A 65,197-nucleotide genomic window follows, 5' to 3' on the forward strand; every position below is an offset into this window, starting at 1 on the left:
AAAGGAAAAAGAAAGTAAACTGCCTAAACACTCCACTTAAAAGGCATAGAGTGGCAAATTAGATTTTTTTAAAAAAACCCTTCCTTCTGCTGTCTTCAAGACACCCATCTCACATGTAATGACACCCACAGCCTTAAAGCAAAGGGATGGAGAAAGATCTATGATGCAAATGGAAAACAAAAAAAGAACAGAGGTCACTATTCTTCTATCAGATAAAATCAATTTTAAACTAACAAGAGTAAAAAAGGACAAAGACAGACATTACATAATGATAAAGGATTCAATTCAACAAGAAGACTTAACTATCCTGGCCCAGGCACGGTGCCTCACGCCTATAATCCCAGCACTTTGGGAGTCTGAGGCAGGTGGATTGCTTGAGGCCAGGAGTTCGAGACCAGCCTGGCCAACATGGTGAAACCCCATCTGTACTAAAAAATACAAAAATTAGGCGGGTATAGTGGTGCACGCCTGTAATCCCACCTACTCAGAAGGCTGAGGCAGGAGAATTGCTTGAACCCAGGAGGTGGAGGTAGCAGTGAGCCAAGATCACACCACCACACTGCAGCCTGGGCAACAGAGTGAGACTCCATCTCAGAAAAAAAAAAAAGACTTAACTATCCCTAAGTATATACTCACCCAACATTGGAGCACCCAGATTTATAAAACAATTACTTCCAGACCTAAGAAAAGATTTTGACAACCATATAATAATTGTGGTGACTTCAACACCCCACTGACAGAATTAGGTCAGGGAGGTAGAAAACTAACAGAGAAATTCCAGGCTTAAATTTGACACTTGGCCAATTAGATCTAATACATGTCTGCAGAACACTCCACCCAAATTATCACGGAATATACATTCTTCTCTTCTGCACATGAGACATACTCTAAGATTGACCACATGCTTGGTCATAGAGCAAGTCTCACAAAATTCTAAAAAATCAAAATTATACCAAGCATTTTCTCAGACCACAGTGGAATAAAAATAGAAATAAATATCCAGAGAACTCTCAAAACCACAAGAATATACACAAACTAAACAACTTGCTCCTGAATGACTTTTTTGTAAACAACAAAATTAAGGCAGAAATTTAAAAATTATCTGAAACAAAGAAAGTAGAGGCACAACATACCAAAGCCTCTGGGATGTGGCAAAAGCAGTATTAAATGCCTACATAAAGAAGATAGGAAGATCTTAAATGAAAAACTTAACCTTGCACCTAAAGGAACTACAAAAACAAGAACAAACTACACCCAAAGCTAGCAGAAGAAAAGATAACCAAAATCAGAGCAAAACTAAATGAAATTGAGACCCCAGAAAACCATAGAAAGAAACAACAGAACTAAAAATTGGTAATTTGAAAGGATAAACAAGATTGATAGACTGCTAGCTGAAGTAACAAAAGAAAAAAGAGAAGATCCAAATAAGCACAATCAGAAATGACAAAGGAGATATCACAACTGATCTTACAGAAATACAAAAGGTTCTTAGAGACGACTATGAGCATCTTTTTGCACACAAACTAGAAAATCTAGAGGAAATGGATAAATTCCTGGAAACATACAACATCCCAAGAGTGAAACAGGAAGAAACAGAATTCCTGAACAGGACAATATCAAGTAATGCAATTAAATAAGTAATTAAAAACCTACCAAAAAATGCCCTGGACCAGATGGATTCACAGCCAAATTCCACTAGATGTACAAAGAAGAGCTAGTACCAATCCCAATGAAACAATTCCCAAAAATTGAGGAGGAGGGACTCCTCCCTAACTCATTCTATGAAAACAGTATCACCCTGATACCAAAATAAAGATACAATAAAAAAAAAAACTATAGACCAATATTATTCCTGATGAACATAGACACAAAAATCCTCAACAAAATAATATCGTACTGAATTCAGCAACACATGAAAAAGCTAATTCACCACAATCAAGAGGGCTTTATTCATGGGATGCAAGAGTGGTACAACATATGCAGTCGATAAATGTGACTCAACACATAAACAGAATTAAAAACAAAAGCCATATGCTCATCTCAATAGATGCAGAAAAAGGCATTTAATATAGTCCAAAATCCCTTCATGACAAAAACCTTCAATACACTAGGCATCAAAGGAACATTCCTCAAAACAATAAGAGTCATCTCTGACAAACCCACGTCAATGTTATACTGACTGGGCAAATGCTGGAAGCATTCCGCCTAAGAATTGGAGCAAGACAAGGATGTTCATTATCATCTCTCCTATTTAACATAATACTGGAAGTCCTAGCCAAAGCAATCAGGCAAGAAAAGGCATCCAAATAGGAAAAGAGGATGTCAAATTATTTATCTTCACTGACAATATGATTCTATACCTAGAAAACCCTAAAGATTCTACCAAAAGACTCCTAGACCTGATAAACTACTTCAGTAAAGTTTCAGGACACAAAATCAACATGGAAAAATCAGTAGCTTTTCTATACACCAACGACATTCCAGCTAAGAGCCAAATCAGGAATACAATCCCATTTATAATAGTCACATATGCAAAAATACATCCAGCCAAGGAGTTGAAAGACCTCTACAAAGAGAACTGCAAAATACTGATAAAAGAAATCAGATGACACAAACAAATGGAAAAAATATTCCGTACTCATGGATTAGAAGAATCAATATCATTAAAATGGCCATACTGCCCAAAGCAATCTATAGATTTAATGTTATTCCTATCAAATTACCAACATGATTTTTCACAGAATTAGAAAAAACTATTCTAAAATTTATATGGGGCCAGGTGTTGTGGCTCATGCTTATAATCCCAACACTTTGGGAGGCTGGGGTGGGTGGATTGTTTGAGTCCAGGAGTGTCAGGCCAGCCAGGGCAACATGGCAAAACCCCATCTCTACAAAAAAATACAAAAATTAGCTGGGCATGGTTGTGTGTACCTGTAGTCCCAGCTACTCAGGAGGCTGAGGTGCGAGGATCACTTGAGCCTGAGAAGTGGAGGCTGCAGTGAGCTAAAATTGTGCCACTGCCCTCCAGCCTGGGTGACAGAGCAACACCCTGTCTTAAAAATAAATAAATAAATAAATTCAACTTAATTCATATGGAACCATAAAAGAAACAAAAAACCAAATACCACATGTTCTCACTTATAAGTGGAAGCTAAATATTAGATACACATGGACAGAGAGATGGGAACAGTAAAGTAGCCAAAGCAATCCTAAGTAAAAAGAGCAAAGGTGGAGGCATCACATTACCCAACTTGAAACTGTACGACAGTCTACAGTAGCCAAAATGGCACAGTACTGGTACAAAAATAGACACATAGCCCAATGGAACAGAATAGAGACCACTGAAATAAAGCCACGTCTATAACCAACTGATCTTCAGCAAAATCGATTTTTTTTAGTGGTAAAAGGACAGCCTATTCAGTAAGTGGTGCTGGGAAAACTGGCTAACCACATGCAGAAGAATGAAACTGGACCCTACCTCTCACCATAAATAAAAATTAACTCAAGATGGATTAAAGACTTAAATGTCTTATTCTAGAAGAAACCCTAGGAAATACTCTTCTAGACACTGACCTAGGCAACGAGTTTATGACTAAGTCCTCAAAAGCAAATGCAACAAAAACAAAAAATTGACTAGTGGGACCTAATTAAACTAAAGAACTTCTACACAGCAAAAACCAAAACCAAAAACAAAAAAAAACTATTAACAGAGTAGACATGCTACCAACTGGGGGAAAATATTTGCAAACTGTGCATCCAATAAGGGTCTAATATCCAGAATCTATGAGAAACATAAGCAAATCAATAAGAAAAAGACAAATAGCTGCATTAAAAAGTTGGCAAAGGACATGATCAGACACTTCTCAAAAGAAGACATACAAGTAGCCAACAAACATGCTTTGTAAATGTTCAACATTATTAATCATCAGAGAGATGCAAATAAAAACTACAATGAGATACCATCTCACACCAATCTGAATAGCTATTATTAAAAATTTTTTAAATAACAGATATTGACAAGGTTGCAAAGAAAAACGAATGCTTATACACTATTGGTGGGAATGTAAATTAGTTCAGCCCCTGTAGAAAGCAATTTGGAGATTTCTCAAAGAACTACAAATAGAATTACCCTTCAACCCAGCAATCCTACACTGGGTATATACCCAAAGGAAAATAAATCGTTCTGCCAAAAATACACCTTCACTTGTATGTTTATCACAGCACTATTCACAATAGCAAAGACATGGAAAGCCGGGTGCAGTGGCTCATGCCTGTAATCCCAGCACTTTGGGAGGCCAAGGCAGGTGGATCACCTGATGTCAAGAGTTCAAGGCCAGCCTGGCCAACACGATGAAACCCTGTCTCTACTAAAAATACAATATTTAGCCGGTCATGATGGCAGATGTCTGTAATCCCAGCTACTTGGGAGACTGAGGCTGGAGAATTGCTTGAACCTGGGAGGCAGAGGTTGTAGTAAGCCGAGATCATGCCACTGCACTCCAGCTTAGGGGACAGAGCAAGACTCTGTCTCAAGAAAAAAAAAAAAAAAAAGACATGGAATCAACCCAGGTGCCCATCATCAGTAGATAGGATAAAGAGAATATGGGGCCAGGCATGGTGGCTCACGCCTATAATCCCACACTTTGGGTGGCCAAGGCAGGAGAATCTCTTGAGTCCAGGAGCTTGAGACCAGCCTGGTCAACATAGCGATACCCCCATCTCTACAAATTTTTTAAAAATAGCCAGGCATGGTGCATGCCTGTAGTCCCAGCTACTCAGGAGGCTGAAACAGGAGGATTGCTTGAGCCCAGGAGGTTGAGGATACAGAGACCCATGACTGCCATGTTTGCACCACCTGGGTGCAGCCTGGGTGACAAAGCAAGGCCTTGTCAAAAAAGAAAAAATGTGGTACATATATACCATGGAATACTACACAGTCACAAAAAAAAGAATGAAATCACATCATTTGCAGCAACATGGATGCAGCTGGAGGCCGTTATCCTAAGTGAGTTAACACAGAAACAAAAAAACAAATACCACATGTTCTCACTTATAAGTGGGAGCTAAACATTAGATACACATGGACAGAGAGATGGGAACAATAAGCACTGAGGAATCCAAAAGGGGAGAGGGAGGGAGGGGGAGAAGGGTTGATAAACTACCTGTTTGGCAATGGGATCATTAGAAGCCCAAATATCAGCATTATTCAATATACCCATGTAACAAACCTGTACATGTACCCCTTGAGTTTAAAATTTAAAAATTTTTAAACAGGTCATAACTAGTTCATGTATTCAACAAACATTTATTGAGCTCCTACCTATTCCAATCTGAGTCATGTTCACTGAACCCCTAGCTGATGAAGACTTTGTTTTGGCACTCAAGGAGCTCATGGGCCAGAGAACTGTTCCCATTGCAGATATATACAGAGTACCCAAGAGACAACATGATCATCATCCTAGTCTCAGGCCTCCAGGAGAGGTCTCTGCACCCCAGGCCAACAGCTCTTTTGGGCTTGAGCGTATGTGGAGACCAGCAAAGAAAAATTTTCGTGATATCCTTGTCCACAGAATGGGGGAAGGGAAAGAGAAGTATATTTGTTTGTTCTCACACTGCTGTAAAGACATACCTGAGACTGGGTAATTTATAAAGAAAATAGGTGTAATCGGCTCACAGTTCTGTGGGATGTACAGGCTTCTGCTTCTGGGAAGGCCTCAGGAAACTTACAATCATGACAGAAGGAGTATGAGAAGCAAGCACATATTCATATGGCCAGCAGGAAAGAAACAGAGTAAAGGGGGAAGTGCTACACACTCTCAAACAACCAGATCTCATGAGAAACCAATCGCTATCACAAGAACAGCAAGGGAAAAATCTGCCCCATGATCACCCCCCACTAGATCCCTACCCCAATATCGGGGATTGCAATTCAACAAGAGATTTGGGTGACAATACAGAGCCAAACCATCTAAAGAGATTGCAAGGGCTTTGGGACTAGACCTCCAGTGAGGCTAATTGTTGAGAAGGAACAATACTCAATCCAGCTCTGTTCAGCACATCATTATTGCAGTAGTCTAGCATCTCTTCCTGTCTTCTCCTCCAACCCAGATATTGCTGGGCCAAACTAGATTTTTTTTTTTTCCAGATTTCAACCTGACCATATCACTCCCTCTGGTGGACAGTTGTTGATTCTTTTTACCCACCATCCATTTCTTCATCTTCTTAACCTTTCATTGTTTCTCCTTCATCACCTTTTTTGTCTCAAATACTCTCTCCCAAAAGATGCATTCTAGAAGTGAAGAAAACTAGGGGGCACCTGGATTTGAACCAGGGACCTCTTGATCTGCAGTCAAATGCTCTACCACTGAGCTATACCCCCTGGTGACACTACAGTTTCTATTAATGTTATTTCAGCTTTGGAATCATGGTATATTAACATGATGGTAAGTGGCAGAGATTAAATTTCAGCTGATAGAAAATCAAAGATAATGTAAATATCAGACAAGAAGCTGACTTCCAGGAACTCAAATGTTCTCAGGACTCTCTCTGTAGCTTTATTCTTTGGTTCCCTCTTAAGTTAGCTTTAATGTCTCAAACCCATCTCTCCACGCAGCTGAGACCCTGCCTCCAACATTTGTAGGTTCATAGCTCCACACTTGCCAGAGAGAGAAAGACTTGAGTCTAAAAAATTCTAGATAAGGCCGGGCGCAGTGGCTCATGCCTGTAATCCCAGCACTTTGGGAGGCCGAGGCGGGCCGATCACGAGGTCAGGAGATCCAGACTATCCTGGCTAACACGGTGAAACCCCGTCTCTACTAAAAATACAAAAAATTAGCCAGGCGTGGTGGCAGGCGCCCGTAGTCCCAGCTACTCGGGAGGCTGAGGCAAGAGAATGGCGGGAACCCGGGAGGTGGAGCTTGCAGTGAGTGGAGATCGCGCCACTGCACTCCAGCCTGGGCGACAGAGCGAGACTCCACCTCAAAAAAAGAAAAAAAAATTTTTTTAGAGAAATTCTAGAGAAGGACTCTGGTTGGTTTGGCTTGAGTTCTGTGCCTATCCATGACCAGCCACTGCCACCAGGGGTTAAGGTACGTGAGTGGTATAAACATTTCAGGAGTAAGGTCTTCTAAGAGTATGTCTGCTTACACTCAGAATATATGTCTATAGTATGAGGAGGAAAGTGGTTCTCTAAAAGAAGTCAGGAATAGCCAGGACATGGCTATGGGGGACCATGACTGCAGCCCTAGGGGTTTCTCAGCATTCTCAGTAGAGTGGAATATATTAAGAAAGACTAGCAACCTACTGCCTCTACTAAACAGAGCCATGGGAAGCCCTGCACAGCCAGATTCCTTGATGACTTTCATGCATTAATTCAACGAGCACTAGTAGGTGCCTCCTGTGTCCCAGATTCTAACAACCACACAATTCCTGGTCTCAGGAGCTAAAAGTTTAGTGGAAATACCTGTCATGGCAAAACATGATAATAGCTCTTGGAATACAGAGGAGGTGGTATAAATTACACACCTGTCCGAAACTAGGGTAATGGCACTTCCCTATTCAAAATGGGCCTTGCATTCCGAAGGGCTTACTTAATAAACAAGGGAGGTGGGAAGGAATTCCATGTGAAAATGGCAGCAAGAGCAATGGATTCAGGTGCAGGCTTGACAAGAAAGTTCGAGGATGGTGATGGCGCAGTGTTGGGTGAGACGACGGGGGAGGATCCTGGAGAGGCATCGAGGCCCAAGGGCTACAGTACAGCAGGACCTCCTTGCAGAATTAATAATCAACATGGGCCCTGAGTGTGACCCCAGTGGAGAAAAGGGCCCATAAGACCTGCTGATGTGTTGGGGCCGCAGCTTAGGGCGCTGGACTGTAGGTCAAGAAGTTGGGGTTCAAATCCAGGTGCCTTCTCCCTATTCTGGCTTTCGCACATGAATATCTTCCCATATTTTTCATATTACAGCCCACTTAAGAGACGAACTCTGGTATTCAGGGGTGGTCTTCACTGTGCATGTTCGCCAAGAGACAAGGTCCCTGCTTTGGGTTGAATGGGTTGCCTAAAAAGATATGTTGAAGCCCTAAACTCTGGTACCTGTGAATGGGACCTTATTTGGAAACAGGGTCTTTGCAGATATAATGAGCTCAAGATGAGGTCATTAGGGTGGGCCCTTATCCAATATCACTGGTGTCTGTGTAAGAAGAGGAAAGGAGACAGACACAAACACGGAAAGAATGTCATGGGAAGATGGAGGCAGAGACTGGAGCGAATGTCTGTAAGCCAAAGCACCAAGGAGCGAGGCCACACCAGAAGCCGGGAGGAGGCAAGGAAGAGCTCTACCCAGCGTCTCCGAGGAAGCAGGCCTGACTAGTACCTCCACTTCTGACTTCTGGTCTCCAGAACTGTCGAAGAATAAACTGCTGTTGTTTCAAGCCACTCCGTTTGCAATACGCTGTATGGCAGCCCTAGGGAATTAATACAGTGCCCATGCAGAGGGTTCCTTGGTCCCTACATCCAGGGCAGGGACTGCAGAGAAAAGAGTGAAGCTGCCTGACTGGGCCTGATCACCTCCAGGCTGTGAAATTCCAGCTTCTCCAGCCTGGCTGGCCTGCGCAGATGTGGGGGTCCCTGGTATTGTTAGGGCTGCAGCCTCTCTGGTCAGGAAACAAATAGCTTTCCTGGAGACCTTGGCTCCCCAAGGAAGAGGGAGGGCTGAGTAAGGGAAGGGAAGGAAATAGCCCAGATCAGGAGAAAATAAGTGGACCTCCCTGCACGTGGCGAAGTAGAGAACTGTTAGGAATGCTCGGTGAAGGCTGAGACACACACACCACACAAAACGCCATTCCTTACTTATGAAGCCAGGAGGCTGGCCCAGACCCTCATAGGTCCTATTCACCGCCTCTCACCTGCAGGAAGCAAGTGAGGAGGAGGCCACAGTGCTCTGGGAGCGGGACGGAAAGGGCTGCTCTGCAGTGGGGTGGGAGTCCTTTGGTTCTCCTTCCTGATGGTCCAGCTGGAGCTGTGAGTGTGGCCGCCTCCTTCGGTGCTGAGTCCTCTTTTCTCTTGAACCTGCCTAGGACTCTGTTTTACCGTTTGTTAAATGGAGATGTAAAAGCCCTACAGTGGGACACGGTGGTTCACACCTGTAATTCCAGCACTTTGGGAAGCTCAGGCTGGAGGATTGCTTGAGCTCAGGAGTTTGAAACCAGCCTGGGCAACATGGCAAGACCCCAACTCTACAAAAAAAATTTTTTTTAGATTAGCCGAGTGTGGTGGCACGTGCCTACGGTCCCGGCTACTTGCGAGGCTGAGGAGGGAGGAGTGCTCGAGCCTGGGAGGTTGAGGCTGCAGGGGCCCATCGTCACATCACTGCAGTCCAGCCTGGGCAACAGAACGAGACCCTATCTCAAAAAGAATAAAATGGAAAGTCCTGCAATTGTGAGGATTAAATGAGAACCTTCTTTTTTTTTTTTTAACTTTTATTTTAGGTTCAGGGGTACATGTGCATGTTTGTTATATGGGTAAATTGCATATCGTGGGCGTTGGGTGTACAGATTATCTTGTCACCAAATAATAAGCATAGTACTCAATAGGTAGGTTTCTGATCCTCACCCTCCTCCCCCCTCCACCCTCCAGTAGGCCCTCGTATCTGTTGTTCCCTTCTTTGTATCCATGTGAAGATGTTTAGCTCCCACTTCTAAGTGAGAACATCCAGTATTTAGTTTTCTGTTCCTTTGTTAGTTCACTTAGGAGAAGAGTCTTCAGCCCCATCCATGTTGCTGCAAAGGACATGATCTCATTCTTTTTTATGGCTGTGTAGTATTCTAGGGTATACGTGTACCATGTTTCCTTTATCCAGTCTAAATGAGAACCTCTACAGCAGGAATCAGCAAGCCATAGCCTGTCACAGGGTACAGCCCCACAGGCTAAGAATGGATCTTACCCTTCTCAATGGTTTGGTTGGGGGGATGGGAAATGGGACCTCATGGGACTTGGGGAAAAGTAAATGAGACAATTGGTTTTTGCTTTTTTTTTAATGGCACAGAGTAAGTGTTCAATAAATATTTGCTGTTGCTTTAAAAAAAATAGTTTGTGGCATTCAAGAATTATATGAAAATCAAATTTCAGTGTCCATAAATAAAGTTTCCTTGGAATACAGCCACTCTGGTTCATTTCTTCAACGTCTGTGGCTGCTTTCCTGTTAAAAAGGCAGAGCTGAGTGGTTACAACAAAGACTATTTTGCCTATAGAATAACAAACATGTACAATCTGGCCCTTTTCAGAACAAGAGTCTGACTCCAGGCTTACAGCCTTAGGGTGGTGCCTGACCCATAGCAAAAGTTGCATAAACGACGGCTAGTGGTGTTATTGCAGCAGAGAGTAAGCACGGCTCACCGGAGAGCCTAGAGTTCCCTGCCTCCCACTCCAGTTTCCCTGACTTTCTGGCCTCATTCACAACAGCTGCAACCCCAGCTCCCTCTCCTCCCCCAGCCTCATTCTCCAAGACCTCCAGGTAAACTCCTTTAAGATGCTAAAGACTAAAAAGTCTGATAGCACACTAGGGATTCAGGGTGTGTGGGGAACAGACATGTTTCTGCGTTGTTGGTAGGAGTGTACACTGATACAACCTCTAAGGAGGCGTCTGGCAAGAACTCTTGAAATGCTAAAAGCACATAACTTTGACCCAGGAATTACGCTTCTAGAAACTAAGAGGTCTATGAACACAATTGTGAAATGATGTCTGTGCGAGGTAATTCCATAGCCACATCATTGTTAATTATAAAACATTAGAAGCAACCTAATTGTCCATCATCTGGGGACTATTAAATAAATTGCATACAGCTGTACAATTGAATGCTAGGCAACACTTCACAAATGGAGATGCTCTTTATGCACTGATACGGAAAGATTGCCAAGAAGAAACAGAAAAGTGAGCAAGGACAATGTGTCTCTGCCATAGCCTGCTACTGTTCGCAGATGGGAAGAAAAGGAGAGATGACATATTTGCATTTATGGCATGAAAAAACTCTAGAAAGATGTACAAGAAACTGGGAACATCAGTTGCTTGCAAGGAGGGGACATGGGTGGCTGGGGACAGGAGTGAGAGGAGATACCATTGTTTCTGTGCCACTGGAATTTTGAACCATGTAAATATATTATTGTGTCAGTATTTTCTTACCTTTCTAAAAAGGAAGAGAGTGTAACTAGAACAAAACTCGCCGGAGCCTACTCCTCTGCCCCCTTTCCATTGGGCCTCTATGTTCTCATACAAACATGTACCTTTTTTCCTAACAAAAAGTATATATAAAAGTTATTAAAACTTCCACAATATTTTTTTAAAGTACTAGGAGTGGCCAGACACGGTGGCTCATGCCTGTAATCCCAGCACTTTGGGAGGCCAAGGCGGGCGGATCACCTGAGGTCAGGAGATCAAGACCAGCCTGGCCAACATGGTGAACCTCCGTCTCTACAAAAATATAAAAATTAGCCGGGCATGATGGCAGGTGCCTGTACTCCTAGCAACTCGGGAGGCTGAGGTGGGAGAATCACTTGAACCCAGGAGGCAGAGTTAGCAGTGAGCCAAGATGGCACCACTGCACTCCAGCCTGAGTGATAGAGTGAGACTTTGTCACAAAAAAAAAAAAAAAAAAAAAAAAAAAAAAAACCAGGAGTAATATGATTCCCAAACCCAGTTGTCTGTATATTATAATAAAATACAAATTAAAAAGGACACATGCTTGCGATGTCCAGGCACCCTAAGTTAAATTTCCCGAAACACTGGCTCTAGCATGGGTGTAGGGATTTGTTTCTTACAGGCATCCCGCTGGTCTGAGCCTTGGGGACCCTTGCCTTACTTGCCTTGTAGCCCCATCTCCTAACACATAGCACATGACTTGGGTTCAGTAAATATTTCTGGAATGATAAAGGCCAATCCAAGCCCCTGGAGGGACGCCTTCTCCAGCCAGCAAACAGAGTTAGCACCTCCTGAGGCCCACAGCCTTCAGGAAACCCCCAGGAGCACCCACAGAGAGAAGAATCCTGTGGGGTGGTGCCAGCAGCCTCCACCCAGCCCAAAGGAAGCTGCAGCTCATTCACCCTGTCCTATGAGCTGTTCACTCTCCATACCATTAGCAATTGACCCACCATGAATCCACTCAGGCTGCCATAACAAGATACTACAGACTGGGTGGCTTCAACAACAGACATTGATTTTCTCACAGTCCTGGAGGCTGGAGGTCCAAGATCAAGGTGTCGGTGGTGCTGGTTTCTCCTGAGGCCTGTCTGTGGTGTGCAGGTGGTCACCTTCTCGCTGTGTCCTCAGACGCCTTTCCTCTATGTGTGCCCATCCTGGTTTCTCTTCCCCTTCTCATAAGGACGCCAGTCCTCTTAGATGGGGGCCCCACCCTAACAGCTTCTTTTTAGCTTCATCACCTCTCTAAAGACCTCATCTTCGAATACGGTTACATTATGAGGTACTGAGGTTTGGGACCTCAACATATAAATTTGTGGGGGTGGCAGGGCAGTGGCTCACACCTGTAATCCCAGCACTTTGGGAGGCTGAGACGGGGCAGATCACTTGAGGTTAGGATTGCGAGACCAGCCTGGCCAACACAGTGAAACCCCATCTCTACTAAAAATGCAAAAATTAGCTGGGCATGGTGGCACCCACCTGTAGTCTCAGCTACTGGGGAGGCTGAGGCAGGAGAATCACTTCAGCCCAGGAGGCAGAGTTTGCAGTGAGTGGAGATTGTGCCGTTGCACTCCAGCCTGGGCGACAGAGCAAGACTCCATCTCAAAAAAAAAGAAAAAAGAAAAAAGCGGGGGGAGAGGGAATAATTCAACCCATAACACACACAGCATGAATCTGCTCATGCTGTCACCTTCCAGAAACTTTTCTTGGTTAGTGTTACGGACTGAATGTATCCTCCAAAATTCATACGGTGAAGCCCTAATCCCCAAAGTGATGGTGTTTGAAGGTGGGGCTTTTGGGAGGTAATCAGGTGTAGATGAGGTCATGAGGGTGGGGCCCCAAGGTAGGATTAGTGCCCTTACATGAAGAGAGACCACATCTCCACATCTCTCTCTCTCTCTCTCTCTCTCTCTCTCTTTTTCTCTTGCTCTCTCTCCCTCTCTCCCCAACATGTTGAGGATGTCTGCAAGCCAGAAGAAAAGCCCTAAGGAGAGCCAGGAAGGAACCTGCCCACATCTTGATCTTGGACTTGCAGCCTCCAGAACTGTGAGAAATAAATTTCTGTTATTCAAGCCGCCCAGTCCATGGTATTTTGTTTCAGCAGCCCAGGCTGACCAATGCCGTCAACACAGTACTTTTTGTTGTTGTTTTGTTTTTGTTTCCGCTTGTTTGTTATCTAGCACTAACATTTTAAGATGACAAGTCTGGTAAAATGGGATTTTCCACATTTTCAATCCTCTCCAACCCTTTTCAAAAGCAATTTTGGCAATGTTGTATTTATTATATTGACTCAGTCGTGCTGCTTCTGGGAATCTATTTTAAAGAAATAAACACCCATGAAAAATAATAAACCTAAGATTATCACTGTATTATTTTTAATTTAAAATTAGAAAAACTCTAAATGTCTAGTAGTAGGGGAATGGTGCACAGCATTCACTTAGTGGAATGTTATGCTGCCATTTGAAGAGATCATGTAACGTTTATGAAGCATCTCCTCTGTGCCAGGCTCGGTGCTAAACGGGATAGACGCAGAGATGAAGAACACGGTGCTTGCTTTCAAAGAATTGACATTTTAGTAGAAAGAGACACAAGGCCGGGTGCAGTGGCTCACACCTGTAATCCCAGCACTTCGGGAGGCCGAGGCGGGTGGATCATGAGGTCAGGAGATCAAGACCATCCTGTCTAACACGGTGAAAGCCCGTCTCTACAAAAAAAAAGAAAATAATTAGCTGGGCATGGTGTCAGGCACCCGTGGTCCCAACTACTTGTGATGCTGAGGCAGGAGAATGGCGTGAACCCGGGAGGCTGAGCTTGCAGTGAGCCGAAATCGTGCCACTGCACTCCAGCCTGGGTGACAAAGTGAGACTCCATCAAAAAAGAAAAGAAAAGAAAGAAGAGAAGAGAAGAGAAGAGAAGAGAAGGAGATAGAGAAGAGAAGAGAAGGAGCCCACGAGAAGAGAACACAAAACACTCATTCCATAATTCAAATATTTAGTAAGCACTTACTATGTGCCAGGCATTATTCTAGGTACAGGGCATACAGCAGGAACAAAACAAAATCCCCATACTCACGGAGTAGATAATAATCAAACAGTCAGGGCACAGTGGCTCACGCCTGTAATCCCAGCACTTTGGGAGGCCGAGGCAGGAGGATCATGTGAGTCCAGGAGTTCAAGACCAGCCTGGGCAACATGAGGGACCTCATCTCTACAAAAAAGTTAAAAATTAGCCAGGCATGGTGGCATGTGCCTGTAGTCACAGCTACTTGACAGCTGGGGTGGGAGGACTGATTGAGCCCAGGAGGTCGAGGCTGCAGTGTACTACTACACTCCAGGCTGGTGGCAGAGGGAGACCCAGTGTCAAAAAATAAATAATTTTTTAAAAAAGATAATAATCAAATAATTAATGTCAGATGCAAATCTGTGCTGTGAAGACACATACGGCAGAGTTGGGGGAAGAGAAGGGGTCCCAGCAGCAGGGGGGTGCTATTTTAGATGGAGCATTCAGGGGTGACATATGCAAGTGATTTGAAGGGAGCAGGGAGCAAGCCGTGTGGATGTCTGAAGGGAAGGGCTCTCAGGCAGAGGACCAGCGAGAGCAGAGGCCTGGAAGCATGGCCAGCGTGGCCAGGTAGAAGGATGGGCCCTTTACCCTGGCCGTGAGAGAGGCCCCCAGTGGGCAGTGCAGACTGCAGGGAGCCAGGGCAAGGCCTGGCTGTGAAGCATGATGTTCGAGGCAGGATGGTAGCAGAGGAGGTGGCAGAGGTGGGTGGCTGAGGACTTTGGATGGGATTCACGCCTTCGGGAGTCCCTGAAGACACTTATTCTTTGAGACCCAGCACAAGTGTCATGCTCCTGCGAGCTCATCCCTGACTCTCTTGACAGCCAGTCTCCGCCTCCCCTGGGTTCCCACATCAACGTGTAATCTATTTCATTATTGCTGCTTTGTATTGGATTTGAGCCATTCAAGCCCTTCACACATCTAACACACGCACACTCACACACATCTCAGAGCATGGACTCTCACTGCAGATCCCACGGATTTGATATTTCTAATATACAGGACTTAGCATGGAAAATGCTACTGAATACATGAGTTATTGAATCCATAAACTCACATCCCCCAACTGCACTGTGATTTCATAGTAAAAGAGCAGGACTCTGTCTGGAACTGCTGCTCTATTCAGCAGTGCCTGGAACAGGCGATACTAACACCTCCCAAGCACCACTTAGATCAGGAGCGCTTCATAGGCATGAACCTGTGCAGTGGCACAGATCCCTGTGCTTAGAAAGACCTGAGTTTGCTATCATGCTCTGCTGTCGCCATCAGGAAACTCATAATCTTACCTTTGAACTTGTGTTTTACAGGTGAAATGCAACAGGACAATGAGCATGTCAGGAGCAGAGATGAGCACAGCATGTTCCTTGCAGCTCAATTTGCATATAGAGTGCTTGTGGTGCCCTGTTGCATAGAATTCCGGAGGCCCACAATGCATGGAGTCCAGCAAGACCCAGTGGGATATATATAAGGTAAGCACATTCCATCTATGACTGAGAAAGTAGGGTGCTGACAGCCCAAGAGGTCCTACTTTCCTTTGGGACCAGAACTTGGTTCAAATACAGAAAGAATACCATGGTGTATTAGTCCATTTTCACACTGCTGCTAAAGGCATACCCAAGACTGGGCAATTTACAAAAGACAGAGGTTTAATGGACTTACAGTTCCACATGGCTGGGGAGGCCTCACAATCATGGCAGAAGGCAAGAAGAAGCAAGTCATATCTTACATGGATTGCAGCAGGCAAAGAGAGAGCTCGTGCAGGGAAACTCCAGTTTTTAAAACCATCAGATTCAGATCTCATGAGACTTATTCACTGTCACTAGAACAGCACGGGAAAGACCGCCCCCATGATTCAATTACCTCTCACCAGGTTCCTCCCAAAACACATGGGAATTGTGGGAATTCCAATTCAAGATTGGGTGGGGACACAGCCAAACCATATCACATGGTGCTCTGAGAAACACAAGCAACCAAGGAAATGTGTCAGACACTTTCTTCCCCATGCTACTCGTATTATCATACATGTGCTAGCCAATCACTTACTCTGAAAATGTTGGGCTAGAAGGAAGAAGAGAGGGCAGCCCATGGCTCCTTTTCCCTTAGTCCTTCGCTCCTGGTTATACTGAAGATAGAGAGTGTTGGTAGAACGGGCATGGAGCAGGAAGTGAAATGAAAACAATGAAGTTAGTTTTGGGCAGTTTCCACGGTTCTTGTAAGAATGAAATGCATATGCATGTGTGAACTACAAATATTGTTTACTTGTGTGGAATCATGTGATTCCAGTGGTTCTGCATCCCAGTAAATGTTTTTCTATTTGCATTTAAAACTATCATTTCATAATACAAAGATGAATGGTACATACACTCATAATGTTTTCAGTTATCGTGTTACATTAACAATTAATGCTTTAACTTTACTCAGAATGACATTAAAGAGCAAATAAAAAACACCATGACAGGTCAAAAGAGAGAGTGTGGAAGAAAGGAGAAGCTTGGTATTCTAGTACCCTCCATGGTGGTTTCTTTCTGCCTTTGAATGAGGGGCCCCACAGTTTGATTTTGCACTGGGCCCTGCAAATTACACAGCTGCCCAGAGTCGGCTCGAAGCTGCAGTTGCCAATGCCTGGTATAGGGCAATGATAAAGATGAGGATGGTGGGGGTCTGGCTTCCATTCACAACATGAACACTTTGCATAAATGAAACTGCAGGCTCAGGATGCCAACCGCCGACTGAGACAAACTGAATACCAGGTCATTAAAGGCGCTTTGAAAGAGGCTCTCACATCCTGTAGTCACAGGGCAGTCTGCACAGAAGGCTGGAAGAAGACAAGGGACAGCAATGGGCTGCCCAGGTCAGAGTCAGAGTCCACATGGGACAGTGGGACATGGGGTCCAGGATGGGGAGATTTGGAGAGACAAGCCTGAGAAATGGGGAGCCCACCCCCACCCAATCTCCCTGAATTTTCCAGATGGTAAAGCAGGGCTAAGGGCGGAAAAGCTATTCTGTTTTCTCCTTACTCCTGCCAGGAGAAAATGGAACAGCTGCCTCTCACCTGGAGAACAAGTAACAGCCTCTTCTGGAGCAGGGCCCAGCCTCGCCCTCCTCCTCAAAGCTGTGCCTCCACTGCCCCATTCATCCCAGCCCAGTGGGAAAGCACAGTCTCCACCCCAGGAGTGTCCTGGGGCCACTGAAACAAAGCGCCACACCCTGAGGGCTTAAAACAATGGAAATGTATTCCCTCGTGCTTCCAGAGGCTGCAGGTGTGGTATCAAGGTGCCAGGAAGGCCGTGCTCCCTTTGAAGGCTCCAAGGGAGAACCTGTTCCACATCCCTCTCCTCGCTTCTGGTGTCACCGGCAACCACCCTTCCTTGACCGCAGACACGTCCCTCCAAACTCACTCCACCATCACATGATGTCCTTCTGCATCTGTGCCCTTCACATGGCATTCTCCTCTTACACGGACACCAGCCATACTTGATTAAGGGCCCATCCTACTCCAGTGTGACCTCATCTTAACTTACATCTTAATTATATCTGCAAAACCCCTATTTCCAACCTAGGTCACACTTACAGGTACTGAAAATTAGGACTTGAGCATATCTTTGGGAGGACACAATTGAAACCACAACCCCAAGCCAGCTACCCTCAGAGCAACGTGGGGCTCTGGATCGTCAGGGACAGGATGGATGTAAGCTGGAGAGGGTGCTGGTGTGGACGCCTTCCCCCAGGACTCTGGATTGTGCTCTAGGAAGGAAACCCGGAACAGGTCCTAATCAATAAATTGACTACATGAGATCAGAGGATCTAAAGGACCAGAGGCTCCTCCCTGCAATAGGTGCCTCACCTTATTAAGGTGAGCGAGGCTCAGGTGTCTCAGGGTGATTTGTCTGTAGCTGGGGTTGACGATGGGAGCTGCTGTCACAAAACTGAGCTCCCTGGTGCCAACAGAAATGATGTGATTCCAAATTCAAGAGCTGTCTAGGATATGATGTATTGGTAGCCCATCTTGATAGGACCCAATGCTGTTCTTGGTTCATTTTTACACTTCTAGGACCTTTGTTAAAAAGGAATCATTGAAAGTTAGCTGGATGTGGTGGCATGTGCCTGTAATCCCAGCTACTCAGGAGGCTGAGGCAGAACTGCTTGAACCCGGGAGGTGGAAGTTGCAGTGAGCTGAAACCACGCCACAGCACTCTAGCCTGGGCGACAAAGCAAGACTCCATCTCAGGACAAGAAAAAAAAGAATCATGGCCGGGCGCGGTGGCTTAAGCCTGTAATCCCAGCACTTTGGGAGGCCGAGACGGGCGGATCACGAGGTCAGGAGATCAGACCATCCTGGCTAACACGGTGAAACCCCGTCTCTACTAAAAATACAAAAAACTAGCCGGGCGACCTGGCGGGCGCCTGTAGTCCCAGCTACTCGGGAGGCTGAGGCAGGAGAATGGCGTGAACCCGGGAGGCGGAGCTTGCAGTGAGCTGAGATCCGGCCACTGCACTCCAGCCTGGGCGACAGAGCGAGACTCCGTCTCAAAAAAAAAAAAAAAAAAAAAAAAAAAATCATTTGGCTGGGCACAGTGGCTCACTCCTATAATCCCAGCACATTGGGAGGATGAGGTGGGCAAATTGCCTGAGCCCAGGAGTTCAAGACCAGCTTGGCCAACATGGTGAAACTGAGTCTCTACCAAAAAAAAAAAAAAAATTAGCCCGGCATGGTGGTGTGCAACCTGTAGTCCCAGCTACTCGAGAGGCTGAAGTGGGAGGATCACCTGAGCCCTGAGAGGTCAAGGGTAAAGTGAGTCGTGACTGTGCCACTCCATTCCTTGTCTCAACAAAGAAATGAATCACTTGATCTGACATTGTCAAGAATAGTAACAGTGGCTCACACGTCACCACCTAGCTAGTTATCATCCCTCATTGAGAAGACTCGTGGTGAAATTGACACATTTTTTTCCCTTGCTTAGTGAGGTAGAAAATAGGGTGTGTCTTACAATCAATGGATCTTAGATTCAATGAAATACTGGAAATGTATTAACAACTATTATTGAAGGCAGGAAATGGTAAAGATGTGTTGTTAAAATTTGCATTATCAGATCAATGACATTAAAATTGAGAAGCTTGCATCACTTATGAAAACATTTGTATTCATTCATTCACAAACATAGGGGCTTTCCACGTGCAGGGCGCAGTGCTGGACACTGAGGCGTCTGCCCTCCAGGGGTTGACACTGAGGCCTGTGCCCTCCAGGCGATTGACACTGAGGCCTGTGCCCTCCAGGCATTGACACTGAGGTCTCTGCCCTCCAGGCGTTGACACTGAGGCCTGTGCCCTCCAGGCGATGATACTGAGGCCTGTGCCCTCCAGGCATTGACACTGAGGCCTGTGCCCTCCAGGCGTTGATACTGAGGCCTCTGCCCTCCAGTGCCCATCCAGGCCTTGGTCCTCCAAGCCCACCTGGACTCTGCCTTTTTTTGGGACATTGTCCTGGACTTCAGTCCATCTAGTACTTCTTTTCAGAGCTTCAGAATGGAAGCACAGGTGAAAATCACTATATTTCACCACTGATCATGGGAACCTAGAGTGGAATATCATTACTGCATCAAAACAAGATCACAGACAGGGTAAGAGGGGGGAGAGAGGAAATTTACAATTCCTCATAAATGGTTCCTTATTTACAGATGTTGTAAGTGATTATGTAAATCACAGAGCTTCCAATAAAAACTAACTCAAGCTACAAACATGAAAGTCCAAGGGGCAGTGCCAGAGCCACCTCACTTGCCCGAGTGCTGCTCTCCAGGGCTTGCTACCATCTGCTCGTGTGCCCCTTAAAGCGAGGCCAGTGATAGAGACAGCACCGGCCTCTAGTCCTAGGAAGCACACATGCACTCATGTCAAGCACTGGGGGTTTAGTGGGGAGGTGGAGGGGGACACGGGATTATCTGACAGCTGAGAATCTAGAGGATCCTGGCAGAGTCTGGGTCACAGCTAGAGCCCAGTTGTGGCTGAGATCTCCCGTAGCTGAGGGGGAACTAATGTATCAAAATGGGAGGGTCCCAAACTGGCGGGCCACCATAAGGGCCTGCCTGAAAAGCCCTAGTGATTGGCCTAAATCTTCAGACGGTGGTGGGGCCACCAGGATCTCGGGGGGCTTCTCAGCTGCTGGCAGCCCACGTCCAGGTTTCCTACCTCCCTTCTGCTCAACCTTTAGGTGCTTCTGCAACATTTACTGCAGCCCTTGCTGCCTGCTGGTGTCTGTGTGTCCTCTGCCAGGTGCCACCATTGACGTCAGATACCCCTCCCAGCCCCACAGCTAGGAACCAGGCCTCAGTCTTCTTTGTATCCCAGTGACTGGCACAGGTTGGATCCTCAGAAAGCCCCCTTTGCCTGCCTGCTCCAACAACGGCTTGAAGGCAAATACTACACCAACTGGACAGTGCCCTGTGAGAGCCAAGATGGCTGGTCCTGAGCACTGGGCCACAGCCAGCCCAGGCCCTTCTGGGACACATGTCCCACAAAGCTGCCGTTCCCAGGTAATGGGGGGCAAGGGGGAGGCAGAAGTCAGTGAAAGTTTCCATGAAACATTTTACAACTCACCAAGGCTATTGGATTCGCATCTGAGGGACGCTTGGGCTCAGCCTATTAAACAGGAAGCTGGGTCTGGCCTGGACTCCGTCCAAGGCCTCCTGCTACCACTGCCCACCCTAGGAAGCACTTTAGAATCTTCACAGTCAGCATCCAGGAAACCAACAGCTATGGCTAAGGGTGAGTACCTTGGATGTCCCTTCAAAGAACTGAGTAATCACATCTCCTAACTGGAATTTTGTCTCTGAAAATCACTCCCCTAATAGAACAAGGCAAAGCCGGCCACTCCTGCCCACCCCACCTCCCAGCCCAGGCCTTGCCCTCAGGGAGGCTCAGGTGTTTGGGACTGGCCTCTATCCCGGCCACATCCCTACCTCCCTGCATGCCTCCCTGCCTGGGAAAACAGCCCTCCCCTGGGAAGCCATGACCATGGCCAGAATACTTCGACCTGGCCAAAAAGTGACCCCCAGGAGAGGCCGCTTGGATTTAAGGGGCACCAACTGCCCCTGTGCCCTCAGAGCCCCTTTAGGGAGCTCTCTGGGGGCTACCCACATTCTCCATCTTCACACGAGAAAAAGAACTGTCCAAGAGACTCCCCCCAAGACCTTCCTGATCACCACTGCTCCGCTGCCTGTCCCCAGGGCACCTCCTGAGGCTCAGCTCTGTACCGGTGCCCTCAAATCTGAGTGCGGCAGAAGAATCACTAGTGGTGCTCCCCCGCACTGCATCCCTGAGGCCCGTGGGCGGCTCGTCGATCGGGGAGTCCCTCTCACAAACCAGGCAAAGTGAAGAAGCATGACCGGCATGGCTGTCCTGGTGACGCATGAGCGCGGAGGGACAGGTAAAGCTCTCGCCACACCGGCTGCAAGGATTGCGCTTCTCCTACGAGTGGCCGCACAGATGGCGCAGGAAGCCGGGCTTCTGCGCAAATCGCCTGTCGCACTGGGCGCACTGGAAGGCGCGTTCGCCCGAGTGCACCCTCTGGTGCACGGTCAGGTTGGCCAGGCGCGTGAAGCGCTTGTCGCACTGCGCACACTGGAAGGGGCTTCTCGCTGATGTGTGTGTGCCGGTGCTCCAGCAGCGTGGACAGGCAGCTGAAGCAGCAGCCACATTGCGCGCACTGGAAGGGCCGCTCTCCCGTGTGCGTGTGTCGGTGCTCCAGCAGCGTGGGCAGGCCGCCGAAGAGCTTGGCGAACTCGGCGCGCACTCGGCGCGCACTCGTAGGGCTTCTCCCCGATGTGCGTGCAGTAGTGGGTGTGAGCGTCGACTGGTGGACGAAGGTCTTACTGCATCTGGCGCCGGTGCAGGTGCGCTGGGCCACATGCGCCTGGCGGTGGCTGGCGGGGGTGGCCTAATGCGAGAAGCTCTTGGGACACTGAGCACGAGCGAAAGGCCGTGGGGCATGATGCGCGCACTCGTGTTGCGCGCTGAGCTCTTTCCAGCCGAAGCTCTGGCCCCACTGGGCGCAAGGTGGGCATTGCTCCATGCCCCTAGCAGCTGGCTCAGCCTGGCTCGGGGGGCCTGGAGGGAGGAAGGCCACCTCTCGCTCCCTGGGGTCAGGAAGCAGACCCCCACAGGTGCTTCCCCAAGAGCCCTCCTTGCCAGGCCCCCCTCCAGCAGCCCAGGCTGGCTCGTGGCCCTTGGACCCTCCCTCCAGACTCCTCTTTGCGGCCCAGACAGGTCTCTGCAGGGAAGGGACACAGAAGGGTACAGCGAGTGAGGCCTCCCTGCCACAGGCTCTGCAGCCAGGCCACCCACCCTTGGCTCTCCTGGAGTCTGAAGCCCGGGGCTCGAGCATCACTAAAGGCCCTGCTCTAGCCTAGCCTCCTTCAGCTCCCATTGTCCTCTGCTGGGTTCCACCCTGTGCTGTTCCACCTAAGGCTACCCCATTCATCCACCTCTGAGCCTCGGCCCTTGGGTCCTCTCCACCCAGAACACCTCTGGCCTCCTCTTTGCCTCTCACCCAGGCTCTAAGCCCCTCTCAAGTCCCACCTCTCTGTCACGGAGCCTCCCAAGACCAGTGTGGTGACATTTTCCCCGGCAGCACCTTCATCTGGGCTGCCTGTGGCCACCAAGACACCCCTTTTACTACAGTTGAAAGAACACCTTCAGCTGTTTGCACATCGTAAGCATAGGTGCTTTTAGAATACTGGCCGTATTTTGGGTCAGATTCTGAAAGGGCTCTCTGGCTGTAGACACAACGGTGCCCCTTCCCACTGTGTACCGTGTGTTCGCCTTCTCTCTCCTGAGTGGAATCTGTGTCTCACACATTAATGAGCCCCTGCGGCACCCAGCACCATGCTGCCTACAGACGAGTTCATGAAATGAACATAAAACAGTTTCAGGAATAAAAGAATGATTTCTTTTTTTTTTTTTTTGAGACGGAGTCTCGCTTTGTCTCCCAGGCTGGAGTGCGGTGGCCCTATCTCGGCTCACTGCAAGCTCCGCCTCCCGGGTTCAGGCCATTCTCCTGCCTCGGCCTCCTGGTAGCTGGGACTACAGGCGCCCACGACCTCGCCCGGCTAGTTTTTTGTATTTTTTAGTAGAGACGGGGTTTCACCAGGTTAGCCAGCGTGGTGTCGATCTCCTGACCTTGTGATCCGCCCGTCTCAGCCTCCCAAAGTGCTGGGATTACAGGCGTGAGCCACCGCACCCTGCCAAAAGAATGATTTCATGCAACTACATGGGAGGACACCACGCAGCAAGCACACAAGATTCTGCAAGAGACACAGCCAAGGCTGCGTACTGCCTTCCCTCAGGAGCCTCGCACAGGAGGAGGCCCTGCTAGAGGCGCTGTGAGGCCCCCCAGGGGACGCCATGTCTCCTAAGGCCCAGGGATACAGGCCTGGGGAGACACAGCCCAGCATGCCTTACCTGAGCACAGGTGTGCCACAGTGGTCTCCTGTGGGCCCTGCTGGCTCCTCCCACTTGCCCCTTCCTCTTGCTTGATCCAGGCCAGGACTCCTGGGGGTGTTTCCAGCTGGCCTGTGTCTAAGGGAAAGAGGAAGAGGCCCCGAGGGCAGCAGGGGTCATGGGGCATCTTTCCTCTCATAGCCTCTGTTGGGACCACGACCCCAAAGAGACTCCCAACAGAACTGTAGGTACCAGCAAAGGCACAGCACATCCTGGGGATGTGTGACATGGCAGCGAGGGGAGCTTGGCCTGTGAATGATGGGCTGTGAGCTGTGACGGGGATGACCAGCCATCTTCCAACGCTATCCACCCCGCTTCAACACTAACAGAGCACTTGGTGTCTTCCTGGGCATGTGGCCACCTAGACTCCAGACTTGTTGCCAGGCCTCCCTGTAAGGAGATGTGCCCTGTGGCTGGTCTGACTAATGGATGTGAGGGCGCTGCCTCCTCCAGCTATGGGATCTTTGACACTGGATTCCGCCTCTCTGTGCCTCCGTTTCTTCATCTATGATATGAGGAAACTGAGAGTTGGAATAAGCTTAAATGGGTCAATGTTTATAAAGTAAACATTGCACGGTAAGTACTAAATGTCCAAGAAACCAATGTGTTTGGTTAAAGGGAAAGGCATCAACTAAAAGGAAAAGGGAAAGGGCACCCCCACCCCCAACCCCAGCCCATCCCCTTGCTTCCTTCAACAGGGCCACGGGCATGGTCGCGGGCCATCTCGGACCACAGTAACAAGGCCTGGCCCCAGGAAAGGTGGAGCGATAGGCTGGAAGGAGCCTGGGCCTGTGAGCTGCCAAACAGCTCTGTTGGGAGGGAGACCACCCCCTGCCACGTGGAAGCTGCGGTTTTGGTTTCGTTGTTTTCTTCCGTCTCTGTTACAGCAGCCAAACACAGATCCTACAGTGCCCTCAGGTGGGTGTCCTTCAAGCACTGGGCGACCTCACCAATCTGTGCCCACCTCTAAGGCCTATCTTAAGATCAGGGAATAGTTACTGCTCCTCTTCCTGCTCCAGGCTTGACACAGGGTAGGCACATTTTTTGTTAAATAAATGGATGAATGGAGAACATTCCAAGACAGCCATATCTAACTGCTGTCCAGTTGCCCAATGCTGCCAGATTTTATAGCCAGGGCACAGCCCACTTCTTTCTGTCATATACAAGGCACTTCTGACACAGCCACTCTGAAGACACCAGCCCAGCCCGGTTGCCACACACCAGGCTGGCTTCACAATTAACCAGGGCCCTGGAAACCATTTCAGAGAGGAAGTTGATCAAAATGTATCAACGCAAAAAGATCCTTAAGACATATTGTTGAGTGAAAACAATAAACTGCAGAAGATATGTAGACTATATCTGTGTGTTCTTAACCCTTGTGTTTTTCTACAGTACACACAAGTATGGACATGCATGAGAAAATAGCCTGAAAGGTTATGCAGCAAAATCATAACAGTGGCTACCCTGGGAGGGGCCTGGGGTTGGGCGGGTGGCCAGCAGGAGCCGCTTAGCTTTGCCCATGACCTCCACATTGCTTAGTAAGAACGTATTCGTGTAAGAATCTATTTGCATAATCAAAACACAGACACTTTCAACGGCCAGAGGCGGGGCCCGAGTGGGTCACTTTCTGTTCAGAGGGATCTCTGAGCCTTGATCCTCAAACTAACGACACCAGAATCACAGGAGGAAAGTGTTGAAAGTTCAGTGCCCAGACCCTGCTCGGACCTAATGAATGAGCAGCCCATTTACACTGCTTCTAGAATTCTGGCAGGAACAGCCTGCCTATGGAAACATCCAACAGATAAAGCAGTCATGCACCCACACCATCTGGGGCCTGCAGGATTTCTTGCACCCACACCGTCTGGGGCCTGCAGGATGTCTTGCGCCCACACCTCTGGGGCCTGCAGGATTTCTGCGCCCACACCGTCTGGGGCCTGCAGGGATGTCTTGCGCCCACACCGATCTGGGGCCTGCAGGATTTCTTGCGCCACACCGTCTGGGGCCTGCAGGATGTCTTGCGCGCACAGACCGTCTGGGGCCTGCAGGATGTTTGGCGCCACACCGGTCTCGGACGCTGCAGGATGTCTGCGCCCACACCGTTCTGGGGCCTGCAGTGCATGTCTTGCCCACATGTCTGGGGCCTGCGATACAAGGGTTTTAGAAGCACGCTTTTAGGAGTGAGGCCTTTAGTCGCTGGGACGGTAACAAGCTCTCTCCTGGAGAATCATGGAAAAGCTTACAGAGAGTGGAAACAAGAAGTAACTCCTAGAATGGCGAAGGATACCTAGACTTCAGGTGCAACCCTAACCCCCCTGAGCAGCCCTCCATTCTCCAACCCCATTGCTTCCTTTGATGCTGCCTTCAGTGCAAGCCCAGCGCTCATGGGCAGAGTCGTGCCTGGGCTCCTTTGGCCAGGGCCCTGCCTGCTGCTTTGCATCCCGCTTAGCGCTGGCTCAGCCCTGGGGGACTGTGGGGCACCGGCAACAGCCTCATGGAACACTACCCCAGTCCTGCCACCACTTGCTGTGGGGGGCCAGCCCAAGAGCCGGCGGTGGCTGCAGTGCCTGGCCCAGCTCCCGTCCCTGCACCACAGGGGAGCAGCGTTGGCCAGGCCTGCTGCTGTAGTAGCTCCTCAGTGCTGTAGTAGCTCTCAGTGCTGTAGTAGCTCTCAGTGCTGTAGTAGCTCTCAGTGCTGTAGTAGCTCTCAGTGCTGTAGTAGCTCTCACAAGAGCCACACTCCGCCCAGTTGACCTCTCGCTCAGGGCTCCCCAGCTCAGGCTATGTGACCTGCATCCTGCCACACCCCGCCCCTTACGCAACCCTGCTTTCTCTGTGGTGCCCCCATCCCCTGCAGGTGCCTGGAAATGCCACTTTTAGCCTTGGACCTACATGCCAGCCACTCAGTACCCTTGTCAACTCCCACCTTCTTCCCCACTCTAGGCTCACTGTGACTTAATTTACCTCCTCAAAGAGTCTGCTTCACAGGGGAGCCTTCCTCCCCAAATCTAAGAATCTAGAAAGCAAGGAGCAGTGTCTTGGCATGACCCGCTGTGTTCTGAGCAACCAGCTCCAGGGTTCCTGTCCTTCAGCCAGAACAGTCCCACCATCCCCCATGTTATATGATTCTGGTTGTCACTGGAATAAAGGGTCCTCGCCTTAAAAAAATGAAAAATAAAAAATAAAAAACTGTATTCTGATCCAATGCTATTATTTGAAAAATGGAGAAAGCTGAGCTCCTATTCTGGTTCACCATTCATTTAATAATTATTTATTATTTATAATCCCAGTACATGCCAGGCACTGTGTAAGGTGCCGGAGGAGGGGGATATTACGGCAAGACTCAGTCTCTTCACCCAAGGAGAGGAAGCAGGAATTAGGCTGCAAAGCGAGGAGGACCCGCACGCAGGCACCAAGGGCCCTGGGAGCAGACGCAGCATCAGGGCAGGTCTCACGGAGGCCGCCAGCCTGTTGCTCCTCCCGGGACCCTGCACGCACCACGACAGCCTGCGTCAGGTTCCCTGGTATCTGCTACGCCCTCTGCCCTTCCCCTCAAGCCTCCAGAGCGGTCTCAGGCCAAGTGACGGCTCCAAAGGGACATGGAATGTGGGAAATGGCCCAGGTCCTCTGGGTGTCAGAACACCCAGGCCTGGCCCTGACCGCCAGCTGTGAGGCCCAACAGTTCACTTCCCCCCACCTCTGCCTCTGTTTCGCCAGGGGGGCCTCCTGACACCAGATGCCCTTACCAGATGCACGTAGAGAGGTCCAGGTCCGCCCACACCCTAAGGGCCTCAGCAGGGCCCGGGCTCTGGCCCCTCTCCGCACTGGGCAGGCTGCAGCTGCCTGCCCGGTGTCCTTTCTCCACTGGCGCCAGAAGATCTGGCTTGGTGGTGGCCCGGCCTGTAGGGAGGAAAAAGGCAGTGGCAGGGCCGTCCTCCGCAGTCCTGGAAAGGAGGGTTTTCTGCCAGGCTTGGAGCAGGACTCACTCCCTCTTCAAGGCATGTGTTGAGGGGCATGGAGAGTAGGGTGGGCAAAGCCTCTCAGTTTTCGTGGACTAGAAATAAGTGCCATGAGACCAAGAGAAAGGGTTCCCATCCATTGCCCACACAGACAAGTCACCTAGTCCAGACAGACGAGGAAACTCAGGCCCGAAAATGGGGCTGGCCATTCCTGGCAGTCAGGCTCAGGCTTCCTGCTGCCCTTCCTTCCACGTGCTTCTCCTTCCCCGCCTGAGGCCAGACAGCCTCGTCACCCTGCCTCCCACAGCACACTGGGACCCTCTTCTGAAGGAGGAACCTCTGCAGCCAGGCAAAGAGAGGGAAGGCACTGTGTTCTGGGCCTCAGCCTCCCAACAAGGGGAGAGAGTGGACAAAAAGCCAACGGCTCACCTGCCCAAAGCAGTGAGAATTCCAGGTGCACGCAGGGGAGCTTGGGAGTAGGGTAGCTACAAAAACCCATGTCTGATCGAGTCTCACATGAAGACACACACCTGCCTGAAGGACCGAACTTCCCAGGGCTGGCCCTCGTTTTCTGGACCTGGGACATCCTTAAAAGCAGGCCAGGGCCTGGCGCAGTGGCTCACGCCTGTAATCCAGACACTTTGGGAGGCCAAGGCGGGCAGATCACGAGGTCAGGAGATCGAGACCATGCTGGCTAACACAGTGAAACGCTGTCTGTACTGAAAATGCAAAAAATTAGCTGGGCGTGGCGGCGGTCGCCTATAGTCCCAAGCTACTTGAGAGGCTGAGGCAGGAGAATGGCGTGAACCCGGGAAGCGGAGCTTGCAGTGAGCCGAGATCTCGCCACTGCACTTCAACCTGGGCGACTGAGCAAGACTCTGCCTCAGAAAAACAAAAAGAAAGCAGGCCTGGCCGAGCATGGTGGCTCACGCAGCACGTTGGGAGGCCAAGGCGGGCGGAACACCTGAGGTTGGGAGGTCGTGGCCAGCCTGATCAACATATATAAACCCCATCTCCACTAAAACTACAAAATGAGCCGGGCCTAGTGGTGCATGCCTGTAATCCCAGCTACTCGGGAGGCTGAGGCAGGAGAATCACTTGAACCTGGGAGGCGGAGGTTGTGGTGAGCTGAGATCACACCATTGCACTACAGCCTGAGCAACAAGAGCGAAACTCCATCTCAAAAAAAAAAAAAGCAGGCCTACAGTCCATCCGTCTTTGCTCAGCAGGAATCACCTGAGAACTCAGTGTGCACAGTGCAGCTTGGGAGTCCTAGGGATGCAGATGTAAACCAGGGGAGGCCCCAGCTCCCCAGGAGCAGACAGGCTGGCAAGCCACAGGTGTGCACGCAGGAGCAGCCTCTGGCACCATGCAAAGGGCAGGACAGCAAGGAGCAGATTCCAGTTCACTTACTCCATGAGACCTGGGGCAAGTCACATAACCTCTGCATTTCATCACATAAAACCTCAAAATGAGAATGACGGATACCTTCTACCTGCCTGAAGACAGAGGGCTGAACAAATGATCTCTACATGCTTCCTGCTCTCAGATTCAGAAGTCTCGTGTGATTGAGTAAAGGAGTAAAACCAAGGTGTGGAGGCCCCCAGAGACCAGCCTCTTACCCAGGGAGCTCAGGGTCTCGCAGCTCCCCTTCACAACACGTTTGTAGAGCTCCTTCTATGAGTCCTCCAGGCCACCACCCTGCTGCTCTGAGAAATACCCGACCGTGTCTTCAGGAGTCACGGGCACCTGGAAGTACAGGTTGCCTGCACCAACCATGAGTAACAACCATTTCAGGGAGCAGCCAAAACCAACTCCAGTCTCCTCTCCCTTCCCCCGAAGCAGTGGGCATCGCAGGCCAAACTACTAAGCAAATGCAAACTCAACTCCATCACAACGCCTTCGGCTAAAGGGCAGAACCAGTGACTAATGGGATTCATGATCGGGACTCCTGGGTTCTCTTCCCCTCTCCCAGGCACACATTATCTCCTACTTGTGCCAGTCCTCACTCTCAGAGATCATGTACAACCACTGCTGCACAACCATTTCTCTCCCAACAAACCCCATTCCATCTTCCAAAACAGACATTTTTCTGTGTCACAATTTCTTCTGACATTTTTCAAGCCCTTGAAAGTCAACTGGTGACTGCCTTGGATGCCCAGAGGTCAGGCTTTGGGAGCCAAGGGGCTCCCTCCGCTATGCATATGGTGACCCTACAGAATCCAGGCAGGGCCTCTCCACCCACACCCAGCTCCTATACCTTGGGGGCCTCCCCCTTGCTGCCCAGGGGCAGCCGCAGGATCCAGAAGTTTCTGTTGCACAGCAGGTTCTCCAGCTGCCTCTGCAGCAGCCCATACTTCTGCAGCAGAGTCCCCAACATGGCCCACTTGCCCTCCAGCCTGAGCAACAGTTTGGTTCCCAAATTTCACAGCCACCTTCTCGCAGTCAGCCAGCTTCTTCTCGGCTGTCCGTGTGCGTCCCTCTAGGCTCTGTAGCCAGGCAGCCTGGGGTTCCATCTTCTCCACCACCTGAACAGCAGCCACGATAGCCAGAAGGCAGACCTCTGCAGATCGGATCTGGGCCTCTCCCTGGAGGTCAGTCTGCATATACCAGTCCTGTAACCAGACACAAGTTGGTGAGTCAGCCACCAGAAGGACAGCAGCCCAGAGCCGTTACCAGACACAGGAAGGTCAGGATTCTCCAGAATGGGGGAGACGTCTTCTGAATGCCAGAGGGCCTTACTGGTCAGACCCGCAAATAGACCCCACCTAATAGTCAAAGACAGCAGACACTGGACCCCACAAAGCCCCCATGAGAAGAATCCTGAACCAAGACTCAGGGGCAATGGAAAATGACATAACCAACATTACTATCATAAATGAATAGAGTGGATCCCAGCTCTACCACTCACTGCCTCTATTAGCTCAGCCCATTACTCAACCAACTAGGGAACATGGCCAGAAGCAGGAGCCAAGAAATGGTGAGAAGCCCAAGTTCAGAACACCTGCCAGGGGACCTGGGGTCCAATGCACACCCAAGCAGCAATCTGAGTCCTCAACTTCTTCTAGAACAAGTCCACACACCTTAGTGGGCTCAAGGGGAGAAAGGCCTGTTGTTCTGCCTTGGCAATCTCTAAGGCCCATCCACCCTGACATCTACTGGTGTGACTTCCTGCCCTGCCTGATACCACATCCCCATGATCCAGGTGCCTTGTCAACCAGCCCCAGGATGGAGACCACCCTCCTAGCTGCCAGGCAACAGGGGCCAGAGAAAGTTGAAAGCAGAAAAGAAAAGAACAAGGAAACATGACAAGGAATACCCTGTTCACAGGAGGCGGAAAATGTATTGTGTATTGCTGGAAATAAAATTTTAAATCCAGGAATGCCTCAGTGGGGAACAGTTGAGGTATAAAGGGAGCACTCCTGGAAATGGAACTCACCTAGAACTTAACTCAGTGCCTCTCCTGCCATCTGAATCCTGCACAACCTGAGGTCAAGCCGCATAACTTATCCAAGGTTCTGTGTTCTCACTCACAGGGATATCCTAACTTCCTTCACTCCTAAGGTGGCTGTGTGGATGGCACACACTGAAGATATGAAAAAGCACTCAGGGTGTATGACATTAGCACGGTATATTCTTTTTTTTTTCCTTTAAATTACATTTATTTTAATGCTGAATTTACTCCCGTGCCATAAGTTTTGTTTATTCAGTTTCCTCTGGGATATCTTTTTCTTCTGGGCAACCTCCTCTTCTGGTTTAGGAACAATCTGTTCCTTTTCAGTAAGGATCATCTCAGTGTGGCAGGGAGAGCTCATGTATGGGTTAATCCGACCATGAGCTCTGTAGGTCCGTCGGCGCATTTTAGGTGCTTTGTTCACTTGGATATGCTCGATGACCAGAGAATCTACATCTAAACCCTTAAGTTCAGCATTACTCTCTGCATTTTTAAGCATGTGCAGCAAAAATTCAGCACTCTTTTTGGGCCATCGACCTTGTGTCCAGCCCCACTGCTTGGCCTGGGCACACCTGCCAACTCCACCATTGTAACGTCGGAATGGTACGCACTGTTTCTGTAAAGTGACATCTTTCAGATACTTCGTGGCTTTTCGAATATGCATACCCTTGATGGCCTGGGCAGTTTCACGAGTGTTCTTAAAGTGAACACGAAGATTGGAACCTCTTGATTTGCATGATTTCGTGGGGTTCTCCGGGTCAAGTGAATAGCGAACCATTTTCACAGATTACCTCAGGCCACTTAGGGAAAGAGAGCACGTTATATTCTTAAAAACAAATATAAAGGCTATGGACCAGTGATCTGAATGTGTTAAGAACCAGAGACTGATTAATCTAATTCTGTGCAACTGAGTTTCTCAGAGACCTCCCCAATAAACATACTCAGCAAAGTGTCCCACACATACAAGTACCAGGCACCAGATACCTGGCCTTTTCCTTCCTCTCACACCATAGCTCGCCATCCTCAAGTCTGGCCTCTGTCTGATACAATGAAGTGGAGCCCAGAGGAGGCAGCACCGTCTTCAAATTAGGGGCTAACATCCTCACCTCCCTGCAATGCCCTGCCACAAATGTGCCACCCAGGAATGGATCCAAAACCACTGCAAAGCTATTTATACTAGGAGATGGCCCCTCTACCTTTAAAGACCTATGAAAATCTCAACAGTTCTTATGCAGGCCAGCAAGGGCCTAGGTCAAGCCTGAGTCTGAAGCCCCTAACCAAAAGTCCTCACAATGCAGATCCCCTCAGCAGCAGCCAGAAGGACTTGTCAGGGAATTTTGGAAAGAGTGGGCAGGCATCAGAATCCTCCTGACTGGAATCAGAGCTCAAGTCTAGAGTCCACCTCACAGTCAGGAGCCAGACTCTGGCTCCACCAGACTGCAGCGGACATCCCTCCCCAGGCCATGGCATTGGTCTCAGCTTGGCGGGAGGGGTGGATCTTTGAGATGGTCAACTGGGGGGTGGGGCGGAGTGGGGGCAAGTGCCAAAAGGCGGGTCCTGAAAGTGGAACCTTGGAGAGTCTGGAATGAAGATGTCCACAGTCCACCGTGCTCTCAGAGCTGGGTCCAGTGGATATCAGGGCAGGAGGGACCTCCAAATCTTGTGTTTAGGGCCATTCGCCTTATTCCACAGGCAAGGAAATGAAGAGCGAGAAGGGAGTTTATCGTGTGGCCTTAGGAGTCCTTGTCCTCCTCCTGCCACCCAGGCTGCGCCCTCCCCAGTTCCAGGAGGTGGCAGGGGATGGTGGGGTTGGGACATCCTCCTGGCGAATTCAGGACTCGGCTCCACGTCCCCACGCCTCCATGAGAGTCGCCTCTACCGGAGGCGCAGCCGCCTCGGCCATGGCCCTGTGCTGGCCTGCCTGGGCAGGGAGTCGCTGCTGCCATTGCGCATGGCCCCACACAAGCCTGGCTGCACAGTTCTCTCCGCAGACGGCGTCAGCCCTGCTTTCCCCGCACGGACCGAGCTCGCGGGGCCACCGGGACACGGTACACACGGAGAACGTGCCCGGGAGGCAGCTGTGCCCCAGGCCCAGCGAATTGCGACCGGATGGGCCCCGCCCCTCATCCCGAAGCCAGATCCCCGTTGGCCAGTGCTGGAGGCTCCGCCCCCGCTTGGCTGGCGCCTGCGACCCAGTGCCGGCTTTTCATTGGCCAGCCCGGGAGGCCCCGCCGTCACAGCGTGCTCGGAAGTTTTGTCCGTGCCCGGCAGGTGTGCGCGCCCGCCCACAGGTGTGAGCGCCCGCCCCAGGCTGGTGCCCAACAACCCGCATGTGTCGCCAGCTGCCACTGCCCCGCACGGTCACTCACCTCCCAGAGAGCAGAAACCAGATCACGCGCACGCACTCGTTCATGTCAACAAGTTTATTGAGCACCAATTAGGGCAAGGGACTACCACCTTCACAGTTTTCTTGGGCTTATTAACGTCGTAGCCCACCCGTTTACTTCACAAATGAGGAAGACGAGGACCCTGCTGGGGGAGTTTGGAGCCCAACCAGGGCTCCCACCGAGTCTGGGGCACCCTCAGTTCCTGCACCACAAAGCTTCGGTTGACTCGTTTCAATGTAAAGAGCGTTACTTAAACACGTCCGAGTGCTAGGCAAACTCACAAGACCTACCGCAAAGTTGCGCACGTTGCTATGAAAATAAGAAAAAAGGAGAATCAGCACCTTCTGATACTTACGCAGGGGCATTTGGCATTAGAAAAATAAGCCCAGAAACTCGGCAAAATTCTTAGCCTGAGGCATCCCCAGAACACCTGAGACTAGCTCCTGCAGCTGAGGGTTAAACTCGCGCCCCTGCACTTGCACACATCCTGTCTGAGCTCTTGCTGACAGCCTGTCTCTGATTTGTGAAGCTCCTGGCAAGGGTTGGGGGACCCCAAAGCAAACATGCAGGATCCACAGCACAGAAGGGCGGTGCCTCTTCCCAAACCCAAGGGAGCCTGGCCGAACTGTCACTGACTTGTATATTCACCCTCCTCCCAGAGATGACAGCAATGCTACCACGGGCCCCCAACTCTGCTCAAGACTTTGGAAGTAGTGTGAGGGTCAGAAGGGCAAGGAAATGGCACATCCAGGAACCAAAGCCCCCAGAAGCAGCCCTGAAGGGCGGCCACTTCTCAGTGCCAGACAAGGCGGTAAAAAACAAGGTTCGCCGGGGTCCCATCACTCCAGCTTCAGAGTCACCCACACCAAGGCTGCTCTACAGGCAGCACCGCAGTGGTGTGATGGGATATCAGAAGCCAGCTGACCTCCAGGCTTCTCCGTGAGGCCTGGTATTATTGCCTGAACTTCTACAGTCTGAATCTCATGTTTTGGTAGGAATTTGTTCACCGAAATACAAAGGACTCCTGGGGAACAAAGCCCCGTGGGCGAGTCTTTCACTGAACCCAGGGGAACTGCCACGACTCACTCTAGAAGATAAAGGTCCTTCCTGAGGGATTCTGACAGGGAAAAAAAGGCTGGAATGAGTAGAAAGGAGGCCCTGAATTTGAAAGGAAGCACAAAGCTAGGCTTCATATTTGTCCCAGTGCCTCTTAATTTGATCCTGACAACTCTGAGGTAGGACACACTGGGGCCATGACCCCCTTTGACAGAAGAGGAACATGAGACTAGCCGTGACTGAAGGATTCCCCCAGATCTCCTAGCCCAACTCTGCCCCAGAGCCCAAAGTGCTCAAGGGATAACTCCTGAGAGACTGCCTCCCCTTTAATGTGAACAGCAGGCCTGGAGGCCCAGGGTAGACATGGCCCTCAGCCAGACCAAGGGCCTCCTCTAGGGGAGGGGCTTCCTAGGCTCTCTCCGCACTGCCCCTCAGGGTGCTTTCTGGGGTCCAGTCACTGGATCTTACACACCCACGAACACTGAGCTCTTGGGGAGAAGTGTCTCCGACTCCAGGCTTCAGTTTCCCCTCCCAGCTGACAGACAAAAGTAAATAATGGATGTGCCTATCCTGTGAGGTAAGGACTAGGAATACTGGGAGTCACTCTGGGCCAAGAAACACACACCTAGGGAGACACTGTGCTTCCAAGACAGCAGCCAAGACATCCCCGTCAAAACCCACCAGCTGGGCCAGAAGTGGTGGCTCACGCCTGTAATCCCAGCACTTCAGGAGGCCGAGGCAGGCGGGTCACCTGAGGTCAGGAGTTCAAGACCAGTCTGGATAACATGATGAAACCCTGTCTCTACTAAAAATACAAAAATTAGCCAGGAGTGGTGGCACACCTCTGTAATCCCAGCTACTCAAAAAGCTGAAACAGGAGAATCACTTGAACCCGAGAGGCAGAGGTTGCAGTGAGCAACCTCTGGAGATTGCACCATTGCACTCCAGCCTGGGCAACAAGAGCGAAACTCCATCTTAAAAAAAAAAAAAAAAAGACCCACAGGCTGGTGGAGGTAGTTCCCCTTCCAGTTCTGCGAGCCCCACATGGAAAAGCCGGCTCTTTCCACTTTGCAAAAGGCGAAGTTCCATTAGCAACTACACACACACATTTACAAAAGCACTTGAGTCTCTATAACAAGGGAAAAAAAGTTTCAAAATAGCAAAGTAGAAAACTTTCCAGGACCCTTTCTTCAGGCCAACCATCCACTCCCCGTCTTATGGTGACAGCAGGCAGGAGACCTCTGCACAGAACAAAAATCCCAGGTCCCCGATGTCTCTATCACCCCCATACTGGAAGGCCATGATCTCTGGTCCTCTTGGCTGTGGTACCTACCAGAGGCCCCATCAAAAATAAGGCATCCCTTAAGCCTTAAGGAATCTTTTATAAGTCAGGAATGCAGAAAAGGCAGCAAAGAGTACAAACAGGAAACAGAAGGCACCCGGTCACACACACTGCCACCAGAAGGGCGGTGGGCTTCCCATTTGAATGGGTAAAAACAACAAACCTCTCTCCAACCCAGGAAGAGGAGGAACCCGTGTCAGGCACAAGGGAGAGGCCCTGTCAGGAGTCCCCTGTGGCCTACTGCCTGGTCAGCCCTCTTCCGTGCGGCTGGGCCAGGGTGGCGGGGGGCTCCCGTGGCGGGCAGGGGCGGCAGGCAAGTGTGGGCCAGCCTGGCCTCGGGCGTGGGTCTGCATGTGCACAGCCAGGTGGTGGTTCCGGTTGAAGGTCCGGCCACACTGGGGGCACTGGTAAGGCCGCTCACCAGTGTGGATGCGCTGGTGCCGGAAGAGGTCCGAGGGCCTGCGGAAGGCCTTGCCGCAGTAGGGGCAGGCGGGCCAGCCCTGGCCATTGCCGGTGTGCAGGCGCTGGTGCAGCAGCAGGCTCTTGCGCTGCTGGAAGAAGCGCAGGCACTCGCTGCAGTGGTACATCTTGCTGGCCGCAGGCCGCCGCCCCACCAATGCACGGCCCCCCGCCACAGAGCGGCGGCCCTCAGGCTCCTCAGGGAGCCAGCGGATGACAGGGCCAGGCACCACCACCTCCCCCGGCTCCAGCGTGGTCTGGCTGTCCCCGCAGGTGGTGGGCGAGCGGCCGGTGGCCTCCCGCCGCCCCTCCTCCACGTGGGTCCGCTGATGAATCGTCAGGTTGATCTTCAGGCGGAAGCTCTGCCCGCAGTCGGGGCAGGTGAATGCCCGCTGCCGCCGGCGGGAGAGGACTCGGGGCGTCTCCCCGCCGACCCCCAGTGGCCGTGGCTCCCCTGCCCGCACCCTGGGCACGCCCTGGGCCTGATGACTGCTGGGGCCCCCAGGCCTGTTCCTGGGCCCTGGGGGGATTCTGCATTCGGTCTGGCCTCGGGACACCCCCAGAAAGAGCCGCTCAGGCGTCATCTCGTCTTCAGACTGTGCCTCTGTCTTGATGGCCACACCACCACCTGGCAAAAGGAGTCTACGTTGGTTTCCAAGTGGATCTCACCACCCTGTCCCCCAGGTCACTCGGCCCAGTCTTGGCTTCCAGCTTCAGCCGCCCTCTCTCCCCACAGTGCTCACCGCACATTGCAGGGGTCCTGCTCACTGAGCCCCGCCACACAGGCACTGCCTCGCACGGCCACTCAGTCCTCATTGTTGTCATCAGCCTCATTCCTGGAGGCCAAGCTAAGGATGTCAGGGGAGGGGAGATCAAGCTGCAAGGCCAGGAGCCAGGGAGGCCGGAGGTCAGGGGTCAGCTGGCGGGGGACACAGAAGCAGAGACCCTGGGCACAGCAGAGAGGGTGGCAGGACCCCACCCCCAAGAGTTCTACTGACACCAGTTACCATCTGTGAAAGACAATGAGCCCCAGCGGCCCTCGCTGCCCCCAGACCACCCTAAGAGGCCTCTGCGGACTAGGGGTGGTGAGTGCTGCACCCATGCTCAGCTGCTCATCCACATGACAAATCCGCACAGAGCGTCCATAACCTGCCTGCCACTACACTCACTGGTGACAGGAGGCGCTAGGACCTGAGATTCTTGCCTGGGTCTGTGTGAGTCTCACTCAACTTCCAGGTTGGGTGGAGCCAAGGAGCTGCTGGACAGCAGTGACAAGGACAACCAAGGCAGTGGTAGGTGGTCACAGCAATGTGCTGGAGACCTGAGACCCCAGGTCTCAGCACCCAGCTCTCAGGGGTCCCTAATGTGAGGGAGGAAGGGTCCTGGCACCACACCCTCTCAGGGAAGCAGAGTCTCTGGGCAGAGGGACACAGACTGTTGACATGGGGGCTGGGAGCCTGGCCACGCCAAGACCACATGAATAGCTTTTCCATCATCATCAGACCACATGCCTGGGATCTGATGCCTGGGTTTTCATGCAGTGCCTTTCCAGCCAGGCCAGACCAGACCACAATGGGGAAAGACCAGGAAGGACCCCAGACTGATCTGGGTCCCCACAGTCCCCAGGGAGATAGCAGCTGGAGAGGGAGGGAGGGAACCCTCAGGAGGAAGCCCCTCACCACGTCCCACCACCCAACCCCAACCCCACCCCACTCCCAAAAGGCCCCCACGCTCCTGTGGGGCTCTGCTGCAGCCACAGGTGCCTCCGCCCTTCTTCCCCTGGCCCCATGCCTGGCAGGATGTCCCTGGTGGAGGAGTTTGGAGACTCCCCATCTAGACTCTCCTTTCGACTTAATCAAGGATAAAATGCTGGTGCTGGCTGGGGGCCGTGTGAGAAAGACTCGGCAATGGCCTCTCCCAACACCAGCTGCAGGACACCCACGGCTTGCAGCGTGCATAGCCATCTCCCCAGCAGCCCTGGACATACGCAAGTCCCTGCCAGGGAGAGGAGGCTTAGGGCTTCTCTCTGGAGGGCTTCAGAGGTGAGACAAGAGCTACGAAGGCCACGTCCCCAACACCCCTGCAGGCCAGTGCTAATGACCTGTCCCTCAGCATCTGTCACCCTGATGAGCCTCAAAAGAACAGAGGGTTGGGAGGCTCCAGGACACCGTTCCAGGTCTGCAATGGGGCAGGAACACTGCCTTCCTGCCTAAGAGGGTCCCATCTCCCCAACTCCATGAGCAGAGCCCAGACTTACACACTGGCTGGAAAGAGAAACCCAGGGAATGGAGGAAGATCCAGTGGGGAAGATACCCAGAAATCACCGCAGAGAAAGCAACCAGAGACTGAAAGTCGGGCCAGCGGCAGAACCAGGCAGAGGAGCCAGCCCCGCAGAGGAACACTCAACAGAGAACAGAGCTCTGGACTGTTTGCCAAGTGTTCTGCTAAATGGCCTGATACATATTTTTGTGAAAGGACAGGCAGGGACTGCCTTTAAATAAAAGCAGATAAAGAAGTCTGGAAGGATGGCTAAAGCCAGAGTTCCCAGCAGGTCTTCAGAAAGAGGGCGTTTACTGAGAAACACCACGCTGGCGCCGCACTAGGCACAGGATACACACTGCCCTGTGGATGGGACCCTCACAAGAACCCTAGGGAGGCACAACACACCCATCTACCCCCTCCCCTCACTCTGCTGGACCCGTGTGCCCAGGCCCCCAACACGTGGAGGAACCCACCCGTCTATACAGACTGTTTTCTCATGCTGAAAATGCCAAAACCTACCTTCTTTCAGGCCTGTCTCAGGAGCCCCTTTCCCAGAAAGCCTTTCCAACCCAGCCCAACTAGTCTCCCAGCCATCTCTCCCAGCCCCACGCTTCCAGTGCTTTTCCTCAGCACCGTCGCCTGGTAACCGCGTGCTGCCTCGGGACACTGTTCATCCTGCCGCCTCGCTGTTCTCACTCACCTGCTCCTGGCCCGACTGGGGCCGCTCTCACCTCTGAGTCCTGCTGCTGCCTGGGGGCCTGCCCTTCTTTCAGCTCCTCCTGGGCAGGGCTGAGTGGGCTGGTGAGGTGCTCTGGATATGGAGGGAGGCCTGGAGAATGCAAATCAGTGACACTGAGCACAACACAGAGGTCTCCTGCCCAGACGACCAGGGACCCTCTGGGGAAAGGCAGAGTCACTGGGATCCTGGGGCCTCAGCTGCAGCACAGGGCATGACAGTGAGGTGGACCCCACCGAATACCTGGCAGCTAGATTCCAGTCTAAAGCCTCATGTCCCAGAGAAGGAAACTGCAGCACAGGAATTCAGCAGACAGGAATTCATGGTAATGATCACCAGGCAGGTCATGACAGACTCTGGCATTTTAAGGCAGGAAAGAGAAACACCATGCCTGTCCCAGCAGCCAGTGGGGTGGCCACCACCTCCCATGCTCGGGCCTCCTCCTCCTCCTCCAAGCTGCTCTTACGACATAAGGGACCCAAGGCAGGGCAGAAACACAACTGAAGACATGGCATTAGGAGCATCAAGGTTTCCCCCTCAGAAGTTTTCTTTCAAAATAACTCCATCCCTACACCTACCTCTTAGAACCGAGTCCATTCACGTTTAATCAGTGCCCGCCTCCCAGAGTGATCGTAACCAACCCAGCTGTCAGCAAGACTTTCAAACGGTAAAGCCCCGAAATGAGCACGTGTCCTCTCACACAAGAAATGAAACTCTGATTTTTTTTTTTTCTTTTTTGAGGCGGAGTCTCACTCTGCTGCCCAGGCTGGAGTGCAGTGGCGTGATCTCGGCTCACTGCAAGCTCCGCCTCCCGGGTTCAAGCAATTCTCTGCCTCAGCCTCCCGAGTAGCAGGGACTACAGGCGCCCGCCACCATGCCCGGCTAATTTTTGTATTTTTTTAGTAGAGACGGGGGTTCCACCATCTTGGCCAGGCTGGTCTTGAACTCCTGACCTCGTGATGCATCCTCTCGGCCTCCCAAAGTGCTGGGATTACAAGAGTGAGCTACTGCACCCAGCTGAAGCTCTGATTTTTTAAGCAAAAAAAGATGATGAGAAAAAAACTATGATGAGCAAAAGGCTGACAGTAAGAGAGCTGACAGAATGCTACCATCAGAGATGAAATCAGCAAATGGCTCACATCGTTTGTCCACTTGATGCTAAGAGGAATTTGAAATTGGATGGGCATCAGATCAGAAGGGAACAGACAAGAAACCCAGAATCATGGGAAAAGTGGCTCTACCTCCAAACCTGAGTTTGAATTTACCACGTTGGATCTTCCTAAACTTAAAACTCCAGAGAACAATGCCTTGTCAAGAGATAAAAGAACCAAAAGTGTGGTGGCACATGACTGTAGTCCCTGCTAGTTGGGAGGCTGAGGCAGGAGGATGGCTTGAGTCCACGAGTATGAGGCTGCAGTGAGCCATGACTGTGCCACTGGCATTCCAACCTGGGCTATGCGGCCAGACCCAGTCTCAAATAAATAAATAAATAGTAACGCAAGTGGGGTCCTGTCCACTCTACCTCAACTGAAGTTCTCTTCTAAGAGAAGAGGTAAAACCAGCCAGAAGGTTATCAAAGGGTGAAATACTGATGAAAAATAATAATCCAGTGGGGTCTATGCCTGCTAACACTACTACCAATTCCCCTTTATGTACGGGAGAGTTATAAACCAACAGGTTTTACTGCCCCTAAAAATGTTACTTTCATGACAAGCCTAAAGACGGTTGCTTCATCAGCAGATCCTGAAAATTTCAGTGGATCCTCCTCTGAAGTTTGATCTTTGGATCCTTTCTACAACAAAGAGAAACACATCATCCATCCTACTAAACAGCCCCAAGCATCACAAGGTGGTGACTGAGCAAGATGAAGCCTCAAAAAAGAATGAGAAACAGAACGGTCTAAGTGCAAATATGAATCCTGACTGTTCATGAGCCACTAATAATTGAAAATAAGGCCGGGCACAGTGGCTCATGCCTGTAATCCCAACACTCTGGGAGGCCAAGGTGGAAGAATTACTTGAGCTCAGGAGTTTGAGACCAGTATAGGCAACATGGTGAAACCTGCCTCTACAAAAAAATACAAAAATTAGCTGGGTGTGGTAGCATGTGCCTGTAGTTCCAGCTACTCAGGGGGCTGAGGTGGGAGGATCACTTGAGCCCAGGAAGTTGAGTCTGCAGTAAGCTATGATTGCACCACTCCAGACTGAGCGACAGAGCAAGACCGTGCCAAAAAAAAAAAAAAAAAAAATTTAAGAATAATTTTTAAATATTTGAAAGAAGAGCCAGATTCTGCTGCAGTTGGATTTGAGGGACGGCACTGGCAAAGGAGCAGCACCCCCAGGATCGAGCAGCCTACAAGCCAGCAGTGCTCCTAGTTGGGGCAGTCACAGGCCTCTCCAAAAATGCCACTTCCATCAGTTCCATCAGGTGAAGACCCACGCAGCCCCTTGGCCTCCAGTGCCCCCAGATGAATAAAGGGAAGCACAGGTCAAGAAGGCAACCTCATTGGAGATGATTTTGAATGGCAGGACAGGGCCAGGCGCAGTGGCTCACGCCTGCAATCCCAGCACTTTGAGAGGCCGAGGCTGATGGATCACGAGGTCAGGAGATCGAGACCATCCTGGCTAACACAGTCAAACCCAGTCTCTACTAAAAATACAAAAAATTGGCCGGGCAGCGTTGTGGTGGGCGCCTGTAGTCTCAGCTACTCAGGAAGCTGAGGCAGGAGAATGGCATGAACCTGGGAGATGGAGCTTGCAGTGAGCTGAGATTGTGCCACTGCACTTCAGCCTGGGTGACAAAGTGAGACTCTGTCTCAAAAAAAAAAAAACCAAGAAAGAAAGAAAGAACGGCAGAAGAGACAGCAGCACCGTCTCCCAGAAAATGCCATGAGCTCACCTGTTACAAGTGACGACACACAAGAGTATGCCACTCAGGATAAAAAATAAATAAATGAATAATTTTAAAGTTTATCTGTAAAATGGGAATTTAAAAAATAAAAGAGTAGACCGTGGTGGTGGCAACCAGTGCCCCGAGTAGGCAGGTATCAGCTACAGAGGGATGAAAGAACTGGAATCCCAGAAACAGGCCGGGCACGGTGGCTCATGCCTGTAATCCCAGTACTTTGGAAGGCTGAGGTGGGTGGATCACTTGAGGTCAGGAGTTCAAGACCAGCCTGACCAACATGGCAAAACCCCGTCTCTACTAAAAATACAAAACAAAATTAGCCAGGCATGGTGGCGTGCACCTATAATCCCAGCTACTTGGGAGGCTGAGGCAGAAGAATCACTTGAACCCAGGAGGTGGAGGTTGCAGTGAGCCAAGATCGAGCCATTGCACTCTAACCTGGGCAATAAGAAAGAAACTCCAACTCCAGGAAAAAAAAAAAAAACTGGACTCACAGTAACAATACATGCCAAAGTTCCCAGGTTTCAGCTTGATAATCTACAAATCTTTTATTTCTTTTTAAAGTGGACATATTCTGAATACAGGTTTCCTTATGGAGGCTAAGAGAACAAATGTTTACTTTCATATTTTCTCTGTAAGTAAAAGAGCTGATATATTTTGAATACAGAGTGATTAAAAAAAGGGCGGGGGGGGGGAAGCTGGGGACAGTGGCTCACGCCTGTAATCCCAGCACTTTGGGAGGCCAAGGCAGGAGGGTCACCTGGGGTCAGGAGTTCAAGACCAGCCTGGCCAACATGATGAAACCCCATCTCTACTAAAAATACAAAAATTAACCAGGCATGGTGGTACATGCCTGTAATCCCAGCTACTCAGGAGACTGAGACAGTAGAATCGCTTGAACCTGTGAGGTGGAGGTTGCAGTGAGCTGAGATTGTGCCACTACACTCCAGCCTAGGCAACAGAGTGAGACTCAGTCACACACACACACACACACACACACACACACACACACACACCCCTCACTCTTTAGGGACTCCTGGCTCAGAACACTACAATGGGGGCTCCCAAACCCAAATCCTATACTAGGTTAGTATAGCAGCATCCCCTGGGGAGCACCCCTGGGAGTCTCATCAGTAGGTTCGGGGTAGGCCTAGGAAATATGCATTTTTTAAAAGATTCCTAGAGCAAGAAACATAAATAATTCACAGAATAATAAATTTAAATGGCCCTTAAACATACAAAAAATAGGGCCAGGTGCAGTGGCTCATGCCTGTAATCCTGCCCCTTTGGAAGGCCAAGGCAGGAGGATTGTTGGAGGTCAGGAGTTTGAGATCAGCCTGGGCAACACAGCAAGACCCTGTCTCTACAAAAATTTTAAAACCTGCCAGGCATAGTGGCACATGCCTGTAGTCCTAGTTACTCAGGAGGCTGAGGTGGGAAGACACTTGAGCCTAAGAGTTCAAGGCTGCAGTGAGCCGTGATTATATGACTGCACTCCAGACTGGATGACAGAGTAACATCTTGCCTCAAAAAAAAAAAAAAAGGGAGGGGGGAACAAGATGGTCGAACACAACCGTCCAGCGATTATCTCCCCACAGAAACACCAAAGTCACTACTATTCACACAAGAAAGCACCTTAAAAAAAAACCAAACCCAGATGAGCAGTCACGGTACCTAGCTGTAACATCATAAGAAGGAAAGAAGCACTGAAGAGGGTGGGAAAGATAGTCTTGAATTGCTGATACCAACCCTCCTCCATACCCCCGCAGCAGCCATGCAGCTCCAGAGAGAGAATGTGTGCGCTTGGGGGAAGGAGAGTGCAGTGATTGTAGGACTTTGCATCGGAACTCAGTGCTGCCCTGTCACAGCAGAAAGCAACACCAGGCAGAACCTAGCTGGCACCCACCCACAGAGGGAGCATTTAGAACAGCCCTAGCCACGGACAGGCATGGTGGCTCATGCCTATAATCCCAGCACTTTGGGAGGCCGAGGCAGATGGATCAACTTGAGGCCAGGAGTTTGAGACTGGCCTGGCCAACATGGCGAAACTTCATCTCTACTAAAAGTACAAAAATTAGCCGGGTGCGGTGGCAAGCACCTGTAATCCCAGTTACTAGGGAGACTGAGGCGGGAATCACTTGAGCCCGGGAAGCGGAGTTTGCAGTGAGCCAAGATCACGCCACTACACTCCAGCCTGGGCAACAGAGCAAAACTCTGTATCCAAAAAAACAAAAAACACAAAGTTTACTCAAACATGGTAACAGAGTATTTTCCAAACCTAAAGATATACCAATATTCAAGTACAAGAAGGTTAGCAAACACCAAGCAGAGTTAACCAAAATAAGACTACCTCAAGGCATTTAGTAATCAGACTCCCAGAGGTCAAGGATATTAAAAAAGGATCCTAAAAGCAGCAAAAGAAAAGACACAAATGACATAAAATAGAGCTCCAATACGTCTGGCAGCAGACTTTGCAGTGGAAACCTGACAAGTTTTCAAGAGAGTGGCACAACATATTTAAAGTCCTGAAGGGCAGGCAAGTGGCACATGCCTGTAATTCTAGCACTTTGGAAGGCTGAGATGGGCGGACTGCCAGAGCTCAGGAGTTTGAGACCAGCTTGGCCAATATGGTAAAACCCCGTCTCTACTAAAAATACAAAAAATTAGGCAGATGTGGTGGCCATGCCAGTAATCACAGCTACTTCGAAGGCTGAGGCACAAGAATCACTTGAACCTGGGAGGCAGAGGTTCAGTGAGCCAAGATTGTGCCACTTCACTCCAGTCTGGGCACCAGAGGGACTCTGTCTCCAAAAAACTAAAAATAAAAGTGCTGAAGGCGCCCTGCACGGTGGCTCAAGCCTGTAGTCCCAGCACTTTGGGAGGCCGAGATGGGCGGATCACGAGGTCAGGAGATTGAGACCATCCTGGCCAACACGGTGAAACCCCATCTCTACTAAAAAATACAAAAAACTAGCCAGGCGAGGTGGCGGGCGCCTGTAGTCCCAGCTACTCGGGAGGCTGAGGCAGGAGAATGGCGTAAACCCGGGAGGCGGAGCTTGCAGTGAGCTGAGATCCGGTCACTGCACCCAGCGAGACTCCCTCTTAAAAAAAAAAAAAGAAAAGTGCTGAAGGCAAAAGCTTTTATCCTAGAATAATATATCCAGCAAAATATCCTTCAAACATAAAGGAAAAATAAAGATTTTCTCAGACAAACAAAAGCTGAGAGATTTCATCAACACCAGTTCTGTCCTACAAGAAATGCTAAAGGGAGTACTTCAATCAAAAAGAAAAGGACATTAATAAGGAATAAAACAAAAAATCGGAAGGTACAAAACCCACTGGTAACAGCAAGTACACAAACACAGAGTATGATAATACTGTAATTGTACTGTGTAAGCTACTCACATCTTGAGTAAAAGTCTAAAGATGAACCAATTTTTTTTTGAGACAAAGTCTCGCTCTTGTTGCCCAAAGAAATGCCTAAAGACACGTGCACTATGGGACAGAAAAACTACTGTATGCAAATGGAAACCAAAAAAGAGTAGGAGTAACTAGACTTAGAGCAGACCAAATAGATTTTCAGACAAAACTATAAAAAGAGACAAAGAAGTTCATTATATAATGCTAAAGGGGTGAATTTAGCAAGAGGATATATTAATAGCATAATAAATATATATGCACCCAACTCTGGAGCGCCTAGATAAAGCAAATACTGTGAGAGCTAAAGAGAGAAATAGACCCCAATACAGTAATAACTGGCATCTCTGACACCGCACTTTCAGCACTGGACAGATCATTCAGAAAGAAAACCAACAGAGAAACACTGGACTTAATCTGCACTATAGACTAAAGATATTCACAGAACATTTCATCCAACGGCTGCAGAATACACTTTTTTCTTCTCAGCACATGGATCATTCTCATGGACAGACCATATGTTAGGCCACAAAACAAGTTCTTAAAAACTCAAAAACCTGAAATCATACCAGGTATCTTCCCTGCCTACAATGGAATAAAGCGAGAAATCAATAACAAGCGGAACTTTGGAAACTATATAAACACATGGAAAGTACATAATATGTTCCTGAATGGCCAATGGGTCAACAAAGAAATTGAGGAGGATATTAAGAAGTTTTTTGAGGCCAGCTATAATCCCGGCACTTCGGGAGGGCGAGGTGGGGAAACCATTTGCATCCAGGAGTTTGAGATTACCCTAGGCGACACAGCAAGAACCCATCTCTACAAAAAATCAAAAATTAGCCAGGTATGGTGGCACACACCTTTAGTCCCAGTTATTTGGGAGGCTAAGGTAGGAGGACTGCTTGAGCCTAGGAGGCCCAGGCTGAAGTAAGCTGTGATCACACCCTGCACTCAGCCTGGGCAACAGAGCAAGACCCTGTCTGAAAGCAAAAAAAAAAAAAAAAAGAGGAAGAAAGAAATTTTTTGAAAGAAATAAAAATAGAGGCCGGGTACGGTGGCTCAAGCCTGTAATCCCAGCACTTTGGGAGGCCGAGACAGGCGGATCACGAGGTCAGGAGATCAAGACCATCCTGGCTAACACGGTGAAACCCCGTCTCTACTAAAAAATACAAAAAACTAGCCGGGCGAGGTGGCGGGCGCCTGTAGTCCCAGCTACTCAGGAGGCTGAGGCAGGAGAATGGCGTAAACCCGGGAGGCGGAGCTTGCAGTGAGCTGAGATCCGGCCACTACACTCCAGCCTGGGCGACAGAGCGAGACTCCGTCTCAAAAAAAAAAAGGAAATGAAAATAGAAACACGACATATCAAATTAACCTATGGTACTTGTGAGATACAGCAAAGCAATACTAACATATAAGTTTACAGCAATAAGTGCCTCTATTAAAAAAGTAAAAAAACTTCAAAAAACGCAATCATGCATGCTAGAAAACCAGAAAAGTAAGAGCAAACCAAACTCCAAATTAGTGTAAAAACAATAAAGATCAGAACATAAATAAATAAAATTGAAACAAAAAACAATACAAAAGATCAATGAAATGAAAAGGTGGTTTTCTGAAAAGATAAAATCGACAAATCTTTAGCCAGACTAAGATAAAGAGGACCCAAATAAGAGATAAAAAAGAGATATTACAACTAATACTGCAAAAAATCAAAGGATCATGAGACTATTATGAACAACTACATGCCAATAAATTGAAAAACCTAGAAGAAATGGATAAATTTCTAGACATATACAATCTACCAAGATTCAACCATGAAGAAATACAAAACCTCAACAGACCAGTAACAAGTAATGAGATCAAAGTTGCAATAAAAAGTCTCGCAGCAAAGAAAAGCCAGGGACGTAACGGTTTCACTGCTCAATTTTACCAAACATTTACAGAGGAATTCACACTAATGCTATTCAAACTATTCTGAAAAATAAAGGAGGAGGGAATACCTCCAAACTCATTCTATGAGGCCAGTATTACCCTGACACCAAAACCAAACAAAGACATATCTAAAAAAGAAAGCTACAGGCCAATATCCTGATGAACACTGAAGCAAAAATCTTTAACAAAATACTAGCACACCAAATTCAACAACACATTAAAAAGATCTTTCATCATGACCAAGTGGGATTTATCCCAGGCAGGGTGGAAGAATCATTCAACCTCTGCAAATCAATGAATGTGATACATCTTATCAACAGAACGAAGGACAAAAACCACAGGATTTCAACTGATGCTATAAAAGCATTTGATAAAATTCAACATACTTTCATGATTTTAAAAAATCCAAAAAATGGGTACAGAAGGAATATACTTCAACACCATAAAAGCCATATACAACAGATGCACAGCCAGTTTCCCCTGATACTGAACAGGGGAAAAACTGAAAGCCTTTCCTCTAAGATCGGGAACAAGATAAGGATGAACAAGATAAGGATGCACTTTCACCACTGTTATTCAACATAATCCTGGAAGTCCTAGCTAGAGCAGACAAGAGAAAGAAATAAAGAGCATCCACATTGGAAAGGAAGAAGTTAAATTATCCTTGTTTGCAGATGATCTTATATTTAGAAAAACCCAAAGACTCCACCAAAAAAAACCTATTAGAACTGATAAATTCAGCAAAGTTGCAGCATACGGAATCAACATACAAAATCAGTAGCCTTTTTATATGCCAACAGTGAACAATCTGAAAAAGAAATCAAGAAAATAATCCCATTTACAATAGCTATACATAAAATACCTAGGAAAAAACTTAACGAAAGAAGTAAAAGATGGCTAGAACGAAAATTATGAAAATTAATGCAAGAAATTGAAGAGGACACCAAACAATGGAAAGATATTCCATGCTCAGAATTAGTTATAATGCCCACACTACACAAAGCAATCTACAGACTCAATGCAATTCCTATCAAAATATCAAGGACATTCTTCACAGAAATAGAAAAAATAATCCTAAAGTATATACAGAACCATGAAAAACCTGAAATAGCCAAAGCCATCTTAAGCAAAAAGAACAAAACTGGAGGAATCTATTACCTGACTTCAAATTAAACTACAGATCTATAGTAACCAAAACAGCATGGTAATGGCATAAAAACAGACAGACCAAAAGAACAGAATAGGGAACCCAAAAATAAACCTATACATCTACAGCAAACTCATTTTTACTGGAGGAATCTATTACCTGACTTCAAATTAAACTACAGATCTAGAGTAACCAAAATAGCATGGTAATGGCATAAAAACAGACAAACAGACCAAAAGAACAGAATAGGGAACCCAGAAAGAAACCCACACATCTACAGCAAACTCATTTTTGATAAAGGTGTCAAGAACATATATTAGGCCAGGCGTGGTGGCTCACGCCTGTAATCCCAACACTTTGGGAGGCCAAGGCTGGCGGATCACCTGAGGTCAGGAGTTCAAAACCAGCCTGACCAATATGGTGAAACCCCATCTCTACTAAAAATACAAAAATTAGCCAGCAGTGGTGGCAGGCGCCTATAGTCCCAGCTACTCAGAAGGCTGGGACAGGAGAACTGCTTGAACCCACGAGGCGGAGGTTGCAGTGAGCCAAGATTGTGCCACCGCACTCCAGTCTGGGTGACAGAGTGAGACTCCGTCACAAAAAAGAAAAAAAAAAGAACATATATTGGAATAAGGACAGTCATTTCCATAAATTGTGCCAGGAAAACTGAATATCCATATGCAGAAAAATAAAACTAAACTCCTATCTCTCATCATATAAAAATATCAAATCAAAATAGATTAAAAACTTAAATATAAGACCTCAAACTATCAAACTACTACAAGAAAACATTGGGGAAACTCTCCAGGATATTGGTCTGGGCAAAGATTTGAGTAATACCCTAAAGCACAGACAACCAAAGCAAAAGATGAACAAATGGGATCACATCAAGTTAAAAACCTTCTGCACAGCAAAGGAATCAATCAACAAAGTGAAAAGACACCCCACAGAATGGGAAAAAATATTCGCAAATTATCCATCTGACAAGGGATTCATAACCAGAATATCTAAGGGGCTCAAACAAATCTATAGGAAAAAATCCAAATACCCAATTAAAAAACAATCTGATTAAAAATGGGCAAAAGATCTGAATAGGCATTCCTCAAAAGATGGCATACAGGTTGGGCATGGTGGCTCATGCCTGTAATCTCAGTGCTTTGGGAGGCTGTGGCAGGAAGATTGCTTGAGTCCAGGAGTTCAAGACCAGCCTGGGCAACAAGGCAAAACTCCATCTGTACAAGAAATACAAAAATTAGCTGGGTGTGGTGACACATGCCTCTAGTCCCAGCTACTTGGGAGGATGAGGTGGGAGAATGGCTTGAACCCAGGAGACTGGGTTGCAGTGAGCTCTGATTATGCCACTGCACTCCTGTCACACCTGGGCAACTGAGTGAGACCCTGTCTCAAAAAAAAAAAAAAATGTGGCTGGGCATGGTGGCTCATGCCTGTAATCCCAGGACTTTGGGATGCCAAGGCAGGCGGATCATGAGGTCAGGAGATGGAGACCATCCTGGCTAACATGGTGAAACCTCATCTCTACTAAAAATATAAAAAATTAGCCAGGCATGGTAGAGGGTGCCTGTAGTCCCAGCTACTCGGGAGGCTGAGGCAGGAGAATGGTGTGAACCCGGGAGACGGAGTTTGCAGTGAGTCAAGATGCGCCACCGCACTCCAGCCTGGGTGACAGAGTGAGAATCCGTCTCAAAAAAAAAAAAAAAAAAAATGTACAAATGGCAAACAGATTTATGAAAAGGTGCTCAACATAATCAATCATCAGAGAAATGCATATCAAAACGACAATGATTTATCATCTCATCCCAGTTAAGACAGGCAATAACACACACTGGCAAGGATGTAAAGAAAAGGGAACCGCGAACACTATTGGTGGGAATGTAAATTAGTGCAACCACTATGGAGAACAGTATAGAGGTGCCTCAAAAAAACTAAAAGCAGAACTACCACATGACCCAGCAACCCCACTGCTAAGTATATACCCAAAAGAAAGGAAATCAGTGTATCTATCTGCACTCCTGGGCAACACGGTCATGTTTATTGCAGCATTATTCACAATCGTCAAGATTTGGAAGCAACCTAAGTGTCCATCACCAGACAAATGGACAGAGAAAATGCGGTGCATGTACACAACAGAGCACTATTCAGCTATAAAAAAGAATGAGATTCTGTCATTTGCAACAACATGGGTGGAACTGGAGGACATTATGTTAAGTGAAATAAGCCAGGCACAGAAAGACAAACTTCATATGTTCTCATTCATTTTGGGAGCCAAAAAGTAAAACAGTTGAACTCATGGAGACAGAGAAGTTGAACGATGGTTACCTAAGGCTAGGAAGGGTTGGGGGAAGGTGCAAGGGGGGAAGTAGAGATGGTTAACAGGTAAAAAATATAGTTAAATAGAATGAATAAGATCTAGTATGTGATAGCATAACAGGGTGATTACAGTCAACAATAATTTAATTGTACATTTTGTAATAACTAAAAGAGTATAATTGGAATGTTTATAACACAAAGAAATAAGAAACGCTTGAGGTAATGAATATCCCATTTACTCTGATGTCATTATTACACATTGTATGCCTGTACCAAAATATCTCATGTACCCCATAAATATGCACACCTACTATGTACCATAAAAATTAGAAATTAATAGAAAGAGTTCTAAAGGAAAAAAAAAAAAACTCATCCACACTAAGAGAGGTGCTATTAAAACTACACTGACATACTTCTTACTATTACACTGAAAAGAATCCTACAAGTTTGTCCACATCCTCTGTTGGCAAGAGAACCTTTTTCACAACACAGATGGGAATGTAAATTATTCCCCTGTCCAGGGGGAATTTGGAGATAAATTCTCCCCAAATAACATATTTATTTACCTTTTGACCCAGCAATCCAACCTCCAGGATTACATCTCAAAGACACATTGGGGCCAGGCACAGTGGCTCATATGTAATCTCAACACTTTGGGAGGCTGAGGAAGGTAGATCACTTGAGGTCAGGAGTTAGAGACCAGCCTGGCCAACATGATGAAACCCCGTCTCTGCTAATACAAAAATTAGCCAGGCGTGGTGGCGCATACCTGTGGTCCCAGTCAGTCCAGAGGCTGAGGCTCGAGAATCATTTGAACCCAGGAGTCAGGGATTACAGTGAGACGAGATCATGCCACTGCACTCCAGCCTGGGCAACACAGTGAGTGAGACTCCTTCTCACAAAAAATAAATTTTAAAAAAAGATACATTGGCAAAAACATGAACTGATTTATGCACAAAGTACTCCCTGCAGCATTATTTATATCAGCAAAATGCTGGAAATACTCTAAATGTCCAAGGTATAGACTGTTAAATAAACTATCACACCACAGAACATTCTGAATCCACAGAACTGAGGAAGACCTGTACGTAATCATATGAGGTGATCTCCACAACCTACTGAATAAGACAGGGGTGGGAATACAAATATATCTGTGTTACTGATATTTCCAAAAGAAACATGCTAGTATAAACAAGAAACGAATAAAGATGATTATCTATAGGGAGAGGGCACAAGGATGGAAACGAGATTTCCTTGAATGTACCATGTTAAATCATTTTGAGTTTGCAAATATAAAATATCTTACGTATTCAAAAAATTACGTTACATCAAAAACCAAAAAGAATAATCTATAAAAAAATCTAAAAATAAACAAATGAATGCAACTGTATACCAAGTTGGTGGCATAAGTACACACAGAAAATATTTCAAGTGACTTTAAAAGGCATTATTTTGCCCATAAGTCCTGCACAGAATGTATACAGAGGACAAAAAGAGCTGCAAAAAAATCTTGTATTTCAATGGAAGTCTAATTGTTAGTCATATTATTGCTTCACTGTTTTGAAATTGTAAGATAAATTATAGGATAACGAAGTGCTAGGATTGGATATAAGATCATTGAAGAAATTACGCAAATTTAGTTGAGAATTTAAGATTTCCACATAAAAGGAAAGTGATAAACAACATAAAATCAAAGAACCAGGCCAGGCGCCATGGCTCACGCCTGTAATCCCAGCACTTTGAAAGGCCGAGGCATGGTGGCATGTGCCCGTAGTCCCAGCTGCTCGGGAAGCTGAGATGGGAGGATCACTTGAGCCCAGGAGGTCAAAGCTGCAGTGAGCTGAGATCATGACACTGTTCTCCAGCCTGGGCAACAGAGTGAGACCCTGTCTCAAAATAAATAAATAAATACATACATACATACATACATAAATAAATGGGGGGGGCGCAGGGCGAATTTATCAACTGATAAAGGAATAAACAATATGTGGCATATCTTTACAATGGAGTGTCACTCAGCCACAAAAAGGAATGAAGTACTCATACATACTACAATCAATGTGGATGAACCTTCAAAACATTATGCTCAATGAAAGAAGGCAGGCACAAATGCCACATAATATATGATTCCATTTTTTTTTTTTTTTGAGACGGAGTCTCACTGTGTTGCCCAGGCTGGAGTGCAGTGGTGCAATCTTGGCTCACTGCAACCTCCACCTCCCAGGTTCAAGCAATTCTCCTGCCTCAGCCTCCTGAGTAGCTGGGATTACAGTTGCACACCACCACACCCAGCTAATTTTTTGTATTTTTAGTAGAAACGGGGTTTCACTGTGTTGACCAGAATGGTCGTGATCTCCTGACCTCATGATCCGCCCACCTCAGGCTCCCAAAGTGCTGGGATTACAAGCGTGCGCCACTGCGCCCGGTCGTACGATTCCATTTATATGGAGTTTCCAGATGGATAAATGCATAGACACAGAAAGCAGATCAGAGGCTGCCCAGGGCAGTGGAACAGGTGGGCAGAGGAACAGGCAGTGACTACTAATGGGTATGGGGTTTCTTTTTGATGGAACAAGAAAGGTCTAAAATTGGATTGTGGCGATGGCTGCACAACTTTGTGAATATACTAAAAAACACTCAACTATAGGACGTCCTAGCCAGAGTAATAAGGCAAGAGAAACAAACGGCATCCAAATAGGAAAAGAAGTTAAACTATCTCTCTTTGCTGACAATGATTCTGCACCTAGAAAACCTTAAAAACTCTGCCAAAAGGCTACTGGAACTGATCAACAATTTTAGTAAGGTTTCAGGATACAAAATTAGTGTACAAAAATCAGTAGCATTCCTACACAAGAATAACATCAGCCTGAGAGTGTATAATCAAGAATACAGTCCCATTTACAATAGCTACAAAGAAAAAAAAAAAAAGAAAGAAATACCCAGGAATACAGCTAACCACAGAGGTGAAAGACTCTACAAGGAGAACTATGAAATACTGTTGAAAGAAATCAGAGATAACACAGATACATTTAAAAACATCCCATGCTCATGGATGGAAAGAACCAATATTGTTAAAATGGCCATACTGCCCAAAGCAATTTACAGACTCAATGCTATTCTTTTCAAACTACTCGTATCATTCTTTACAGAATAAGAAAAAACAATTCTAAAATTCATATGAAACCAAAAAAAAAAAGCCAGAATAGCCAAAGCAATCCTAAACAAAAAGAACAAAGTCAAAAGTGTCACACTACCCAACTTCAAACTATACTAGAAGGCTGTAGTAACCAAAATAGCATGGTACTGGTACAAAAACAGACACGCAGACCAATGGAACAGAATAGGAAACTCAGAAATAAAGTCACACACTTACAATAATCTGATCTTGGACAAGGCTGACCAAAAAAAAAGCAATGGTGAAAAGACTCCCTATTGAATAAATGTTGCTGGGGTAACTAGCTAGACATGTGCAGAAGAATGAAGCTACACCCCTACCTTTCACCATATGCAAAAAGTAACTCAAGATGGATCAAAGATTTAAATGTAAGACCTCAAATTATAAAATTCTAGAATAAAACCTAGGAAATACCCTCCTCTATATTGCCCTTGGCAAAGAATTTTTGGCTAAGTCCTCAAAAGCAACTGCGACAAAAACAAAAATTGACAAGTGGGACCTAATTAAACTAAAGAGCTTCTACACAGCAAAGAAACTACCAACAGAGTAAACTGACAACCTACAGAATGGGAGAAAATATCTGCAAACTATGCATCTGACAAAGGTCTAACATCCAGCATCTACAAGGAACTTAAACCAACAAGCAAAAAATGAGCAGAGGACATGAACAGACATTTCTTAAAAAAAGACATGCAAGTGGCCAACAAACATGAAAAAATGCTCACCATCACTAATCATCAGAGAAACACAAATCAAAACCATAATGAGTACCATCTCACACCAGTCAGAATGACCATTATTAAAAACTCAAAAACCATCAGATGCTGGCGAGGCTGCAGAGAAAAGGGAATGCCTATACACGGCTGATGGGAATGTAAGTTAGTCCAGCCACTGTGGAAAGCAGTTTGAAGATTTCTCAAGGGACTTAAAACAGAGCTACCATCTGACCCAGCAATCCTGTTACTGGCTACATACCCAAAGGAAAATAGATCATTATACCAAAAATATACATGCACACATATGTTCATCACAATGTTATTCACAGTGGCAAAGACATGGAATCAACCCGGGTGTCCATCAGTGGTGGGCTGAATAAAGAAAATGTGGTATATATACACCATGGAATACCACATAGCCATAAAAAAGAATGAAATCATGTGCTTTGCAGCAACATGAAGGTGAAGGCCATAATCCTAAGTGAACTAATGGAAGAACAGAAAACCAAATATTGCACGTTCTCACTTATAACTGGGACCTAAACTATGAGCATACATTGACATAAATCTGGGAAAAACACACACTGTGGACTCCTAGAGGGGGAAGGGAAAGAGGGGAGCATGGATTTATGCTCACTACCTTGGGTACTATGCTCACTACCTGGGCACAATATACCCATGTAACAAACCCGCATGTGTACACCTACATCCAAAGTAAAAGTTGAAACTGTTTTTTTTTTTTTTTGAGACTGAGTCTTGCTGTTGCCCGGGCTGGAGTGCAGTGGCCGGATCTCAGCTCACTGCAAGCTCCGCCTCCCGGGTTCACGCCATTCTCCTGCCTCAGCCTCCCGAGTAGCTGGGACTACAGGCGCCCGCCACCTCGCCCGGCTAGTTTTTTGTATTTTTTAGTAGAGACGGGGTTTCACCGTGTTCGCCAGGATGGTCTCAAACTCCTGACCTCGTGATCCGCCTGTCTCGGCCTCCCAAAGTGCTGGGATTACAGGCTTGAGCCACCGCGCCCGGCCTGAAATTTTTTTAAGAAGTACTCAATTGTACACTTTAATAGGTAAATTATATAGTATATGAATTATATCTCAATAAAGCTGTTGAAAAAGACTGGGGGGCCGGGCACGGTGGCTCAAGCCTGTAATCCCAGCACTTTGGGAGGCCGAGACGGGCGGATCACGAGGTCAGGAGATCGAGACCATCCTGGCTAATACGCTGAAACCCCGTCTCTACTAAAAAATACAAAAAAAACTAGCCGGGCGACGAGGCGGGCGCCTGTAGTCCCAGCTACTCGGGAGGCTGAGACAGGAGAATGGCGTGAACCCGGGAGGCGGAGCTTGCAGTGAGCTGAGAGCCGGCCACAGCACTCCAGCCTGGGCGGCAGAGCAAGACTCCGTCTCAAAAAAAAAAAAAGAAAGAAAAAGACTGGGGGGATTTTCATAAGTTTGTTTTTATAGACTTTAGAGACACAAACCAAATGTAAAATGTGGACTTGGGTGTATTACAATTAGGATCCAAAGACCTATAGAAAACATTTTTGAGACAACTGGGGAACCCAAAACAAAGGCTAGGTATTAGATGGTATTAGATGATATTCTGATATTCTATGGGTGTGACCATGGTATTGTGGTTACGTTCAGGAAAAGGGATAAAACAGATGAAGCGAGTGTGGCAAAACCCAGCGGAGTGCTGAGTCTGGGTGATATCACTTGGAGATTCACTGTGTTATTCTACTTTATTAAAATTTAATTTAAAAAAAAAGCCCCCCAGAGGATTGTGATATGCAGTCCCCTTTGGAACCACTGTCCTATATACCAGCTACAAGGACAGGGCATGCCTGGCCCTCCTACCGAGGGCCATGTACACAAATGGAAGCCAGCACACGACAGGCCTTCCTGCCACAGGCTGGGGCTGTGGGACTGCGACGGGGGCACAAGCAATAGCAGGGACATGGACATGCCTGAAGACGCCAGGAGGCAGCAGTGCTGCTGGCAGAGGTATTACTAAGTCCCCACTATATATATATATATATATACACACACACACACACACACACACACATACACACACACACATATTTTGAGACAAAATCTCGCTCTGTCGCCCAGGCTGGAGTGCAGTGGCGCTATCTCAGCTCACTGCAAGCTCCGCCTCCTGGGTTTACGCCATTCTCCTGCCTCAGCCTCCCGAGTAGCTAGGACTACAGGCGCCCACCACCACGCCCGGCTAATTTTTTGTATTTTTAGTAGAGACAGGGTTTCACCATGTTAACCAGGATGGTCTCAATCTCCTGACCTCATGATCCACCCGCCTCAGCCTCCCAAAGTGCTGGGATTACAGGCGTGAGCCACCACGCCCGGCCAGTCCCCACTATTACAAAGTGATCAGCATGTACATGCTTAATATTTGTCACTCGGTCATCACAGCCATGTAAGGTGAGTATGATGGTCCACATCGGACAGATACAGAAACCCTATGGCTCTAAGTCTGCCACCCCTCCTGCCCAGGGTGGCCTTGTACCGAGTGGTCCCACTTTGGGTTAATGGCCTATGCTCCCTTTCTGGCCTCCCTGATTGTCTGGGAAGCCCAAGAGGGTGGGTGATGGTGCAGCTAGCCCCTGGCACTCCCCCCATGCCACCACATCTCGCTCCTTTACTTACCAGTGCCCAACATCCTTGGATGCCCCACCTCTACTTCATTCTGCTTCTCCTGGCCCCACCCGTCAAGACAAGGTTCCTCTCCCCTCTCTATCCGGGTGAGGATGTCCGGTTTGGAGATGGCATAATCTGTGCACAGAACAAGAAATGGGGAAGAGCTGGACCCGAGATGCCCACAAAGATGCAGAGGTGCCCAAAGTACCAAAAGCCAAAACAAAGAAACAGACTGTCCACAGACAACCCGTGGACAGAGGCCCAGATCCTCCCTCCATAGCCTTACCCAGGGAGACCAGGGTCTCGTAGTTGCCCCTCATCACGTGCTTGTAGAGCTCCTTCTGCCAGTCCTCCAGCTTGCCCCACTCCAGCTCAGAGAAATACACAGCCACATCATCAAACGTCACAGGCACCTGGAACCACAAGTATTGCACTCACTCACCCACATGCTCACAGGCTCGACCCCTCGAGCTCTCCCACCCGCAGGGTGTCCCACCGCTACCTTGGGGGCCTCCCCCTTGCTGCCCGGGGGCAGCCGCAGGATCCAGAAGTTCCTGTTACGCAGCAGGTTCTCCACGTTCTCCAGCCGCCTCTGCAGCAGCCCGTACTCCTGCAGCAGGGTCCCCAGCACGGCCCACTTGCCCTCCAGCTGGTTCCCGAACTCCACAGCTGTCTTCTCGCAGTCGGCCAGCTTCTTCTCGGCTGTCCCCGTGCGCCCCTCCAGAGTCAGCAAGCGGGCCAGGCAGGAATCCACCTTCTTTTCCAAGGCCTGAATGGCAGCCACCACTGTCCACAGTGTGATTTCCGTGGAGTAGAGGTACGAGTTCTTCTCAGCAGCTGGCTGGGGCAAGGGTGTGGAAGGACTCTGGTCCTCTGTGTGCTTGTCTGTCTCGGGGACCTGCTCACAAGAAGAGAAAAGAGAGGTATTATGAGAATTATACAATCAAACCTTCCATCTCAAAAACACACCTCAGAAATGACACCTGCAATGGTAAAGCCCCATCTGGGATCCTGAGTTAGCGGCAGCCTTGCGGGAGATGGAGAAGCTAGGGTGTCAGTCCGTCCGCAAACCAGGAAAAGAGCCCTGCCGGGAACCAAGTAAGGCAGCCTGAGCAGACTGAGACAATGACGGTGATTATGGTGATGGTGATGGTTCTGGCTCAGGGATATGGTATAAATAGTTCATACGGCCTTTTTTTTACCTCCACCTCTTTTATTCCGTTGTCCTTCAGTGCCTTGGAAAAAGCTTCTCAAGTGCCTCAACTTACCCTGATATCTGATTCACAAGCCATCATTGTGCATGTGCAATGGGCACAGTCCTGGTTGGTGCTGCTAAAAGCCTCGTTGGAGAGACAAATCGACATCTCACCCCTCAATTTCATTCATCCTTCATGGTTAAATCACCACGGAGTACTAACTTCCAAAATTACCTCAAATGCATCCATGTTTCTCCTTCTCCACTGCCAGTGTCTAGTCCAAGTCCCCATCACCTTGCTTGGCCTCAGCCACTGCAGTCCTGCCTACCTGATTTCCCCACTTCCAGTCTTCTCCCCCACTTCCAGCCTTCTCCACGACAATACACTTTCCACAGAGTAACTGGTAATCTTTTTTTTTTTTTTTTTTGAGATAGAGTCTTGCTCTGTCGCCCAGGCTGGGGTACAGTGACGCAATCTCAGCTCACTGCAACCTCCACCTCCCGAGTTCAAGCGATTCTCCTGACTCAGCCTCCCGAGTAGCTGGGACTACAGACACCCGCCACCACACCTGGCTGGTTTTTATATTTTCAGTAGAGACGGGCTTTCACCATATTGGCCAGGCTGGTCTCAAACTCCTGACCTTGTGATCCGCCTTTCTCAGCCTCCCAAAGGGCTGGGATTACAGGCATGAGACACCGCTCCCGGCCTGGTAATCTTTTAAAAACACAAATAGATCATTTCAGTCCCCTGCTTAAAACTCTTCAATAGCTTCCCAGTGTACCTGGCATAAGATCTAGACTTCTTCATGGCCCAGCCGACCTCTCTTGACCTTGAGCCATCCAGTTCCTGCCGTGCTCCAGCCATGCCGGCCTCCTGTGGATTCCGAGGACCCAACCGGCCCTCCTCCACCTTCGTGTCAGCTCTCAATATGCATCCTCTGTATGCCTGAGTCCCTCTGGTCTTTAAGAGTCTTGCTTAGACAATGCATCCTAGAGACTTTCACTGTTCCCTCCTTCTTAGCACTAATCATCTATAATTGCTTCATTCATTCAACAACAATTACTGAACACCTATCATAGTAAATGAACAATGAAGATGAAAAAAAAACTGATGGGGTTCTTCCTTCTCCAGGAGAAAAATTCTGTATAGGAATACTTATAAATAACAACAGTGTGATAGGATGGGCTAACAAGTCCAGGGCAAATCTGTCCCTTTTGGGAAGTTTCTTGGGATCTCAAGTGCTGCAAGAAGGCATTGGGAAAGGAACAGGTGGACAGGAGTGAGCTGAAAGGTAGTAAAGTTGTGAGCTCCAGGCTAGGGGGAGTGGATGATGTCACCTCCTAGGGCCCCCTCTTCCCAGGCAACAGGACTGTAAACCTGCAGAATCCCCAATGTTTTTTCTCTCCCTTGCACTCAGGGAACCCAAAAAGAAGCTCACCACACTCACTAAGAGGAGGGAGAGGAAGTTCTACTTTAATAAAAGCATCCAGAAAAATCAAGGTTTCAAAACCTTCACTGAGGTGTATTAATAACAGTAGGTATCATCTACTGAGCTCTTTACAAGCGTTTTCCAGTATGTCAAAAATGGCCAAAGGATTATAATCTCCCAATTGGACAAACTGCACAATATCAAACCAACATTCTAAAATCTGTTAAACTGGCGTGATCCTTCTCCAGGAGAAAAATTCTGTATAGGAATACTTATAAATATAGTTTATTCTTATGAACAAACTTATTCATATAGATATGTATCTAGATAGATAGATAGATATAAACGAGACAGGCACCTGTGCCTGTAATCCCAGCTACTTGGGATTGGGAGGCTGAGGTAGGAGAATCGCTTGAACCCGGGAGGCAGAGGCAGAGGTTGCAGTGAGATGAGATCCCACCACTGCACTCCAGCTTGGCTGAGAGACTCTGTCTAAAAAAAAAAAAAAAAAAAAAAAAAAAAAAAACATATATATATATAAACATTTTTTAATTAAAAAAATTTTTCAAGATGGCCGGGTGCAGTGGCTCGCATCTTGTAATGCCAGCACTTTGGGGAGGCCAGGGCGGGCAGATCACAAGGTCTGGGTTCAAGCCAGCCTGGCCGGCATAGTGAAACCCCGTCTCCACCAATAAATAGAAAAAGTAGCCAAGGCCGTTGGTAGCAGGCGCCTGTAGTCCCAGCTTACAGGGAGAGTCCCAGTTCAGGAGAATCCCTTAAACCTGGGAGCGGTTCTTGCTTTGCAGTGAGCCGAGATACCTGCCACTGCACTTCCAGCATGCACAACAGGAGCGCAGACTCCCTCAAAAAAAAGAATTTAAATAAAATCTGCTACATGGATTTTTTTTTTTCTTAATCTAAATCTCTCTTGTAAAGACACTTAAATCTTTCTCTTTGGCAAAAAGTAGAAATATGGAGGGCGTTTTAAAGTGTCTAATTCCAAGAGGTCCCTGCCCAGCGTGAGGCTTCCCGCCTCTAACAGATGCGTGACCCTGGGCAGTCCCTTCCCATCTCAGCCTCCGCGGACTGTTCCCGGGTGGGGCCTGGCTGCCCCTGCCCGGCCCAGCGCTGCTGTGGGGGGGCGCCCGCGGGGCCTCAAATGGAACAATGGGCTTCCAAGGCCGCGGCCTCCTAGTCGCGGAGCGTGACTCTCAGGCCCGGGCTGGCACGAGGCCGCAGAAGGGCCAGATCGTCCGTCGCTGACGTCGGGGCCCCCGCCCCGCGGGTCCTGGAGTTTGGGGCCCCCGCCCGGGTCAACGCCTTCGACGATGCCCAACGCCGCGGCGATGGGCCGGGGGCGGCGAGCGCGGAAGGCCTGCGGGCCAGGGCCCTCTCGCCGGGCGGGCCCCGCCGCGGCCAGAGTCCCTCGCGCGGGCTTCACGCAGCGGCGGCCTGGGCCTTCCCGGCGGTCTGCGGGGGCCCACGGCCGCTTACGCGGGCAGCGCCGCGTTCGGGCCATGGCCTACCCGCGCTCCCTCGGCTGGGGTTGCCGAGTCCCTGGACCCCGGCCTGTCGGGCCCGGGGCGGCCCGCGCGGCCGACAGCGGAGGCGCGAGGCGGGACCCGCCTAGGCCTGGGAGCTACTGCCGGGCGGCCGCGAACGCGTCCCCGAGCCACGGCCCCGCTGGCCCTTTTAAAAAGAGCTGCGCTCGGCGGCCGAGCCCTGAGGGCGCGGCACAGCGCCCCCTGCAGCCCGTAGGACCCGCAGCCCGCGGCGCCGCGCCCACCCGAGGCCTTCAGCGCCCGCGGCGTCGGGGACCCAGGCGCGGCCGCCCACCCACACCCGGGGCGCGGGAGTCGACGCCGGGGCGGGCGTGCCACGGTCTCCATCCGGGCTCCGTCAGGCATAAGCCACTCGCGGGCCAGCGCGGCACCCAACTCCTCTCTGCGTCCCATGCGGGAGCCGGGAGGGCTGGGGGAAGGCGCCGCGCTGGAAAGTGCGAAACCTCGCGAGGGAAAGCTGCGTGGGGAACCGGGGCGTCCCTCGCCGCGTCTCCAGTCCGGACGGAGATTCTGTTGCAGCGCCTCCCACGCACCACAGAACTGAGTTGGGGAAAGTAAAAAGGATATGTGTGTACCCAGGGAGAAGCCAGGGAAACTTACATGAACGTTTTTAAACTATTTTCTGTTTTACAGAACAAAGGTGAAGACTGTAGGATTTTTTTTTTTTTCTCCTAAGCCTGCCCTCCCCTCCTGGGGACGCTGGGGTCCGTTCCTCCTCCTGGGGCCCACTCGGGGAAAGTCCTCAGCCACCCACTAGGACCCTTCTGTAGCTTTGGTCCAGGCTGCGGATCACAGCAAGTGTGAATCAGTCCATCCTTCATTTAGGCCCTGAGGCATCTTGAATAAACCGCAGGACCCATTTTCCTCGTCCTGTGCTGAGGCACATTGAACTAAATGTGCTGTATGCAGTTGAAGCTTTGTTTTCTGTCTTTTCTGCATTTCCCATTCATCTCACAGTATTTGTCCAACAAGCTGGCAAACTCTTCCCGCTAGAAATCTGCAGTTTTGTTTCTTTCTGTGTTTGGTTTTGTTTGGGGTTTTTTGGTTTTGGTTTTAGTTTTTTCTTTTTTTGCGGGGGTGAGGAATTATTTTCACCAATATTTGAGCCAAGCAAAAGCGTGGTCAACTATCAGAAAAAAACACAATCTGATACCCTAAGTAAGGTGCACCCCTAGAGTTTGCGGAAAGGTTAGGACGTGTTACTTTAAGGTAACAAGTCAAATCAGTATTTGGCATTATTCATTTTGGAAATGCTTGTTGAACTATCCCAACCTAAGACACAAACTGCAAATACGCACTAAAGACATTAAGAGCATCCCTAGGATCTTATCAGAGATCAGTACAATCTATTAAGGATTATAAAATACCGGTAAGTGGTGACCTTATAGAGTAACAGTTAAGGCCCAATGCAAACAGAAAGGGTCAGGAAAATGGGCCAGGAGCCGTGGCTCACACCTGTAATCCCAGCAGTCTGGGAGGCTGAGGCGATGGATCACCTGAGGTCAGGAGTTTGAGACCAGCCTGGCCAACATGATGAAACCCCATCGCTACCAAAAATACAAAAAATTAACTAGGTGTGGTGGTGAGCTACTCTGGAAGCTGAGGCAGGATCATCGCTTGAACCCGGGGAGGCAGAGGTTGCAGTGAGCCGAGATCGTGCCATTGCACTCCAGCCTGAGCAACAAGAGCAAAACCCCGTATCAAAAAAAAAAAAAAAAAAAAAAAAAAGGGTCAGGAAAATGGGCTGGAGACAAAAATGCTAGAATTTAATAAGCTCTGTTGAGGAAAGAGTGCCATGTTTGACAGCTAGCCTTCATTTTTTTAGAAAAAAAGTTTAAGTCAGTGGTACTCAAACTTGAGCGTGCATTATGTTCACTGAGGGTCCTTGTTAAAAACACAGAATGCTAGGCACAAACCTCAGCATTTCTAGGTCTGAAGCAGGAAGGGATGAAAGTGAGGCGAATTTGCAATTCTAACTAGTTCCCAAGAAATGCTGGTTCTATTGGTCTGGTGACCACAGTTCGAAAACCTTGGCACTGTTTATCAGGGTCCCGCAGCTACCTCCCATTCCCATGCTCAGATTCTATAAATATATTTAATAAATGAACACTTTGCACCATAATGTGGTTTCTGAGCAGACCAGCCAGCGTGTCAAGTCAGCTCTGATATAAATTAAAATTACATGTTTTTTTGTTTGTTTGTTTGTTTAAGACGGAGTTTCGCTCGTTGCCCAAGCTGGAGTGCAATGACACGATCTGGGTTCACTACAACCTCCACCTCCCAGGTTCAAGTGATTCTTCTGCCTCAGCCTCCTGAGTAGCTGGGATTACAGGTGCCCGCCACCATGGCAGGCTAATTTTTTGTATTTTTAGTAGAGACGGGGTTTCACCTTGTTGGCCAGGCTGGTCTCAAACTCCTGACCTCAGGCAACCCACCCACCTCGGCCTGCAAAAGTGCTGGGATTACAGGCGTGCGCCACCGCGCCCAGCCTACATTCATCTTTCATCTGTCTCTTGTGAGTTTGCTTTTTTGGTGATCAGATTTCCAGGACCTGATTATCTCTGGGTGGACTGACAACATCCAGTCCGTGGAGTAACAAGGGTGACTCCACCTCCAGAAGGTGGGGTTGTCACAGTTTGAGGGCCACCAAAGTAGCACCTAGGGTCACTCAAGAGGTCAGCACACTCAAGTGCCACTGTCCCCACCAGAACATCCTCAGCCAAGAGATAGGAGCAGGTCAGAGACAGAATTCCTGTGGCTCCCTCATCGTCCAAACCAGGAATGTAATTCAGATTAGGAGGTGGACCCACACAGAATTATCAAGATGTTAGGAACGGAAGCATTAGTAGAGGGAGACCAGAAGTACAACCAACTCTCCCTTCTTCCATAGAAGGCTTTCCTATTTCAGACAACACCAAGCTCCCTATTCTGTGAACATTCATTATACTTTCTCATTCAGCAAACATTTGCTGAACACCTATGTGCCAAGCACCTGTGCTGAGAGCTGTGGAGGCTGACAGGATTAAGACATGGTCCCTCCTGAGGCTGGGCGAGGTGGCTGACGCCTGCCTGTAATCCCAGCACTTTGGGAGGCCGAGGTGGGCGGATCATGAGGTCAGGAGATGGAGACCATCCTGGCTAGCACAGTGAAACCCCATCTTTACTAAAAATACAAAAAATTAGCCGGGCGTGGCGGCAGGCACCTGTAGTCCCAGCTACTTGGGAGACTGAGGCAGGAGAATGGCCTGAACCCAGGAGGTGGACCTTGCAGTGAGCTGAGATCGCGCCACTGCACTCCAGCCTGGGCAACAGAACAGGACTCCGTCTCAAAAAAA

General features: G+C 48.7%; 1 protein-coding gene, 1 non-coding gene and 2 pseudogenes across 3 annotated transcripts; all 4 read right to left on the reverse strand.

Moving 5' to 3' along the window:
• Window positions 1–6,307: 6,307 nt before the first annotated feature.
• Window positions 6,308–6,379, reverse strand: TRNAC-GCA (transfer RNA cysteine (anticodon GCA)). Its single transcript has one exon. It is a non-coding gene; the product is annotated as a tRNA-Cys (tRNA).
• A 17,233-nt stretch (window positions 6,380–23,612) lies between these two features.
• LOC108522289 (uncharacterized) lies at window positions 23,613–30,895 on the reverse strand (annotated as a pseudogene).
• A 437-nt stretch (window positions 30,896–31,332) lies between these two features.
• On the reverse strand, window positions 31,333–31,983 carry LOC108522309 (60S ribosomal protein L17 pseudogene; annotated as a pseudogene). The gene has a single exon (XR_001883422.1). The product of XR_001883422.1 is annotated as a 60S ribosomal protein L17 pseudogene (transcript).
• A 1,579-nt stretch (window positions 31,984–33,562) lies between these two features.
• On the reverse strand, window positions 33,563–59,039 carry ZNF783 (zinc finger protein 783). Its single transcript, XM_017862390.1, has 7 exons — window positions 58,944–59,039; window positions 58,178–58,573; window positions 57,962–58,088; window positions 57,685–57,810; window positions 39,358–39,486; window positions 37,139–37,243; window positions 33,563–37,023 (listed from the first exon to the last, which is right to left on the reverse strand). The coding sequence occupies exons 1-7, from the start codon at window positions 59,037–59,039 to the stop codon at window positions 36,185–36,187; spliced, it is 1,818 nt and encodes a 605-aa protein (XP_017717879.1). The 3' UTR covers window positions 33,563–36,184.
• Window positions 59,040–65,197: the final 6,158 nt, after the last annotated feature.

This window comes from Rhinopithecus bieti, unplaced genomic scaffold (genome assembly GCF_001698545.2).
Source record: "Rhinopithecus bieti isolate Rb0 unplaced genomic scaffold, ASM169854v2 scaffold_64120, whole genome shotgun sequence".
NCBI lineage: Eukaryota > Metazoa > Chordata > Mammalia > Primates > Cercopithecidae > Rhinopithecus > Rhinopithecus bieti.

Coding starts and splice junctions, on each gene's coding strand:
- ZNF783 (XM_017862390.1), bottom strand. CDS start 59,039: ATGTCGATTTGTCTCTCCAACGAGGCTTTTAGCAGCACCAACCAGGAC. Junction 57,811..57,961: donor CGAGACCCTGGTCTCCCTGG/GTAAGGCTATGG, acceptor TTCTGTGCACAG/ATTATGCCATCTCCAAACCG. Junction 37,244..39,357: donor CCCAGTCGGGCCAGGAGCAG/GTGAGTGAGAAC, acceptor TGACATCCTTAG/CTTGGCCTCCAGGAATGAGG.